The sequence below is a fragment of the Caretta caretta genome, chromosome 8, assembly GCF_965140235.1.
Source record: "Caretta caretta isolate rCarCar2 chromosome 8, rCarCar1.hap1, whole genome shotgun sequence".
Classification (NCBI taxonomy): Eukaryota; Metazoa; Chordata; order Testudines; family Cheloniidae; genus Caretta; species Caretta caretta.
The window spans coordinates 22,154,370-22,224,501 of record NC_134213.1 but is presented as its reverse complement, the minus strand read 5'-3'; the positions used below and the strand labels follow the sequence as shown (position 1 = coordinate 22,224,501).

Genomic DNA, 70,132 nt, shown 5'->3' with positions numbered 1-70,132 from the left:
ACAGCAGCTGGAGAGAGCAGCAACCTTTTGCCAGGGCCACCAAGCAGGGAGCTGCGGAAACTCCTGATTGGGAGGAAGCCAGCGCTGCTCGCTGGAGGAAAAGCAAGCCAAGCCAGCAGCAGCGGGTCCCGTCAGCCTGTGAGCCAGGATCCTGTCAGTCACTGATCCACAAAGAGTTCCTGGGCAAGGAGAGGTGCCTCCCTAAACATCTTCAGAACAGCCCCTCCCCCTTCCTCCAGAGCACTTGCTTTGCCTGCTGCAGGTCTCCGGGGAAAATGGCAGCAACATCTCTGGCCAGATCAGTTGTAACCCAATGCAGCTCACATGGTCTATTGGCATCTTCCATTTGGGGAGCACAGGGAGCCAGCCTTGGCTGGGATGTCAACTTACTTATTTCCCCCCCCCGGAAATATATGTGGAGCAAAATGCAGCCCAGTGTGACTCGCTGTGCCTTGGGGCAAACTACTGGCCCTGGCCGCTGAGAGCTGCCCTGCAGGGCATTGGCCAGCAGCCCTGGGGGTCAGGAGCACCCTGCTCCCCACTCTCACAGGGAGCCAGCTGGGCTGGCCACTCAGCCTTTGGAACTGCAGCTCAGGGCAGTGGGTTCATTCACTGCAGGTTCAAACAGTCTTGGGGGCTGCTTGGAAACCCTCCCCCGATCCCAGGGCTGCAGATGCTCAGAGACACGACTCAAGCAATTTCCCCAACTCACCAGAATCTCTCTAGTGTAACCATCAGGCCTAACACCCCCCTGAGAATTGTTATCCCAGACCCCTACCTCCTCGCAGCACTCTGCATAGCTGCGCGTGGACACCGCTGACTCCAAAACTACAGCTCCCCCCTGCAGAATAGGGGAGAGCAGGATGCAGAGCTCTACCTCCCTACACTGGGGAGAGGGGCTGTCCTGCCCCACTTGGGCAGGCAGCCCCTGATACTGTGTTCCACTGAAACAGACACCATCTGAAGGCTGGTCGCTACACAGCAATCCCCACCACCCCCAGCCCACATGCCTTGAGCCTTTGGGTGTGATCTGAGTGGGGAGAGACATAGGCTGAGGCCCCATTATTTGCTAGAAGGGGGACCCTGGTAGACCCATTCTTGTTTCCCCCCTGCCATTCCCCTTCCTCCTGTCCATCTGCTTTGCGCTCTCCTTCCTACCCAACCTGGGAGAAACTAAGCTGTTGCACAAACAGAGACTGAAATTTCAGCACAGAATAAAGCAAGCGTAGCAAAGCTGGGCGATCGGGTACATTTACAAGGGGAAGCCGGTGTCTGGTACAGATTGGTATTCCCATTAGCAGAGAATTTCAGCATGGGGACCATTACAGCTATGGATTTCCTATCGCTAGCTCTCTCTCTACCCAGAGCTACGTACATATGATAGATAGACATACAAAGAAATGCAGCTGTGCCAAAATGAATCTCACGCACACACTCAGCTCTGCTTCTCTCGGTCTCGGCGTGTACGTACCTATGTTGCACGGTGATCCGAAGGACTCACTCACACCTGCTGTGCACTAGGCCCCAGCCGGGGAAGAAGGGGGGGCCTCACCTCCACTCTTCAAAATATAACGTGCTACTGGGATCCGGTGCTGCCAGCCTGGGTTTTTTAAGCAGCTGGCATGGGGGTCTTCGGCGAAAACTCCTTCCACGCTGCTCAGAATCTGGAAAACCTTTTTCTTTTACCTTATATGAGCTGAAAAAGGAGGCCAGGCTGCAGACGGCCACATCTGTCAGGGGCGTCGAGGGGAGCCATTGGCTGCGGCCTGATCACGTGGGCCTGCTGCCTTGACCTGCGACAGTTCAGCTGAGTGTTGGTTTTACCCCCTAAGGAAGGAGCATTTGACAATTTTCATATTTCTTCTAAATTTGGAGATTTCAGACAATGCTGGGAGGCTTGGCTCAGGATGCCAGAGGCCCATGTGGAAGTCATTAAGTCTGAGAGGGAGAGCGAGAGAAGGAGGGGAGGTGGGGAAAGAGGGGGAGGAGAGGGAGAGAGGCCTGTGGCAGTTGCCAGCTACATGCCTGGGAACATAAGTGAACTCACTCAGAGAAAGTTGTTTGTAATAACTGACTTCCTCTCCGGCCTCCTGCCCCATATGGGAAAGCAGAGGAGCCCTGAGAACTGTGCGCGGAAGGAATAACTCCTGCCTCAATGGCAACAGGACCCCCTGCTGCTCCAGGAGGGAGAGGAACGCACTGGGGAGCTAAGGGGAAATACTCAACTTCAGATGCAGCTCCTGCCCGTTCCTCATGGCTGGCTGCATCCCTGATTGCAGGGCAGTGCGGGGAGTGGAGATTCTCCCCGGCCTGGCTTAGTGTGTCTTGTGATTCCCATTACTTTGAAAAGCTCCACCTGGTCAAGCTTGAAAAGGGCATTTAGGCATGTGAGCATCTGAGCATGTGAGTGACAGAGCCTGACCTGTGCTGAGTGCGTGCGTGCGTGCTCGGGGGGACCTACCAGTCTGACAGAAGCTGAGTTGTTCTTCTCTGGAGCAATAGTGGCTTTCTGCCCAGCAGAGGCCCCCGTTGACCCTCCTCAGCCTGTCACCCCTCAGGGAGGTGTAGGACCTTGAGTGCAATGCCATCAGTAATGGGCTGGACACCTCACCCTGCCGCTTCAATGCAGACTGCACCACCAACCACTAAGGCAAGTGTTCCTCACGAGGGCCCCATAGTTGCGGGTCAGACCCAAGAGGCTTGGCTCTGGGCTTGCAATCCTGGATGTTCAAGGTGAACTATTTTGAGGGTAACCAACGCCCCAGAGCTGGGGAGACAGGACTGCTGTCTTGAGGGTACAGGGTGGAAAGGGGGTTCTCTTTTGCTTTTGGTGGCCTTCCCTTCAATCTTATCTGCCTGGCCCCACAGATACAGTCCTATGTGTCTTTTTCAGGGGATCTTTGAGGAGCCAGTACTCTAGCCCCCAACTCCCACATTTGCAAAGAGCACCCTAGAGTCTGAGCATGCCCAGATGTGGAATGCAAGCCCATGTATGGCATGTACCATTCCCAGAGAATGATTTAATTCGCAACTGCTTGGCAACTCCTGAAAAACACTCAGGTTAGACACACCCCCATTTCTCTGGTCCCTGCATTTCTGTCCCTCTGGTTCTCTATCACGAGAAACGTTTGCAGGAATCCAAAGTCATTGTCCCTTGTGGGGGGGCGGGAGGGGTTCATCTGCTTTTGATGCAAATCCCCCCAACCCAAATTCCTCAAGGCTATAATCCTGTCTGCAGTGTCACAGTCATCTCCACAGCAATTAACTGTGATGGAGGATCATAAGGCCAAATGAGGAATAAGCAGGTGGATCAGAAGGAGGACTCCAGATAGTAAACTGGCCTTTCGACAGAGCTCATGCAGTGCAAGGCCAGGTTCATTAGCCCATTTCATACACATGGACACTGAGACACAGGCAGTGGAAGTGCCTTGGCCTGGAGCCAGGAACAGAGCCCAAGTCACCTGAATCCCTCTCTAAACAGTAGACCATGCTGCCTTTCCTAAGGGTTCAGAGATCTCACTTTGAAGTATAGATCCTTGGCAATAGACAATAACAACAAATGGGGAGCTGAGAACCAGAAGTTATCTAACAGCAGACCCGGCTGCTTCTGCCCCATGTTTTTCCAGGAGGTATCAGTACCTATTAAAAGCAAAGGTCTGATCTTCAGGGCTCCGAGCAGCCCCAGGTGCCTCTCAGGGTCAGCCCATGAGTGACCAGCAGTGTGTGGGCAGAGTTACAAATGCTGCAGAGATTCTACGCGCAGAGGAAGCTACTGACATGCCTGGGAACGTCTATGCACTGCACACAGCAGGAGATAACCCATCACACTGTGTGCAATGGTCTTGATCAGCTAGGATCCATCCAGGGTTATAGTCCAACTAGGGAGACCCTCTCTGTTCCCCCTTGCGGCCCTCTCCTACTTTGCTATCACTACAAACTGCTGCTCCAGGGCTATTTCTCATAAGGGAATGTGAGGCATTAGGAAAGGGTCCTAGCTGGTGTGCATTTTCCTTGGCAGTTTGGATACACTCCTCTAAGTAAGGCAACAGGCTATAAACAAGTGCCTGATGGCATGGGGAAGGAGAACATATAAAGAAAACAATGAAGGGGATTATTCACACCGTCTCCAGTTCCCTCAGGACCCAGGAGTCCTGTGCAATGCAAGGGACAGATGGAAAGGCAGACCCTGGAAACAAGGCTGGATTCTCCTCCCATCCTACTGTGAAATACAGAGCTTCCCACTACTAGCGTGCCAGTGTTCGAACTCCATCTCAGGGTACCAGACCTGATTTGCCACCTCACTCTCCGGAATCATTACCAGCTCCTGGAATTGATCCTAATGCTACACCCATCTCCTGGGACATTCAAGGAATGAGGTCCCTGTCCTGACGTTGGTTGCAGGGTTTGATTCAATCCATACACACTGCACACAGCATCGCAAACTGTACGGTTTCAGTGCAATGGGCAGTCGTTCCCTTCTGATTCCTCCTTGCTCCTCAAACCAGAACCAGGATTTAAAAAGGTAAAAGCATGGCAATCCCTACAGAGCTTTGCCCATCACAATCCATCACCACACAAATACAGAGACCATGGCCGCCAATCAACCTCATATGTACCATCACACACAAATAGAGACCAGGGCTTCCAGTGAGTCAACCACATATGTACAATATATGGAATATATTTAGGGTCAGATTTTCAAGCAATTTTGGCATACAAACAATATGTGTCTAGTTATCACAACTGCATGTGCAAATCAGGCAACTGGGCATGCAAATGACCTGACTACATTAAGCAATCATGTACTTAGTTATTTCAAAGTCTGACCTGTGAGATCTATAAAACAAGCCAAATTCTCCCTTGGTGGTTCTCCCTTCAGCCACTGTTGAATCTTCTGTGTGCAAAATATGGATCAGAATACACAGGAAAGAATGGTCAACGAGTCTGGAAACATTCACCACTGGGCTGAGATAAGCCAGGGAAAAAAACAGTGGAAAAAAGATTATGAAAAAGGAGAGTGGGAGAACTGAGCCTTTTGCTACAGCATGTGCTACCAGCTGAGCTTGCTATACTTCACACTGCAGAGGTAGCACGGTTTGCAAACTCTGGACCTTCATCTCAATAAACACAGGCCTCTAGCTGGTAAGAGTAAGGGGCAACTCCACTATCTGAGTGGGGGAATGGGGGAGGAACAGCTAAGTGAGGAGGTGTCATTCACTATCAGACAGCAATGGTGCACATAAACCAAGAAACATCAGAGGGCCAAACTGGTATCAGTAGAGTGACACCTGGGATGGACTTGGCCCACAATGCCCAAAATACTTTTGGAAGTTGCCCTGAGAGTCTGAGGTTTGGATTGCACTTGTCATATTCCCCTGCCGACAGCACTTCACAAAGCAATGTGCATGATGCGAGGGTGGCGTGTCCAAACAGGGAAGTGGACCAACCACCTTGTGCTCCACACTAATTCCTGCTCATGGTGGGACACTAGCAGCTGAGCTGTTGCTGTGGAGGGAGGAAAGTTTGCCAGTGGCTTTAGACATGGGGAAAGTGTCATGAGATCTTCTACTCAACTGGCCAGTCACTAGAGATGTGCAGGCAAGAGGCTGATTGACTAGCTCACCTGAAGGTCAGTGGCTCTGGCCCTGCAGCATCCCAGCAATGAGCATGATTGAGTCTGGAGTATGAACAGAACCTTCCCCGTTCTGCCTTTAAGGAGAGACCACCACCCACCGAGGCATTTAGTTTGAATCCTGAAATATGAAGCCCATCTAGTGAGGCTGCCGCAGACAGGCAGAGCTAATGGGCACTCCCCTCCCTCCCCTGGGGAGCCACAGCTGACTCTCTACCCATCCACGGGTGGCCTAAGTCCCTGTAGCAAGATAGCCATCACATCTGCCACTGCCATAGGAGCAATTAGCTCCTATCAGCTCTTGCTTTGTCATTCCCATCACCCGAGCCCCCCGTCTCCCACCACATAGACACATCTTTTCCCTCCCCAGTGTGAAGAGCTGAGCCCATATGAAATTGGAGGACTTGTGGCACCTTAGAGACTCACAAATTTATTAGAGCATAAGCTTTTGTGGGCTACAGCCCACTTCATCGGATGCATAGAATGGAATACATAGTAGGAATATATATATATATACACATAGAGAGAAGGTGGAAGTTGACATTCAAACTGTAAGAGGCTAATTAATTAAGATGAGCTATTATCAGCAGGAGAAAAAAAACTTTTGTCGTGATAATCAAGATGGCCCATTTAGACAGTTGACAAGAAGGTGTGAGGATACTTAGCTTAGGGAAATAGATTCAATATGTGTAATGACCCAGCCACTCCCAGTCTCTATTCAAACCCAAGTTAATGGTATCTAGTTTGCATATTAATTCACGCTCAGCAGTTTCTCGCTGGAGTCTGTTTTTATGAAATTGAAACTGGGTTGGAAAAGGATTTGCAGTCCTGCTTGCTTCTGCTGGCCTGGATCACAGGCCGTGCCCTGCCTCAGGTGCTCATTGCCTGCACTACCAGGCAGCAGGCACTGTGCTGGACCCATTAAAGTGCATTGACAGCCCATTTCCAGGCAAAGTCATACTGCATCAGACTCAAAGCAGAGAAGGGTGGCAGCAGGTAAAGCCAGCTCTGCCCATCAGCCTCAAATGAGCTCATTGCTTTAGCCATCTTTGTTCTAGAGCTTGGGTTCTCAGCCTGAGGTCACGACCTCCAAGGAGGTTGTGAACTAGTGGCAGGGGGTTGCATTAAGGTTCCTCTCCTGCCCATATTGCTAAATGACAGGGGACCCAGGTAAGTCCTGGCTAGATGGGACGGGGTCACAGTATTGAAACAGATGGGAAAGACCATCCGAGAGAAATGGTCCCAAGTACCTCAGTAACACAGCTGAAAGCTGTTTGGGGCTCTTCCAAAGACACTTAGGTATGATGGTGATGATAATAGATAGAGTATATGGGGATAGTAGATAGATGCCTCTAGTACTAATTCTGTATGATTTTTTACGCTCTCTACCCCCATTTCCCTAGCCCTGGCTGTTGGTGAACTGCTTCGATCCATTCCTTCTCCCCATGGCTTTCTGAGTCTATCCACCACATAGAAAGCCCCTCCAGCTTGCGAGCAGTTCTCCTTCCCCTCCCTCCCCTCTGGCTCCTGTTCCCACCCACACACAGCCCCCCAGCCATCTCTTTCACTGACGAGCTGGCTCCGACTGAAACACAAATAAACTCTGCCATTAAACAAACCCTATAATTAGAAACCAGGTTTCCTAAATGAAGTGAAAAATGTAACGTTACCCTCTGTTTGTTCGCTGGATGCTCCAGTCTTGTTCCATGACCCAGAGGGGTCATGCCCCGTGGTTTCTAAGAAGCCTTAATAAGGTAATGTTTAGGAGGTTACTATCTTTACAACTCTTGTCTTATTACAACTCGGTAAGAAAAACATTTGGGGCAAAGCATTCTTCCAAGAGGAGGGTTTGTTCTTTTACTGCTTCACTGAGATGCTGTGGAAGGACTCTTCTTTGCAGAGGGTTCAGTTTCAGTATCTCCACAAAGATGATCCCTGTCTGCCCTTTCTCCACTCCATAACCTCTGTCCCCCTGGCTGGCCATGAAGGCCTGGGTGGTCCCATTTGGCTCTGGACTTCAAGGCCAGCAGTGAGCTGATTCAAAGTAGATTCTTGTACAATTTCCTCCTCCCTCATCTCCAGGACAAAGAGTCCTCTCCGCTAGGAATAGGACTGATCCCCTCGTCCCTCCCCCGCCCCCACCTCTTTCCACAGAGGCGTCGCCATTTGAACTAGGAAATGGGGCATGGCTGACCATTAGAGTTGCCAACGCTCCAGGACTGCCCTGGAGTCTCCAGGAATAAAAGATTAATGGACAATTAAAGATAATGTCATGTGATGAAACCTCTAGGAATTCAGCCAAGCAAAGTTGGCAACCATACTGATTATAGATATATCCATGGAGGTCTATCTGGGGAGTGGATCCATGACAATCCCTCATTTCCCCTGTATTTTATACATCCATCGATTGAGAGCACAGTGTCCCAGCTCTCAGGCGTGTGCCTTGGAACATCTATGCTCTGGCCCTTGGCACATTATGGGGCTGTACAAGTGGGATATGTCCTGGCTCTCTGCAAAGCAGCATGCTACATCCAATAGCCCCCAACCACCTGGTGGAAACATCACTCTCCTCCACGTGGGGCTGCATTACAAGGGAGCTTACAGCACCCCCAGCACCACTATCCCAGGTAGGAAGGCTGCCTGCACTAACCATCAACTGAGAACGATGCATATAGGCCAACATGCACAGCAATTCCACCTAACAGACAGGGATCCCCCGGTTGGCTAAGTGGGATCTAGCAGAGGGGACTGTAGTGCTCAAGAGATTGGTCAGGCATTAGGGAGGGTTTCACCTCTAGGTCACCAGCCCATCTCCTTCCCAGCCTGGGAGTGATGGGAAGTCCTTACAATCCAGTGACCCTATGAGAAATGGGTTGGCGGGTCTTGATCCAGTCTCTAGTAGGAAAAGTGCTCATCTCACACGAACGGCCATACCAGTTAGCATTCTGGCTGCAGTCAGAACAGGGAGGCCACAGGCTCAACGGGCCACTAAGGCCGAGCCATGTGCTCACCTCTAGAGTGTGACTGCTTCCTGGTTGAGGTGTGTTGCCATGGAAGGATGGGGAAAGCTGGCCTTGCCGCACCTCTTCTGTGGCTCAGCAGAGGACTCCAGTCCCCAGTGTTGTCAGCCCGGCACCCTGTCCCAGCCAGGACTACAGTCAATAACAATGTAAAACAAAAGAAAAGGCCGCCCTGCTCCCAGCACACGGTGAGTTAGCAGACACAAGCCAGATGGCAGCCTTTGTTCAAGGCGCCCAGGCAAGCTCCTCTAGGAGAGGATAAGCAGGCGTAGGACAAGGTGCGTGTGTGCTCTGAACTTTGCTGTACTTCAGACAAAGAGCACAGACACTGATAACAAAACTCCCTCTCCAGTAACTCCAAGTTAATGTAAAAACACGTTACATTTACAGCCTTTTAATCTGCGACATGACATCAAACAGGGACTGTTCAGAGATAGGCTGGGGTTTCTCAGCCCATACATTATTATTAAATGCAACAGAAGGCAGAACCTGGCTTCCTTGTTCCTCAATTGCATGTGCTGTCTAGATTAAACTTGTGAAGGCTGGAATGATTAATGCGCATGCCAGGGTCAGCGCTGCTCTGAAGGGTCACGCTCAGAACATGGCTGGGGTAGGTTTTTAGCCCACTTCGCTCTCTGCAGCTCTGATCATGGGTTTTGCAAATAAATGTTCCGGTTTCTCCATGGCCCAGGGGATAGGGAGTGGGGTGGGGGGCCTTTCACCTTGAGGTCTCTTCAAATCCAGTCCAAGCTGGTAAGTGACCAAAAGTTGTCACCAAAGGGTGGCTACTCAAGTTAACACCCTTGGTGACGGTCTCAGTGGAAGACTGGGATCTGCCAGGGTGCCAGTGAGGTAACCTCTGGGGTTTCCATGGCCTCATCCATCCTTGGCCCCTCAGCTGGGGGTGATATCAAAGCTGCTAACTGTGGCAGTGGTTTTCCTCATGTCACCTCCTTTCCACTAAGAATAGGACTGAGCCCCCCACCTCTTTCCACAGAGGCATCACCATTTGACCTAGCTTTGAACTAGTGACTCTAGATGTGACAGCTTCTTTATGCTACTACCAATCCCTTAGGTCAGCAGCTCTCGCCCTGCCGTGCCTCTCAGGAGGTAAAACATTTACTGCTGCACAGGAAAACACTGCCCAGCAGCCTGAGCAGGTGAGGCTCACACGCAGCTCTCTACAAGGAGGGAAGCTTGACCCTGGGACAACTAGCCACCAAAGAGAGTTGTAAACGCTTGGGGATAGGGGACTGCTTCGCCGCCCACACCCCTCAAATGGGCAATCAGAGCTGTAGCCTTGGTGTTTTCTGCACTAAGAAATTATTTACTTGGGCTTCTGCCCACAAGCAAAAATCCCCACAAGAAACCCCCTAATCACATCTTAAAATGATGCCTTTTATCACCAACCCTGAAGGAACTGATGGCCTGGAAGAGACTCCAGCTTCTTCTGGCCCTGTCTCCACCAAGCGGGAGATCAGGCTGTACGGATCAGCTGGCAGCAGGTGCCGAAATGGCAGCGTGTAAATTAACACGTACGGAACTCTTAGGACATGGCCGGCAGTCACGAGAGAACGTGCTGTGCCTGGAGGGGAGTGAGGGGGAAATATCCCCAGCACAAAATCAAACTGAGCCAATTCTAATGGCTGCTTTTTGAAGTGGCTAGTGTGCTCTGGCAGAGACTGTAGGTGTGGGCCCCAGAAGACCAGGAATGATCAAAACTGGCCCAGGCATGGTCTAAGAGGGCAGCTGTGAAACAGTGCCCTGTAATACTTTGATGTGGTTGGGCACAGATTAACTCAGGGCCATTAGCTGCGAAGTGCGTGCCAAGGGGCTGTGTGATTTGTTTGGCAGGAGAAAGCTTAAAGAAGAGTTTAACAATCCATCTCAAAAATCCCCATGGGACCACTTAATGGTTTGAAGTGAGAGCCAGGTACTGGCTCAGAAGAAAATGTTAGGATGTCTGCAGCCCATAAAACCCTCCAGCAGCTGGAGCCTTGGCTGGTGTTGCTCAGGGCGCTGCTCCATTCCTCTAGGCAGACACAGGACCAATTAGGGAATGGTTTGGAGTCTTAATTTAGAATGGCATCCTGGCTGGCTGCATGGACAGCGCTGCTGGCGGGTGGTGGAGACACTGGCAGCAGCCAAGCCTAGATGGGAGAGCAATAGAAGGGGGCTGTAGGGAGAAGCAGGTGGAAGTATCTGCCCACCCTATACCTGTCTGTCTGGGGACAGAACTGGAGCAGCAGCCAGTTGTGGGTGCAGCAAGGCAGAGTGACATTGAAGGGAACTGTAGAAGGGCCACGGGTGCTAGTGACCAAGAGTCATTACCATTTGGTAGCTGTCTGTGGCCACCATGTAATGAGCTGGGAGAGGGCGGGGTCTCACTCCTGCCTTGATGACAGGTGCCAACAGCCAATAGCTGACCTCCATTTGGCAATCTCAGCAAAGACCCAGGATACCAATGAGCCTTGGAAACTGAACGGGACGCTCCTCCTCAGTGCCAGTCTTTCTATAGCAAGAGGGTGGGACACTTGCACCCCTGCTGCCCAGGCTGAGCCTCTTCCAGAGCTACAGAGACGCGTTATCAGCAGGTGCATCTTGTCTGGTGATCTCGAGATGGGGAGGTTTGATGTGCACACGCTGGCCAGAGACATCGAAGACTGCAGAGCATAATCAAGCTTAGCTGCTGTGCCTTCCCAGACTGGGCATGTGTATGGGTGGCTGCCATGGACATGCAGGTGTGTGCGTGGTCGCAGCACAGGTGTATAGTCCAAAGGCATGCCGCACACAACTAGAGCTGCCAAGCTGCAGTGCATACGGATGCATGGCTGTATTGCTAGGAGTTCCTGGCTGCAGAGCTACCCTGCCAATGTGCCCTGTGCTGTTTGGCTTGTTTTAATTTAGCTGACTGTGCTTTGGTCTCTCTGTGAAGCAGGGGGAGGGGCTGCACCTCAGCCATTAGCCTGGCCCAGCTCACTTTCTTTCCCAAGAACAGACACGCGCTTTGCCTCCTTCCCGCCTGCCTTTGGACACTCCTGTAAAGGGAAAGTGGCTGTGCAGCCTGGACTGCGCCTACCTTGTTCAGCCCGCCGCACCCTAGGCCAGACGTGGTTGCAGCGGCAGGGTACCTGGAGCCTTTGCCTGGGTCTCTCGGGAAGATCAAAAGCAAGGCAGAGCACTCAGGGCCCTGCTGCCCTCCTGCATTTCCACAGCTGCAGCTGATTATTGCTGGGAATCCTGTAACCCGTTACTCCTGGAACACCAAACTTGGGCTTTGAAAGGAAACAAAAACAAGCGGTGGAAAGGCCTGCAGCCCTCCCTGCCCCTATCCAGAGAGAGCGCAGCAGGGAATCAGAGCTCAAAGCCCCAAGCAGCCTGGGTGAAGCTGATTCAAGGGGATCTAACAGAAACCCCAGTCACCTCAGATGAGCAGGTTCCCATGGGCCTGGCCTTTGGGAAGGGGCAGGAGCTTCCTTAGGGGAAATGTGCTGATGGTGCCAGAGCTTGAATAGTCTCTTCGGGTCTCTCCTCAATTCGTGCTCTCTGTGCAAACAGCCTGAGCTGGAAGGGCTGCCAGGCCAGGGATCACCCTTAAGGCAGCCCAGAATCACTTGTCCTGATAACGTCTCCCTCGGGGAGGCTGGTTCTCAGATGGGCTCAGGTCAGAGGCCCTCTCTCTCTGGGCCCAATGTCTGTTTGTGCTGGGTTCAGGGGGTCATTTCCTCAGGCCCTTTCTTCCTCCTCCACTTAGCAGACATCCAGCTGTCTGGCCCCCTCCTGGGACGCTCTTGCAGGTCCAGGCCCTGAGCAGCAGCAGCATTCCCAGCTTCGCCTTTCTCTGTGGGTCTATCTACACTGCGGCTGGGAGCGACCCGCCCAGCCTGGGGAAGACAGACTTGCACCAGTGAGACTCCAGCTACTGTGCCAAAAATAGCAGTGTAGACATCAGTGCAGTGATGGGGGCTTGAGCTAGCCACCTGAACTCAGACCACCCGATCCCTGGGTCCCAGCTCGAGTGGCTAGTTGGAGCCTCAGTCACGTCCACACTGCTATGTTTAGCACGCTAGCTTGAGCCCTGCTAGTGCAAGTCTGTCTACATGGGCTTGGACATTTGCTTCAAGCTGCAGTGCGGCCTGGGGGCTAGGCTTCTCTTCTGCAGCCACCTTGGCCACCTCCACGTTGGCTTTGAGCTTGAGGGCTTTCCTCTAGGACTGTCCTTCCGATGAGCTCTCCAGGCCTCACCCCTAGTCCCATGAACTACAGGCTGGTCTTGGGCCAGTAGGACCCACGCATGGGTGTATCAGTCTGACGATGCCCGGGTGCCGAGGCAAAGGACACATTGGTCAGCGAGGGATCCCTACAGGTGACATGTGAGTCGTACGAATTACAGGCACCCAACCTGAGCAATGGGAAGGGTATGAAACCCATGATCCTAACCCCAGGTGAACAGCCTTTGCTTGGCAGCTGCTCACAGCCGGACGGAGGGAGGGCTGTGGGAAGGAGGAAGGAAGCTGCTAGGGTGATCTAGGAACAGGAGTCCAAGCAGGTTTTTTCCACCAGGTGCTCGGTATCAAACCACACCAAGAGGAGGAAACAAAGAGACAGAACAAAGCCAGTGCAGTGGGAAACCTGCGCATCTGGAACTCGTAACAGGCAACGCGCTGTCAACTCTGCCCTGGTGATAAATGCACTGGAGCAGCGGCGGCAGGATGTGCTGGAAGCCCTGGCGCCATTGGCCCTACTCTGCTGACATGCTGTTTATTGACGACGGAGATCGTTTTTCTTCCTTGGGTTCTGAGAGCCTCCTCCCCTGGGCCTGTGTGACTGTGTTGCCGGGCGTGCGCTGGAATGGGTCGTGTCAGGGCTGAGCTCGGAGTTGGGCTGGAGGAAGCTTGAAGCAGAATGGAGATGGTGCATTTCAGCTCACCCCATAGGGTGGCTCTCAACTTGGCTGTCATCTAGTGTCTTTTGTCCAAGGATCTCAAGGCAATTTACAAACATTCATAAGCATGGGTCAAACCTCACATCTCTCCTGTGAAATAAGCCAAAGTTCCAGCTAGGCAGAAACAGTAACATCCCAATTGCACAGGGAGGTTTAGTAATTAGGCCAAGATCATACAGCAAGTTAGTGGCACAGCCGGAACTGGAATCCAGGAGTCCTGGCGTCTAAGGCCCCTGCACTAGTTGCTAAGCCACGCTATCTCCTTAAAAAGGCATCACACACTCAACGATAACAGTATGTTTAAAGCTCTGCTACTTAAAGTTTGTGCATTAACTAAACAGCAACAACATTAAAGCCAAAGATAAAGTGATACTAAAATCCAATGGAAATTGCATGGGAAAAGCCTTCCTGTTGTGGGCAGGAACCACTGGGAAATGCAACTGTAGGCAACGGGACTTGAACCCCTACCCCATTGCACTGACAAATGACATGGGGAGGGCACAGAAAGGGCACTGACCTCGACCGAGTGCCAGTAACAAATTCCTGGCTCCCTCTCCAGACAGGACATGTCTCTGTGTTTATGTAACTCAAGGAGTCGGCAGAATTAAGCGCTTTGCCTTTTTCCCTTTTTTGAGAACAGGGAGTTTAAATTCCCACCAAACAATGTTCTTGTCCAACAAGCTTAAAATAAGCTCTTTTGGCCAGGCCTTCTCGCGAGTGCTAGCACGTCAAGCAGCAGTTTGTGCAAATATGGACTTGAGCAAAGAGCCCCAAGGCTACGCGGACTAGACCAGCTAGTACCTGCTGGGGAAGGATAGTCAGGCAATGACTGGGACAGCTGAAAAGTCTCTGCAATGCCCCAGGTCTACCTCCTCCCCACCCAGCCAGCTGCTCCTTTCATGGAGTGGGATTCGCTCTGGTGGATGCTGCTGTTAGATGAAACATATGCGGGTCTGATGGATGGAAAATGTTATTCATGGAGCAGATGCGGGGGCCTCTCAACTCCCACCATGCAGACCCCTTGGCTTCAACTGCCTTGCACTGGTACAGGTGAGAGCAGGGCTAGGCACCTTGTCTGTTAGCCCTCTCCCATTTCTCTTCTTGTGCACTGGGAGGTTTGCTCCTTCCCCCAATTTAGTCCTTTAACCTGCAGTTACAAGTTCAAAGCCCAGAGGGGACTGACTGAGCCTTCAGTTTGCTAAAACAGAGGAGACAATTGCAGTATACTGTCAGAGGGTCTCAAAAAACACAAAGGTCCTGTCTCCTTGCTGTGGGCACGAACAATCCCAGCACAGGCCTCCCAAGGGTGGGGAGGGAGGGTGCGCCCTGATTGCCTGGCTAAAGCTGGTGCACTGGCTGATCACTTCATCCTCAAGAATGAGTAAGAACATAAGAACAGCCATACTGGGTCAGACCAAAGGTCCATCTAGCCCAGTATCCTGTCTTCCAACAGTGGCCAATGCCAGGTGCCCCAGAGGGAATGAACAGAACAGGTCATCATCAAGTGATCCATCCCCTGTCGCCCATTCCCAGCTTCTGGCAAACAGAGGCTAGGGACACCATATGTGTTTCTGTGCACTGGGTGCATAGCACTTTGGGAGGCGGCTGGATTCAGATCCTCTCTGCCCCATGGCCCCCTTCCAAACGACTACCCCACAAGTCTCTCCACCCAATCTATGTCCAGCTGCTCTCTGAATTCTAGTTCTCCTGACACTTCACACCTACAGCTTCCATGCTTTCTCTGGAATACCCTGGCCAGTTCCGTCCCCATCAGCCATCACAATGGTACCTTGCCTTCCTACCAGCGGTGCTAGAACAATTTGTATAGTGGGGGTGCTGAAAGTCATCGAACCAAACTGTAAACCCCGTCTATGAGGAAAACCACTTCAAGCCAGGGGGTGCGGCAGCACCCCAAGCGCCCCTACTTCCAGCACCTATGCTTCTTACTCCCATTTACTGAGATTTAATGTTGGAGTCTTAGAACGGCATGTGTAACTATGATCTCTGCATGCATTAACTGCCCATGGATTCACAGTTGGTATATATGTACCACAGACACTGCACATAACTGCACATGCAAATTACACCCAAGTATTTTTGCCCATGCAGTTCTGAAAATCTGGGCCTTCCTCATTAATACTAATCATCCTGCTGCCTGGTGGTCACTGGCCGGTCTCACCAACTCCATCTGCCTCCTCCTGGGTTGGCCATGGCTCTACTCCTTCACCCCCCACTGCATTGGCTACAGCCCCATAAAGGTACCTCTAGTCTGCAGAGGTGTCATCACTTTCTCCTTTGGGTGAACCTGCCCCCCAGCTAGAACAGAGAGTACCCAAAAGCCAAAGCCACTGTGACACCAGCTGTTGGTGGAGTCACCAGAGGCACGGTTTCCCTTTCCAAGCAGGGCCAAGGTTTCGGCTATCCTGTGTGGCTGAGCAGAGGAGGCTGGGCCCAGCTCAGGGGATAGGCCTGAGAGGAGATCTGGATCTGCATGTCCCCAGAGTTAGGGGATGTTCAGACCCGGGGGCCGGATTTTGGCCCCTCTCTCGCCTTGAGGGATGGTGACTTTTACCTTTCCATTGTCACATATCCTCTCAGGCTAGGCTGTCTCAGAACTCACTAGGTAGCAAGGGGCAGGGGAAAAGGCCATTGTGTTTGGAGTAAGAGCTGGAGTGGAAACCCTAGTGCCCTGGGCAAAGTCCAGCTACCACATTAACGTTCCACCTCCCTAAAATCCTCACCTGCAGTTTCAAGTTATTCCTCACTTCCCCTCCTCAAAATGGCCATTCCTGATGGAAAATGGCTGCTGCATCCTGCATCCTACCCTAGGGACGGCTGCATTGTAGTGGGGGTGAGTGATGCCTGTAGACACCATTTGTAAAGTGCTTTGGGCTCCTTCAGGAGAGGGATAGCTCAGTGGTTTGAGCATTGGCCTGCTAAACCCAGGGTTGCGAGTTCAATCCTTGAGGGGGCCATTTAGGGGTCTGGGGCAAAAATTGGGGCTTAGCCCTGCTTTGAGCAGGGGATTGGACTAGATGACCTCTGGTCCCTCCCAACCCTGATATTCTAAGCACAGAGTGTGTGTGAAATTATTAGTTTGTTAATCACAGACCTGAAACATAGAACAAGAACCCAGATGTGGATCTCACCATGGACTGTCACTAAATGAAGCAACAAATGGCACAGGCAGTATGCAAATTGGGTTACAGCATGGGAGATGCACACTTGACTTTCTTTCTTCACCTCTCTATCTTCATTAAAATTCTTGAGCTTGGTTCTTTGTTTTCAGAAGGAAGGGTCATTTTAGCTGATTTGCATGGGGACCCCCACTTTATCTGATTTCCCTGGGGACCTCAAAGGCAGCGACAGCTTTTCCGCAGGGTGGGGTGGGGCATATGGAAAGTCAATAGGAATGGGTGGAAACTAGGAAATCACAGTAGTGGGCGATGATGGGGACAATTTTATGTAAACAAATTAAAACAAACAAGAGCTTTGACCGGGATTTTACTCCCCAGCTTTGGGGCACACACTGATCTCTAAATATTGGGTAGAAGGAAACTTGCCAGGGGGGGCATGTTACCCCATAACTGCCCTCTCTAGGTTTGTTTCTCTGAAGCAGCTGGTGCTGGCTGCTCTTGGAGACAGGCTATGGGGCTAATGGACCTCAGGTCTGACCCAGTCTGGCAGTTCCTAGCAAGACTGGGAGCAATGGAGTGTGCAGCAGGACAAGGGCGGCTAAGCACAGCCTGGGAGAGTAACTGCCAGGAGGCTGGTGGCACCTCCGGAATGCTGAGTGGGCAACAGGCAATGGCAGGTCTCAGCAGAACTTTGCAAAGCTGAATGCTCCTGGCCCATGTCCTCTTCGCTCTGGTCGTGGGGCAGTGGCACCGGATGGCAGAAGCGAGTTCCCTCCTAGAATACAGTGGTGGAGTAGCCCTGTGAGTCCATCCAGTCCATCTCCTTGCTGGGGCTGGGCTCAGCTCTGCTGCACCCTCATCCATGCCTTGTCCCATCCAGTTTTAAACATCACCCTGGGGTTTCCAACACTTTTCCCTGCAGACTCTGGGCCAACTTTGGTCCTGGCATAAGCAGCGATGATTCCACCTCAGTTTCACCTGCTTGCAGCAGGCCTACACTTGGCCCATTCCTCTACACTGCTGCTCTCGCTCGCTTGGGTGCAGAGAGCAGCAGCCAGCACAACCCAGCAGTGCCAAAGATGAAGCCCTGGCTGGAGAGTGGTCACCAGAGCTTGCCCCTCCCACAGAGCCAGGATTTGGCCACAACCAGGAGAAATGTCCCCTTTTCTTCTTTAAGGAGAGTGGGAGAAACCACCAGCCCAGCTTATCAAATTTGGCCATGTCTGAAAAGCCCTCATTTCCTTTTCACCAAAAAAGATCAAAACCGGGTAATTGGCTCCCAGCGCAGATGCCTCTGAGCCTCTCTCATGTGTAAACAGCATATCCAAGTGTTGATACAATCCAGACTGCTGCCGCTGCAAAAGCATCCCAAGTATTCCCAAGGCACAGATGACCACAGAGTGGCTGCAGGCTCTGGCATTGCTGTAGGAACATGCCCTGGGCAGTGGGGTGTGGAGCCTATGCCCCGATGTGATCCCAAGGCACCAGCAGTGGGTCCTTCCTGGACTCTGGTGGGGCCCATTCAAACACCTCCTCTTTAAGCGGTCTGGGACAGGGATGGTGGCAGGAGGTCTGGGGTCATATGCTGGACCCTCTAGGGGCTAGTCCCACAAGCATCAGGGTGTTAGAGACAGGATGCACTTGGAGCCAAATCCCTGAGTGCGCTGCAGCCCTGGGGACCGTTTCCCCAGTGACCTTCCTGCAGCATCCCCGATTGGTAGATACCTAGTGCTAACACCTGGAAGTTGACATGTCACCCACTGATGACTAAGAACAGCTTCCAGCCTTTGGGCTAGATAAGGGTTTGAGCCCCAGATTTCGCAGCACTCTAGATTGAGGGGTGTTTGGATTCAGGCACCTGGCTCAGCCCATTAGAAGCAGAGGGACCTGCTACAAAGTCTGGCTCTGATTGGAGTTCAGACTCTAGCGTTTGGGGACATTTGATATGGGACCCAGCTCTGTATTAACAGTCCCCTCTGCTCTTGTGTGCCTTGCAGTAAGAGAGGACTACGCAGCAGGGCCCTGGCTGGCTCTAGCCCTCCGGGGTATGGAGAAAAGCTTGAACACGTGACCTGACTGCAGCTCAGGAACTGGAAGGCAAAGAAAAAACATGTTGCTTTGATGAAACCTCCTACCTCCTTGAAAGCTTGGGGCTGGGAGAGTCCCTTGTAGCCCAAAGGCCGCAGCCTGTGTTTTGGGAGCAGGCTATTTGGGTTCCAGCCCTGCCGTTGTTACAAGGTTCGAAGCAGTTGGGGTCTGCAGCAAAGTGATGGAGGGCCCAGTTCTGTCCCAGTCCACTTGGAGCTGGGAAAGGGCTGGGGTGAAAGGTGCTTGAGGCACCTCAGCTCTTTCTTATCATTAGGGGTGTGGGTGAGAAGGGAAGGTAGGAGGAGGGAAACTCCCAGGGACAGAGAAGCAGCTCACCTCTGCTCTCCAGCACCCACACTAGTCTGAGGGAGAGGGCTGTGGATGATCGCCAGGGGGTGTCAAACCATTTGGCTTTAGGACAACACCATCTTGTGGCAAAACGCAGACATGACAACTGCACACAGCAGTAGCTCTGCTGGAAACCAGACCCAGGCTTGTAAAGGGAAAGAGAACCTGCCCCACCCAGGGTACAGATTCAGGCCCTAATTCCTGGCCTGGCGGGAGCCGTGGTGGGAGGGACTCCTGGCCACACCGCACTGCACAACAGAGCACAACACATAGACTGATACAATTGTCATGAACACACAGCCTGCCAAGCCAGTTCCTCCTGAAAAGGGCTGTGAAGACTTCTCACTGGGTCACGCAGCCAAGGGGGTGCTCCCTCTCCCTGTGGTTAGCATTAGACATTTATCTATCATCCAGCTCTGGGAAGTTTTAAACTCATCAACGAAGATACAGGGCAGCTTTCCATACTCTCTGGCCTGAGGCCTCTGGGGACCCCACTTCTGTCTTGCTTGTCCCCCTGCAAACAGACTGGCACGACTCTGGAGGACTCTAGCTCTTATGCACCATGAGCATGTGTGTTTGTGTGCTGTCACAGCCAGGACGGCCCAGAGCACAGCACAGGTGCTGCTTACCGCCAGCTCCAAAGTCAGCTCAGCCCAGCCCCTCTGCCCTGCTGCTGGGTGCACAGGCAGGCTTCTGCTGTGCCCTACAAACACCTGTATTTCCTGCAAAGCCCTGGGGGAAGTGTGGGGAGGGTTTCAGAGAAGCCACTGATATGCGTGGTGGAAATGAATAATAACGCCACCTAGCCACTTCTCTGCCTCAACGGATCTGAGCTGGCAAGGCTGGAAGGCCTGGAGCCAGCTCTCTGCACCTCTCACCAGTCAGCCCCGTACCTCTCGGCAGGAACACTGGGGCTGCTGCTCTGGGACCTCCACTCGTCAGAGAAGGAAAGCAGCTGGCCAGCCAAGCTCCCGAGCCATGCCATGCACCAGGAGCCATCTCTCCTTTAGGACATATACTGTGCCATTAGCAGTGCAGCTTCCCATGCAGCAGGGGCTGAGCTGTGACCCCCCCACAATATCTCACACAGGCCACCGAACAGTTTCCAGATGAGACCTTCCACTAGCTACTCATCAGCTGAATCCAAACCCTTGTCCAAGACAGAAGCCTCTACATCCCGGGAAGGGCCATGACCGCAGTGTCCAGAGCCAGGACTCGAACTCAGGGCACCTGTTCCCAGCCCTGTGTTCCTGCCACTGCCCTATGCAGCCTGCACCATGCACACCACAGCCAGTCTGCATGGCATGATCTACCCTTTCTAAAGTGCTCCCAGGGGACTTTGCCTTCAGCCTGCCCCATTGCTGGGGCTGCAGGTATTTAAGCAAACACAGCCTGTGAACTCACGCTGTCAGCAAAGGGCATATGGACCATGGGGAGCCCACATTCCGCCCGCAGCACCAGACAACACCAGCCATTGTCCCTTCTGTCAACACCCGTGCTGGCACCTGGGGGAAGCTCATTGTGCTGCCAGACCCACCCCCAGGCATTGCAGAGATTAGGGGCTGGTGCTTTCCTTTTTAAATCGCCTGGCTCATCCTGTTCCTGTCACACTGCGGCGAGGAGTCTCCGAGTCACCCTCTGCCATGGACTGGGCTCCATCCCTGGTAGGTGCCTGGGCTGCTTTCACTAAACTTGGTGCTTTTTATTTACGCTCTGTTTATTAAGGGCTGGTTGGGTTTGTTTGCTTTGGAAACAGGCGCTCTGCCTATATGAGTTATTGCTCCCCACGCCTGGCATAGCTGGGACAAAACAGCCACAGAGCCTGTGGGCTGCAGAGATTCCAGTGCAAAGGGGCCAGGGCAAGAGCTCCTGCCTGGAGAACAGCCTGCATTTAGAGAGCTCCTTTCAGCCCCAAGGATCCCAAGCACTCTGCAAGCTAAGACACATGTAGGAATCATGGCACCCAGCAGTGAAATGCAGCCACCTCTGGGGTGGGGCATGGCAGCTGTTTATCTGGACACAGTGTCACGCCCCACGAGTTTAGGGCAGGGAGTGAAGAAGACTCCTGTGTCCAGCTGCAACTGGGGACTATATGTAGAAACAGTGGCTTCGTTTGCTGTTGGGAAGCCTGCCCTGCCCTTTAAGGATGGAGCAGGCTCCTGCAGGGAGAAGCGTGAGAGACATTGCCACAGAGCCCTGCACTGTGACTGGGCCGGAGACAGGAAGGGAGGGAGCAGAGGCGAATGGCCAAAGGGCAAAGCACTGGCTCACAACAGGCAGAGGAGACACAACTCAGGTCATGGACTGTGCCTGGAGAATGGAATCTTTACAGGGCACAGGGCAGGTACCTCAGTAGCCCAGTCCCTGGGGGCTCAGGTACTCTGGCAGCCCCCTACCACCCCATGGCCATGTACCACCCCCTACAGCGATGCAGCCACCTCTGGGGTGGGGGGCAAATAGTCCACCCAACAAAGCACAGCAGTAAGCTAGGGAGGGGAAGGGCATTTTAGTCAAGGGGCAGGGGGGAACAGAAATACCTTCTCCTAGCGTGGCTATAACACCCCTACACAACAAACAGGGACAGGGGCTGAGGGGCTAGCACCGAAGACACAGGAAACTGCACACAGCTCACTTTATCTACCTCCGAGAGATGAGGGCTCAGTCAGCCTCCCCTGGGGGTGGGGGCGCTGGCCCTATCAGGGTTTGCACTAGTGGCTCCAGAGGGTCGGAGCATCCCAGGCTAAGCCTCCACTCAGAACGCTGCAGCGGCATAGCGCTACAGCGTAGACACGTACTGCAGCGATGGGAGGGGTTCTCCCGGCGTGGCAGCAAATCCACCTCCCCCCCCAGGTGGTGGCTAGGTCGACAGAAGACTCATCCGTCGATCTAGCGCTGGCTACACCGGGACTTACGTTGGTTTCACGACGTGGCTCGGGGTGTGGATCCTTCACACACGCAAGTCATCTAGCTGAGTCGATCTAATGTTCTGCTGTAGATCCGCCCACCTGCAGATACAACACCCAGAATCCCCCTCCCCACTTTTCATGATGACAGGCGGCCCACTAGAGATGCCATCAGGGTGGGAACTGCAGATGTGCACCAACACACATCCCTGTGGCACGGCCAGCCTTTGGCACAGCAGTGCATTCAGGACTGACTTTCCATGGTGGGTTTATCTTTTTGCATTTCACCAGCGAAGCTAGACTGGCCGCTGTTGCTCTATAATCATTTCCTCCTCCAGGTCTCTGCCATGCCAGCCCTGCAAACAGTGGCTTAGGAAATAAACAGACCAAAGCTCTGTTTGCCTTGGCCTTAGGGGAAAAACACAGAGAAACCCTTTCTATCCCATTAATAAACCAACCTGACATGGGGGCTAGTCCCCTCCCCCGGCCTGTCCAGCTTACTAGGGAGTTTGTCCTGACTTTCTGCAAACGGCCTCCCCCCTACATCATTGCAACACTCAGGGCACTTGCAACAAGCAGCTATTCAGCCAGCCTAGCTTTGGAACTGCCACCATGGGGCTCTCCCCACTAGCAAGCTGGGGACGCTGCCAGCTGCTGGTAACTAGAAGCAAGGCTGAGCCAGCCAGCCGCCCCATGGTCCCAGAGCAGCCAGCACAGTGGGCACCTGAGGCTGACACCTTACAGGATGTGCCTACAGGAAACGCCACCCCAGGAGCTTAGATTTCACAGGGCAATCTCCCCACAGACAGATCGTTGCTGGAATCCCCGCCTGCAAGCCTGTTACAAAGGAGAACCTGTCTCATTTGCCCCACTTTACTGAAGCAGAGAGGTTGAGAGCTCACCCAGGGTCACCCAATAAGGCTGTGGCACTCAGGAATGGAACACAGGAGTCCTGCTGCCCTAGTCTGTTTTTACCACTAGACCCCATACTGCCTCCTCGCACTGATGCCCCTCTGGGACTTTCCAGCCCTGGTAGGTTTGGCAATTCCTATGATAGAACATTGTTCCCTTTGAACATAACCTCCAAGGGCCCCAGCCCACCATGAGCTGGGTGGAAGCCCAGTGCTGGCCAGTGCCTGGAGAGTCATGCCCTGTCCTGGCTTCCTTCTCAGCTTCTCTTCTGCGCGCTCTCTGTCTCCTTCGCGTGGGCTGCTGCCACCGAACCCAAGCACCAAAGCAAGGGAGCGAAAGGAAAGAGGAAAGGACCAGCTAGGGATGAGGTCCAGCTGCCGGAGGCACAGGTACCTGGCCCCAACCGCGTGCTGAAGGGGAACTCCATGGCCTCAGCGGCAGACAGCCCCTACACCCTGCTGGAGGATTACGAACAGAGCATCCAGGAGATGGTGAGCCAGCTGCAAAACAGCTCGGAGCCAGCTGACAGCAAGTGCCAGGTCAACCTGAGACTCTGGAGGTCCAACAAGAGGAGTCTGTCTCCGTGGGCCTACAGGTGAGACTGCCGGGCAAAGCGCTCCTGGGGACTGGCACTCCCAGGGCAGGGCTCTTGCCAGCGCCACAAAGGAACAGGGCAGGGCTCTGCTGTGAAGGAAACCCCACTTAGACACTCACCTGTGGGCCCTAATGGGCACTAACTAAGTGGGGAACCCCTATGGGTGCTGTTCCACTGGGTAGTGATTGCACTGGGTGAGTGATCTGCCTCCCTGAGCATGCATGTGCCCATTGCCCTATACGAACCCATTCCCCCAGGTGTGGGCATTGCAACATGGGTGCCCATTAATCCATGCACAGGCAGAGCCCGGTGCAGGCTCATTTCTCCATGTGTGCGTTATAGTGGCACGTATTCCCCCTTTCCGCGTGCAGGCACTGTCCCCTCACCAACCCACACTCGTCCAAGGCGCCTCCGTGTGCAAGTGGCCTGCACTCCTGCCCGCATCCCTGCTCTCCCCTATAGGCTCCGTCAGCCTCACGCTCCCCCTCTTCTCTAGTATAAACCACGATCCAACGCGGATCCCAGCAGACATCCCAGAGGCGCAGTGCCTCTGCACCGGCTGCATCAACCCCTTCACCATGCAGGAGGACCGCACCATTGTCAGCATCCCCATCTACAGCAAGCTGCCCGTCCGCCGGCTCCTCTGCCACCCCCCTGAGGGCTCGGGAGCCAAGACCCGCAGGAAGAAGAAGAGGTGCCACAAGGAGTACAAGATGGTCATGGAGACCATTGCTGTGGGCTGCACCTGCATCTTCTGAGGACAAGAGGGACCTCTCACCCTCACTCCATGCTGGCAGCACCAAACCCCCGGCCTCTGTGTATGGACACCAGCTCCCGTCTAACCAGCCTCCTCCACTTGCTGGATCCATTTGGCAAAGGCCCCAGCCACTGCCCACCAAGCCTCTCCCGCAAGGAGAGGTGGTCAAGGCAGAAGCACTGTGTGTGTGTGTGGTGGTGGGGGATCTGAAGCAAGGAGGCAGCTGCTTAGACTAGAGATGGTTTGCTCCTTTGCACCCACATATCCCTATCCGGCCTCCAGCATGAGCAACTGCCACAGGGCCCTGCTCTTTGGGGTGCCCAATGTGCCATGCCAGCTCTGCAGCTTGCAGCGGGGCCCTGAAAGGAAGGCCATTCTGCAACCCTCGCCCCAAGCTAGCTCAAGCAGAAGAATGTGGGGGAGGGGGAGATGGAGGTGGCTGCTATCCAGAGCTCCAAGGCTGCCACTCCCCATGCCCCTCAAGACGGCCCCGTCGGCGGCCGCCTGTCACCTACTCCCCTTGCTCAGCAGCCACTCAGTTCTGAGGCTCGCGTCCACGCACTCGCATTGCTGCACAGCCTTTCGGGCTAACTGTCCCACCAAGCCCGAGGGGCCACCCCTTCTTGTGGCCAGGCAGCATGACCAGAAGGGAGGCAACATCTCATGGGCAGGTCCCGAACCACCTCAGGCAAAGAGGCCGGGAGAGGCAGCTGCTCCTGGCCTGATTTCCCTCTGCTGCTAGGATGGGGCGGCCTATTGCTCCCAGCAGCGCCAGCACAGGAGATCCAGTCTGTGGCCAGGCTAGCCCTGCAGACGCCCCAGGTCTGCGGGGGGGGGAGGGGGGCTTGTATTTGATGGTGAGTACAATGCACCCTAACTCCAGCTCACTGCAGCCGATTCCACAATTCTCTGACCTGGTTAGGTATTAGTAAGAGCACAAGCCAGGGCTGCTGTGGGCCACTGCCAGCAGCTGATCATTGGGATGGGGGCACAGCTGCTGAACATAAGCCCCCGGCAGCAGATGCTGCCTTTGAAATTCCAGGCGCCCTGGTCCCTGCCACTCCTGTTGGGCTGCACCCAGCTGTGAGGAACGTGCCTTATCTCAGTGCCACCGGGACCGGTCCTGGCCTCTCTAGAAACACCTGATAGCAGGGTCCGGGTTGGAGCAGGAAGCCTGGCTGGCTGCCAAGGGCCTAAGGGCTTCTACTGCCTTCCAAGGGTAGTGTGTGCTAACAAGTGGGAAGCCCACCATAGAAATCACCCCTTGGGGAGGGGCAGTGCTTTCTAGAGAAGGCTGCCACGTCTACCCATGCATGAAGCATACCAGCTCCCCAGGAGCAGGGCAGGAGAGGTCTTGAGGATGGGGTCAGAAGACAGCTGGGAGTGGAATGGGGGCACAGCATTAGTTTCTCACCCCAGGCAAGCCTGGGTCAGGTACAGAGCCAGGCAGCATAAGGAAGGGGCTGGTTCCTGGCTGGTCTTTGGGCACTAGACCAGGACTGCCCCTCGGCACCCTGGGAGTGTCAATCCCTCCTCCCCTGGCTGATGAGAACCCATCTCCCCTTTGCCAGCCCCTCCAATGCCCTCTGCTGCATCCACCAACAGAACAATGGCACCAGGCCCTGCTACTGCCCCCTCACAGAGCGCAGGGAGGGGACACCGAAAAACAGACGAAATCTGGCTGGGCCTAGTTCGAGAGGCAGTGTCTTCAGGATGAGCCTGAGGGGAGCTGGGCTCACTTTCAGCAGCACCATGGCCCTTCACACACACTGACCAACTCAGCTTCACAGCTGCTATTGTGTTACCCATTGTACACATGGGGAAACTGAGGCAAAGAGGTGGAGAGGCTTGGCCAGTGCCCTGGGCCAGGCAGTCCTAGTGCAGACCACTAGCTCCCTCTGTTTCTACTGAGGAAAGTATTTCTCCCCCAAGGAAGGGGTGACGGCCACCACCCCATCCCAGCCTCCGTCACTGTTCCCCCAGAGCCGGCACAGCAAGCAAGTCACCGACCCGAACAGCTTGGGAGCTTTAACGGGGCAGGTCAGAAGGGAGGCAGTGCCCCATGTGCCTTGGCCCTGCTGGAGCTGTGGTTGGCAGGGGGTGGGTTACACGCTCTGCTCTGTAGTTCAGAGATGGCACTGGAGGCTGACAATAAAGGGCATCCCTCACCCCAACCTGCAGGCACCGCTCCTTAGCCAAACTATCAGGGCTCCTTGGCATTTACTTCTCCTCCAGCGCACTAGCCCCAGCGCATGGGCCCTCCTCCCACAGTGGGGCCGGCCATTCCTCAAGGAGCCAGAAGGGAGTGCTCATGCTTTTCTTCTAGTCCTAAAAACTGAACTCCCCCCCGACAACTATTCTTCAGCCCCCCCTCTACTGGGGATGCTGCTGGCCAGTTTCCATCTGTTACCACAGGGCCTATCCAGCCAGCAGAACAGTCTCAACAGCTCAGGGACCACAGGGACGCTGTGGGCTGGAGGTTGAAGCCACATGGCTCTAGGCAAGGAGAGCTTTCACTAGCTCACAAGCGGCTCTCAGCCAGGGGGCGCCCCATGTCAAACTTTCTAGGCAGCATGGCCAGCCTTTCCCCTCATTCATGGGGTCACGCCAGGCATTGAAATCTGGCCCAGCCATCCCTGTATGACAGGGGCATCTGGGCCAAATTTCAGTGCGTGTTGTGACGGGGCATATGGGGTCTTCAATGCTGAAACTGAGAAATACTGCCCTGAACACTGGCTGGATATTAAGGTACGTGCTTTTAAAAGGTTTTCTAGCCTCTGCTCCCTTGGACAGCAGGATCAAAGGACTGATTTATTTCAAGTAGAATCCCCTTTATTGAAATCAATGTATTAATAGCCTCAGTTCCCTCTAGATTACATTGCACAGTCCCATTTTGTAAGGGGGCGGCTTCACGTGGTTTTTTTTTAAGATTCAGGGGACATGACTCAAGAAAGGTTGAAAACCCGTCTTAGACTGAGCATCAATCCCTCTGCCCCAGGGAACCTGCCAAGGGCCGCCAGCTGCTACAGCGCTTTCTGAGTGTGCGTTCAATCTGTCCCCACGCATGGGCTTAGAGAGGCTAGCAAGGCCCAAAGGGGTCAGGGTTTCGCTGGGAAAGAGGTTCGGACATCATGCATGTACAGAGAGGGAGGTGAGCAGGCCTTGTGACTGCTGCAGCATTGGCCCTTCTAGCTGGCAGCTCCCTCTAGTCCTTGCCCTGCCTGCCTGTGTTTAGACGGGAGCTGATGGGCTTGGTTAACAAAGCAAGAGAGCAGCTCTGGGTGAGAAGCTGAGAGGGACCCACTAGCCAAATGGACTCACAGCACAGACATGGAGAACCACATACCTGCCGAGATCTGAGCGCTGGCTCCAGCAGAAGGACTTGCAAGGACTGATGACAACCCCAGCAGCTAGAGCAAGGAGTGTGACTGCACTGCCAGCCAGGGGAGTCCTGCACAGGAAATGCTGGGGCCAGGCAACTGCCTAGACTCAGCCCTAGTCTATAGGATAGCTAGGTCTTGCTAGGTGGGTCATACTAGAAGGTCCATATCCACCTCTGGATCTGTGCCCATGGTACATGGTCCCATAGGGGTCAGGGCCCAAGGCACATGGCCACATATTTTAGGCCCCATATCTGCTCTTGCCATCATCATATCTTACCCCTTGAAAGTCTCATGGGATCCCACACTCGAGCCCCAGAAGGTAAGTGATCGGAGAATGGATTTGCACATCCCACCTCCACCCCATCCACAGCACTGGCCACTGTTAAGGATTCACAGCCCCAGCCCAACTTAGGATCTGAAATGGGTCCTGGCTGGCAGTTCCCTGGTAATGAGCTTAGGTTCCCTTCTCACCCCTCCCTGGTGCTAGCTGGGTAGGGAGGAAGCCTGAGCATTGATGCCTGTAGCAGACACCTGGCATTAGCTCCACAGGGTGGTGCAGGGACGGCGTTACTGAAGGCAACAACATACAAGGACCTCATTGGTCAGACCCTCCCTTCCTCTCGGCCAGAAATCCAGTGGTCTCTCCCCCAACGATAAACCCTCAGCAGGCTAGTAAATGAAAAGGTTCCTGGCCAGCTCCCCAGCAGCCCCCTGGTGTCACAGTTCAGTCTTCATCTTGTGCATCAAGTCCTTCTGGTCAATCTTCTCCAGGTCCTGGTACCACCGGTTGTATGCCAGGAGTGCCACATTCTTGGCTGCCATAGCAGCCATTTCCATGGAGCTGGCCACCCACTCCACACCGTTGAGGTAGAAGAGGTTGTCGTGGAGGATGATGGGCGGGATGCTCTTGGTGGAGTCATAGTGGGGGTAGGCCTGCCATTCTGTCACCTGGACTGAATAGTAGGAGCGGAAGAGGGTCTTCAGCTGTTGCTTGTCCAGGGGCTGCTGGGAAAGGACCCGCCAGATGGCGGCCTCCTGGGGCTGCTTGCGTCGGAAGGTGCCTGAGATGTTGACAGGGCAGATGTTGTCCATGGCGTTGAAGAAGAGGTCAGGGGAGTCAGTGGTGAGGATGCTAGCGAAAGGGAAGAGCTTGGGTTCAGGGAAGCCGAAGTAGGAGGAGTTGAGGTAGCCGTGGATGACGGAGGTGATGGTGGGATGGAAGGAGCCTGGGAAGTCAGTGATGGGGGGGTCAAAGTTCTCAAAGGTGATGTTGCTCTTGCTGGAATGCAGCGGCGTGGCGATGACCACCATGTCGTAAAAGGCCGAGGCTTGGCCTTCGTCATCCTCATAGTGCACCTGGTACAGGGCTTTCCCATCTGCAAAGGGACAGCACGGAGACTCAGAACAGCCATCAGCCCAGAGCATCGTTTGCCAACAGCATCAGGTTCAGCGCTCAGGAAGGTGGGGGCACCGAAAGCACAAACCATAGCCAGGCAAAGCATTGGGCTCACTCCCCACCGCCATCCTGACCTGCAGCCCACCTCAGCTCTGCCAACGCACCTCAGTGCTGACCTGCACCTCTCTGCTATTCCAGTCCAGCCCCCCCCCGTACTCCCACTGTATCTCACTATTAGACTGCAACATCCCCCCCATGTCCCCATTCCAGTCCTGGGGAGTCACCTGGCAGATGGCAGAGCAGTCAGGCAACACGGGATCACGGAGCAAAGGAGACAAACTGTGGCTGTTCAATAAACTTTCCCATTCCCATGGCAGCAGACGGGGCTGGGGTAACAGTCTCCATCCCCAGCACAGACTGGAGAAACACCTGCTGCCACAGAGATGCCGGTATCTCAGCGCAGAGCTTTTGAGCCACATTCTAGCCTCATTTCACCCTCTGGTGTGAGAGGTCTGCACTGCAGCCTCCCATTTCACAGCTCTCCCTCCTCATAGACCTGTCCAGCCACAGCCAGCTTGGTCTGGGTCAACAGAGACAGCCACAGCCAAAAGAAGGGCACCGGTGAAGTAGGAGCCAGTGCCAAAAAGACTAGACCAGCAATCACCAACTCATTCATTTGTAGTAATAGAAATCAAGGGCAGATGCTAAATGTGTTTGCCTGAGTACCTGTGTCCTATTAGAAGTTTGTAACCAATGTAACCAAATTAGTTTGTAGATGCTAATTCCCTTTCCTGTCGTCATTGCCTTATATTATGTACAGCGTTCAGTAAACCTTAAGATCAAAGATTTGAGACGCTGCAGGGAACTAATAAGATTACGTATGTTGTCTTCAGCTTATCTGTTTCTGTTATAACGAATGATCGGCTGTTGTCTTATAGTGTAACTAGATTAACTATGTATGCATAGGAAAGAGAAAATTAACTTCAAAGCAGTGGTCCACAAAATACCTGCATTGCCTATTCTTCCTCGGAGGAAAGCCCAGCTGTGACAATTTCTGTGACGAGGCTTGTCAGCTTGCTAGAGAGCTAAAAAGAGAAACCTCTGGCTGATCCTTTCATCTCTAGTCTGCTGAACTTTGAACAGGGAAAGTTTAAGCTGTGGGACTTAGATCTTCCAAATAGTGATTTGGAATACCCTGGAAAATGCATGGAAAGACTATCAGACTTTCCATCTAACCTGCATTTGGATTCTAAACTTTTGGGATGATTCCAGAGAGACTTTTACAAGCCAGCAGATAACACCTCACTGCTATGATTCTGATCTAGGAACACTGAAAATCACTTGTATGTATAGAATTCCTTAACCGTTCAATAACTCTCTTCTTTTCTTAATAAATCTTTTGTAAGTTTACTAAGGATTGTCTGACAGCATGATATTTGGGTAAGATCTGATTTATATTTTGACATGAGGGCAAGTGACTGATCCTTTGGGATTGGTAGAACCTCGCATATGGTGAAATGGGTTTTCAGTAAGCCCTTACTATATTAGACTTGGTTGTCTGGCAGGGAGCCAACGGCTGGAATGCCTAACGGGGATGGTGTTTGGCTTTTGGTTAACCAGCGCGGTGCTACAGAAACTCTAATCTATGAAGCTCTAATCTAATTATAGAATAAACCAGGGCTGTCGATTAATCGTGGTTAACTCAAAAAAATTAACTGCGATTAAAAAAAATGTATCACGATTAATCACACTGTTAAACAGGATACCAATTGAAATTTATTAACTATTTTAGGATCTTTTCCTATCTTTTCAAATATATTGATTTCTATTACAACACAGAATAGAAAGTGTACAGTGCTCACTTTATAGTATTTTTTATTACAAATATTTGCACTGTAAAAATGATAAACAAAAGAAATAGCATTTTTCCATTCACCTCATACAAGTAATATAGTGCAACCTCTTTACCGTGAAAGTGCAACTTACAAATGTAGAATTTTTTTTATTACATAACTGCACTCAAAAACAAAACAATTTAAAACTTTAGAGCCTACAAGTCCACTCAGTCCTACTTCTTGTTCAGAAAACTGCTAAGACAAACAAGTTTGTTTACATTTACGGGAGAAACTGCTGCTTATTTACAATGTCACCTAAAGGGAGAACAGGCGTTCGCGTGGCACTTTTGTAGCTGGCGTAGCAAGGTATTTACTTGCCAGATGTGCTAAACATTCATATGCCCCTTCATGCTTCGGCCACAATTCCAGAGGACATGCTTCCACGCTGATGATGCTCGTTAAAAAAATGTGTTAATTAAATTTGTGACTGAACTCCTTGGGGGAGAATTGTATGTCTCCTGTTCTGTTTTACCAGCATTCTGCCATACATTTCATGTTATAGCAGTCTTGGATGATGACCAGCACATGTTCGTTTTAAGAACACTTTCACAGCAGATTTGACAAAACTCAAAGAAGGTTGTGAGATTTCTAAGGATAGATACAGCACTCAACCCAAGGTTTAAGAATCTGAAGTGCCTTCCAAAATCTGAGAGGGAGGTGGTGTGGCGCATGCTTTAGAGGTCTTAAAAGAGCAACACTCTGATGCAGAAACTACAGAACCTGAACCACCAAAAATAAATAAATAAATAAATAAATAAATGGAAAAAAAATCAACCTTCTGCTGATGGCATCTGACTCAGATGATGAAAACGAGCATGTGTCTGTCTGCTCTGGCTCATTATCGAGCAGAACCAGTCATCAGCATGGACGCATGTCTTCTGGAACGGTAGTTGAAGCATGAAGGGACATATGAATCTTTAGCGCATCTGGCACACAAATATTTTGCAATGCAGGCTACAACAGTGCCATGCGAATGCCTATTCTCACTTTCAAGTGACATTGTAAACAAAATGTGGGAAGCATTATCTCCTGCAAACTGTAACCAAACTTATCTGTCTGAGCGATTGGCTGAAGTAGGACTGAGTGGACTTGTAGGTTCTAAAGTTTTACATTGTTTTATTTCTGAGTGGAGTTATTTTTTGTACATAATTCTACATTTGTAAGTTCAACTTTCATTATAAAGAGATTGCACTACAGTACTTATATTAGGTGAATTGAAATATACTATCTTTTGTTTTTTACAGTGCAAATATTTGTAATAAAAAATATAAAGTAAGAACTGTACACTTTGTAGTCTGTGTTATAATTGAAATCAATATATTTGAAAATGTAGAAAACAGCCGAAAATAAATAATAATGGAATATCATTTATTTAAGTAACAGTGTGATTAATCGCAATTAATTTTTTTAATCGCTTGACAGCCCTAGAATAAACCATCAGTTTTGGGGAGTGTCTACCCTGTTTCTTGCAGTCTGTCCTGTGTGTGGCATTCTCAGTGTGACCCATCCCAAGCACCCTCACATCGATGCTTTACAGTACCATGACAGCACAGGGAGAAGGCATCCACCCAAACCTAACAGGAACAAATGGGCAGAGCAGGGGGAAATGGCAAAGGCAGAGGGCAGGCAGAGGAGAAGGGAATCTGAGGCCTCTCAGCCTGCCTCATCCTGCCATCAGATCTGCTATTTTCTGCCCTCTGCATCCCCCATTGTTCTGTTCATGCCCCTCAATCCAGAGGCAGAAGGGAAATGCACTAATCCTAGAGATACCCCTGCCCCACAGGCCCCTAGCCCTACAGACTCAGACCCCGCCCCACAGGCTGACAGTGCTCATGACAGACATACAATCCCCAATGTCAACCTCCCCCCCCCCCAGCGAAGGCAGGAGCCAGGAGGCCCAGCTGGCTCACCTGAGCTGTGCAGAGAGACACCTGTCACCTTGGCCTGGATCACGTTGGCTTTAGTTAGCTTCAGCAAACCCGAACACACCAGCTTGTTGCCACCTTCCACAGCCCACATATTGCCCTGAGCCCCTGCCAGCGACATGGCCCCTGGGAAAAGAAATAGGGGGGGATTAGACTCCATTTGCAGAAGGGACGCATTTCCCCAGGACGCCTGCTCCCAGGGAAGATAAATGCTGGTCTTTGGCTTCATATGTCCCAATGCCAAAGCGTCCCCAGGTCCACGGAGCAGCACCAGCTGCCTGCTCCAAGGAGGCTCCTGGAGACCTCGCAGGGCAGAGCATGAAGACAGCACTGGCATGGCCAGCCAGGCCTCACCTGCAAAGGCGGGCACGAGCACCGACTGGCCGTAGCTGGAGCGCAAGACGGCTGCGATGACATCATCAATGAAGCGCTGCGTGACGCCCACCTCCAGCAGGGACTCGGCCACAGAGCGCTGTGTCATGTTGACAAAGGTCTCGCCGCCCAGTGAGCGCAGGAGCTCCTCCAGGTTGGAGAAGGCATAGCCATGTGCCTGGTACTTGTAGATCCTGCAGGAGGCGAGTAGAAAGGGAGTCAGGAGCGGCGCACACACCCATCCTGGCCCCTGTGCCAAGCCTGGAGGGCTAACGTGCCCTCTCTCAGCTTGGCCACCTGGTGACAGAGTCCCCTGGGGGATCGGGCATAGCACCAGGCCTGGGGCCGAGAGGCGGAAGGCCACACCCACACCCACTCCCTCCCCTCCCAGAAGCACTGGTGCTGCCGAGCCGTCCCATACCTCATGAACTTCTCCATCACCTCCTCCACCCACATCTGCAGGCGCAGGAAGCTGATTCCATAGTGCCACCAGAGCCGGAAGAGGTTAAGCAGGTACCAGTCCGTCTCCTCCAGGACAAACTGCTCCCCACTGAAGATGGCGCTCTTCCCTGCCACCTCTCGTCGGTGCTTCAGGCCTGCAGAGGGTGACAGAGAGAGAAGCTATTTCACCCTCCTCTCTGAAGTCAGCCATCCAGAGCACAGGGGCCACAGGACAACAAGCCTTTGCTGTATAGACTGATACTGCTGATGGGCCCGAGTGCTGGCGACCCCACAGCAAAATGCCCCTGTGTGTGGGGCGGGGATGGGGTGAAGTGTCAGGATGTTGGTCCTGCCCGCAGCCCCTACTCTTCCAAGCCCAAGTCCCACAGGGCCCCTGTCGTGCCCTTCTGCTATCCCAGTCCTGAGACCCGTGATGTCCCTCAGGACGGGGGAGTGATAGGGCTCGAGTGTAACAAACATAGAAGGCAAGTTGTTGGCTACTCTCCGACCCTGCAACTCCCTGGCCCTCTAGCTCAGAATGAGGGGCACAGCTCATGCCAGGGTCTATCTACGCCCTGCCTTGGGTCGAGCGGTCAGGGAGCAGGAGTGCCGACTACACCAGCCCTTTTTGAAGGGGATTCAGCTCATCAACTTGGGATGTCACATCAACCTGGTGGGTTTGGCGATGCTGAGCCCCCCCATCCTCACCACACTCATGACTGTCCCCTAAGCTAGGTGGAGGCCTAGGTGTCTGGAGGGGAGGGGAATTTGTGCTGCAAATACCCCAGCCCTGCAGGCTGGAGCAGAAGGTTTTTCCTGAGGAGCAGGGTCAGCACCGAGAACCTTCTCTTCCCAAACTCCAGGGAAGGGGCAAGCACACCCCGGGTGCACCAGATGGGAGGGGCAGCACTCACCCAGGAGCTTGACGAAGTCCTGCATGTGTAGGCTGAGCGAGTGGATAGAGGCGCCACCGCACTCGTACTGCTGCTTGTTGACGAAGATGGTGGCCAGTCGGCCCCCCTCGCTGCCCTTCTCGTATACGTCCAGCTGCACCTGTGGCCCAAAGTGCTGCTGCAGGAAGTAGGCCACTGCTGAGCCACCTATCCCGGCGCCCACCACGGCTGCCAGCAGGGAGGCAAGGGAAACAGGCCTGTTAGACACGAAGCACGTACCCGCAGCTTTCACCACGGCCACAACAGGAGGCTGCTTTCGCAGGGAGACGCAGCGTGTACAGAGGGGACCCCAAAGCGTGGGCCATCCCCACACACCGCACCAGATCAAGAAAGCCTCTGTCATGCAAGACCCTGGGATGGGCTCGAGCAGTGGCTAGGGCTCCCCAGGCAGCAACTCTAAGGTACTCCACTCCTAGCGAGCCAGCAAGAAGGCTGGGATCAAAATAAAACTGGCCCCAGGCCTGGGAAGGGCAGAGGAACCTGAGTGATGGGGGAAACTCCATGTAAGGGGACAGCAAGGGTCAGAGGTGTCCGTTACCAAATGCCAGACACACTCAGTGCGACAGCAGAGTCAGCGCAAGCATCAGCAGCCCGAGGGTCTTTTCTATCTAGAGGCTAATTCAGCTAAACATCTGACTGGACACATGCCACAAACCAGCCCTGACCTGGGGACGGAGGGGAGCAGACATACACAGGAGCAGACCACCACCTTCTGGGCATGTGTCATAGGTCAGCTGTCTGGGGGACACTCAGATCAGTCCCAATCTCCTGGCAGCTCGAGGGCTAGTTTGGCCACAAACACGACCCTTGCGAAGGGCACTAAGCAAACCCGACTCGCCAGGTCCGGGGCACCCTAGCCCCCTGAGAACTGGAATGCTCCGAGTTATTTCTTCTTTTACCCCCCAGGTGAAACGAGTGGATTCAGGAGGAGAGAGAGAGACACACTGCCAGGAACCTAGCACAGCACAGGCGAGAGCTGGGCAGGTAACACTGCTACCAAAGCTTCACCCACGCACCTCAGTCCCGATGAGCGGCACCCATGGGCGTAGTGCTCCCCAAGTGCAAGCCTCGGGCAGGCGCAGGATTCCCCCACCCCCGCACACATGCGGCCCCATTGGCCCGGCTGGAGCTGCCCCGTCCATACAGAAGTCAAACTACGCCAATGGCTGCACCCCCTCCCCTGACAGGCGAGCACTGAAGGCCCACAGCTCTGCAAAGCTTCACCACCCTGACCACAGCAGCCCTTGTTGGACCTGCTGGTGCCCCTGAATCCTGGCCCTCAGCACCCCGCTGTTCTTCCAAGGCTGGGTTCTCCCCCCACCCCCATTGCCAATGCCTCTTCGGCCCCTGCCACTCCTTGGCCTCTTCTGATCAGCGGCTCCCCCCCAACCCCATTCATCTTTTCTATTGTCCTGATCTCAGTCTCTCTCCTCCATTCTCCAGCGAGGAGGAGCCGCGCCTACCTATTTTGCCAGGCGGGGCATCCCCTGCTGCAGCTGAGGAGGGACCTGCCAGCAGCACCCCCAGAGCGACAGCTGAAAGGAGCCGCACTGCACAGGGCAGCGGCTGCAGCTCAGCCATCATGGACGATGCGGGGGGAGCAGGAGGCTGCACCTAGCAAAAGAAGGAGAATGCACCAATCCAGCGCGTGCAATCAAATCATCGCCAGCCACGCTGCCCCCGGGCACAGCGGGAGCCGCCACACCCCAGCCGGCTGAGCACGGGGCCCTCGGTGCGTCTCGCGTAGCCCGCCGAAGGCTGCGCGGCTCCAAGTGCGGGAAAGGCCGCGGACGCCGCTCCTTGGCAGCCCCGCCCCGCCTGCTCCGTGCGGCTGACCCCAGGGTGCACTCGCCCCGGAGCCTGCGGAGGGACCTTCTTAAAGGGCCCGCGCCCCGAGAGCGAACGCGCTGCCGTGCCTGCCTCAAGAGAGCGCCCGGGCTGGCTCCCGCGGCAGGTCAGCCACCAATCCCAGCTTGGGTGCCCTGTGTCTCTCTCCAGCTTGCTGCGAGCCCTGCAGAATTCACGGGGATGGAGCCGGCAGGGCCCTATCGCCATGGAACAGGCTGCTGCGAGCTAGACAAATTCACCCATGGCCCTGATCCTGCACTGTGGACACGGGGCCGTTGCAGGGGGGCTCACGGGCGGATAAAGGCCTATCAGAGAGGGCTTTTTTCCCCTCTTAAAGCCAGATCCTGCAGCTGGATCCCCGTGGGTGGACCCCTAAGCCCACGTAGAGCCCCAGAGAAGTCAGTGGTGCTCCCAGCTGCAGCTGGCACAGGGCTCTACCCACCCACCCACATCCAGTTGAAAGATCAGGGCCTTCTGTTCCACAGTGAGGTCCCTTTCCCTTGTGTGCGTAGTCATCTTCACCCACTGCACCGTTTGGCTTGCAAACATGGCAGGGGAACCTGCAAAATAAATAAATACAAAGTTTCCATCAAAATTACAAAAAAGAAGAAAGGAAAAGGAAATACAGCACATGTCCGGTTATCTGAATTCCCTTGATCCCAAAATTCTAATTATTCAAATCCACAGTGCGTCCCGCATGTAACCCTCTGTTAGTTAATAGCCCTTCCATTTATCTGACTGTGTGGTTACCCAACGGTTTGGGATGACCTGAGCCCATGCGGAAAAACAGCAGTGTACTGAATGTCTTGGGTTGGGGTCTGTACAGTCTGAACATAGGCCTGTTTCTTTAAAGTAAAAATGATGCAAAGAAAATGACGTGTTAATAATGCGTTGTGGGGCACTCTGGGAAGTGGCGGCTGGGAGCCACCCCGCATCCTCCTCTGTGAACAGCTCATGACTCCACACGCACTCCCAGCTGCTTCCTGCCTACACTTTCATTTACGCTGTGGCAACCGTCCCCTCTCTCTCTGCAGCTTCAGGTGATGGTCCTGGCAAGTCAAAAGGTAGAGCCAGCATCCACCTTTCCAAAGGGACACTAGGGACAGGCAGTCAGGAATTCAGCATGTGCAGCAGCCCCCTAGCACCAGTCAGGCACTCAGGCAGGAGAGTTGAGAGTAACATGCATCCCTATGGGGCGGGTGCCCTATACAGCCAAGTCAATTGCCTGTGCTCTGCTGCTGCCATTCTGGGCTGGTAGGCAGTGCAGTAGGCTACTCCCGCACTTCTGCCTTTGGAGAGCAGCTTTCTAGGCCAGAAGTGAGATGAACTGGGCAGGGTTAGTGAACATTTTATCCTCCGCCTCCACACACAATTGGGGTTTTTTAGCCTGATTATCAAGCTCTGCCCCAGTGAGGCTCAGAATCATCGTGACAGGGCAAGAGGAAGTATGGCAAGAGGGAATTATTTCCCTCTCTCTTAGAGGCTCCAGTCTCTGTAGCGTCGAGGCAAAAAATTTAAGGTGTGCTACAACAGACCAGTTCAGATCCTTTTGTCTCTGGGAGCAGGGAGAATGTCTCTGCAGCAAATCTCACCCTTTACTTCGAACGGGCTGAAAGGCTCCAGCTTACTTACAAGCCTCCATGAAGGAGAGATGACCGTTCCCAGAGCTCTGCCCAGAACAGTTAGCACGTGCCTGGCCAGCAGTGACCCCTGGGACTTGCTGTCAGAGCAGCAGCCAGGATTTGACATCACCGGGGGTTAGAACATTCATCTTTCTATCTACTATCATAATATTCCATCCAAAGCATAGAACATCTAGTGCTCTGCTGTCCTCTACGACCCTTCTCTGAAAGGACAGCCTTGATTCACTCCATGTCATCAGAAGTCAGACTAGTGGATGACAAACTTGGACATCAACTTTTAATGTTCTTTCCAAGTTGCCACACAAAAGAGCCATGGGTGGAGAGCTCCAGCTTCCCCTATCTGGCTTTACAAGTGTGGCAGGTGGAAGAGAGATGTAATCCTAGCAACAGGACACACAACTCCATACCCTCCAGTCACCTTACCCATCTCTCCCATTCATGAGGCCCACTGCCAGGGCCAGAAGGAACTTAACCCAATACCACACACAGAAAATGGAAATTGAAGAATGTTAGCCTTCCATGTCCTTCCTTCTCTGCCAGATATGCGACACTGGGGTGTGGCTGTTGGAAGAGGCGAGTCATTGATAGTTATAGGGGGACTTGAAATGTTGAGAGGGTGAGAAAAGAAAAGCACTGGCCCAAACCCTCCTCTCCCACCCCCTTGCTACAGAGATCTGGTTCAGGAAAATTGAGGTGGTTCATGGGGTGGAACCCTGGGTATTGGTCCCCACAGTCTCCTAAGGGATGTACAATACTTTTTATCTTCAGAAAGACATGGTGTGAATTCAGCACTTTGTGAAGATGCCAAATGTTCTGTCTCCAGGGCTGCCAAAGTTCAGCTTGAACAGGGGCAACTTCCATCACACTGTCCCCTGCCTCCTTCCCAGCACAGGAATAGATTCCGGGGCTGAAAGGGGAGTCCTGTCTCCATGGTCCATTGACCCTTGGCTTCTTTGCTGAGACTGCCAACAAGAATATCAATCAGTGCCCGTTGCAGTGTGTGAACTAGACCCATGTCCTCTAGCTACTAGACAGACTCCCCTGCTTCACTCAGACATCACCCCAAACTCCTATTACACAGGCCATCAGCCAGCCATCAGATGGGAACAACTTGGTGGGCTGGGCAGCCAACCCGACTTTGAATTAGTGACTGAAAGCGAGTGCACCCCCCTTGAATGCCTCTATGTCAGCTTCTCACACAAACATCTCCATGCCTTCATCGGCATGGCGCCTTACACATGGAATGGCTCCTACCCTCTCCCCCTTTAAAATCCTCCGTGAGATTCACTTCTACTGCTATGCTTCTAAGAAGTCAACCGGGCAATACAGCTATCCTTAACTCTGTAACCCCCTGACTGTTTTCTCATTCATGTCCTCTCTCCCCACTTCTCTATGGTTCGATGCATTCACTAGAGTTATTTTTAATTAGACTGCAAGCTCACTGGGGCAGGGACTGTGAGTCTGTACTGTGTCTGTCATAGTGGGACCCTTCTCCCAATAAGGCCTTTGGCTGCTACCACAACACGAAGAGTGAAGGCCTGTTTTCATGCCTGCAGATCCCAAAGCCCTATGGGATAGAGTGCAAGCTGGATTCTAGAGTGACTCATGCAACAGTGGCATTGCTGACTAAACAACAAGGAGTCCATATGGCACCTTAGAGACTACCGAATGTATTTGGGCATAAGCTTTCGTGGGCTAAAACTCACTTCATCAGATGCATGGAGTGGAAAATACAGTAGAGCAATATAAATACACAGCATATAAAAAGATGGGAGTTGCCTTACCAAGTGTGTGTGTGTGTGGGGGGGTCAGTGCTAACGAGCCAATTCAATTAAGGTGGAAGTGGGCTATTCTTAACAGTTGACAAGAAGGGAGGAAAAATCACTTTTGTAGTGCTAATGAGCTCAATGTAATCAACGTGGCCCATTTCAAACAGTTGACAAATTGCTGACTAAGTTTCAGTTGCACACTCTACCCTAGGCAAGTCAATGATCCAGTTTCTATCCCATAGCCCAAGGGTGCAGGTGGGGTTGGCACTAGGAGTTGGAATTTCTAACTGGAGCACACTGGATAGGAGCCAGTGCAACAACCAACAATGACCCTACAGCACCATGTTTATATCATCATTACAGTGCCTAGACAGAGCAGTACACCACACCGGAGGCATGGCATGGCCACCTAGGGATAGCACTTTGCACTGAGAGGCAGGAGTCTCAAGCTCCACTCACAGCCTCTCTCTCAGCCACACAATCTATAGTCTGGGTGTTGCTCTACAGCGAGATGGTTGGTCTCTGGAAGGACAACAGCTACAGGCAAAAGGTTTTGGTTGGAGGAAACAGGCCTGAGAATTACCTCTGCTCAGCCATATCCAACACCAGAAAGGCAAACGTATCAAGCCAGGAACTGCTATCCTAAGAACCACTTAGTGCAAAGCAAAATAGAGAATCACCATTACCTAAAGAGCAGACACCTCTGCAGTCTGCTTTAGAGTTCTCTTAACCAGTGGCTCTCAACCTTTCCAGACTACTGTCCCCCTTTCAGGAGTCTGATTTGTCTTGCATACCCCCAAGTTTCACCTCACTTAAAAACTACTTGCTTACAAAATCAGACATAAAAATACAAAAATGCCATAGCACACAATTACTGAAAAATTAGTTACCTTCTCATTTTTACAATATAAATTGTAAAAAATCAATTGGAATATTAATATTGTACTTACATTTCAGTGTATAGTATATAGAGCAATATAAATCATTGTATGAACATAAGAATGCCCCTACTGGGTCAGACCAAAGGTCCCCCTAGCCCAGTATCCTGTCCTCCGTCAGCAGCCAGTGCCAGGTGCTCCAGAGGGAACAAACAGAACAGGTAATCATCAAGCGATCCATCCCCTGTTGCTCATTCCCAGCTTCCGGCAAACAGAGGCTAGGGACACCATTCCTGTCCATGATGGCTAATAGCCATTGATGGACTTCTCCTCCATGAACTTATCTATTTCTTTTTTAAACCATTATAGTCTTGGCCTTCACAACATCCTCTGGCAAGGAGTTCCACAGGTTGACTGTGCATTGTGTGAAAAAATACTTTCTTTTGTTTGTTTTAAACCTGCTGCCTATTAATTTCATTTGGTGACCTCTAGTTCTTGTGTTATAAGGAGTCAATAACACTTCCTTATTTACTTTCTCCACACCAGTCACGATTTTATAGACGTCTACCATATCCCCCCTTAGTCATCTCTTTTCTAAGCTGAAAAGTTCCTCCCCTCAGATGGAAGCCGTTCCATACCCCAATCATTTTTGTTGCCCTTTTCTGAAACTTTTCCAATAGATCGTTTTTGAGATGGGGCAACCACATCTGCACAGTATTCAAGATGTGGGCGTACCATGGATTTATATAGAGGCAATATCATATTTTCTGTCTTATTATCTATCCCTTTCTTAAGGATTCCCAACATTCGGTTTGCTTTTTGACCTGCCACTGCACATCGACTGGATGTTTTCAGAGAACTGTCCACAGTGACTCCAAGGTCTCTTTCTTGTGTTGTAACGGATAATTTAGACCCCATCATTTTATATGTATAGTTCGGATTATGTTTTCCAGTGTGGATTACTTTGCATTTATCAACACTGAATTTCATCTGCCTGTTTGTTGCCCAGTCACCCAGTTTTGTAAGATCCTTTTGTAACTCTTCGCAGTCTGCCTAGGACTTAACTATCTTGAGTAGTTGTGTATCCTCTGCAAATTTTGTCACCTCATTGTTTACTCCTTTCCCAGATCATTTATGAATATGTTGAATAGGACTGGCCCCAATACAGACCTCTGGAATTTTAGTTTGTACTGACTTAGCTAATACTTTTTATGTAGCCTGTTGAAAAACTAGGTAAATATCTAGATGAGTTGATGTACTTCCTTGAAGACCTCTGCATAACCCTGGCTGAGAACCACTGCTCTACACCGTTTAACTGTCTCATTTTCACCCGAGCTGTATGTGCAAGTGACAGGGAGGCAGCATAAATAAATAGGTGTGCTAATGATAAGGCTGATAGGTGTTTGATTTGGAGAAACAGCAGCGTACTCTTACCTTCCTTCAGCTATGCCTGTAAAGACTGCCCCAGCCTTGTCTGCAGACATTCTACAACTGGGTATCATTAGTGTACATATGTTTCCTCATATTTACAAGATCTCCAACTGACCTGGTTACACAGGTATAACCATGGTGGGGTGATTCTCATTTAGGAGTTCTTGCTTCTGGCAGTTTGATAGACTAGGAGAGCCATTAGCATGCATTACACGGGGCAGCATACAGCACTTGCTGGGCTGGTTTTGTCCTTACGCTGGGCCACTCTAAACTAAGCTGCCACACTCTGCCACTCCTAGCGCCACAGCATGGGACAACAGTAGCACATAGAAGTCCCTGCTGTGGCATCCACAAGGCAGTGGCCTCTGCAAACAGGAAGGGCAAGTTTTATCACTGCTGTCTGGTAGCTAGGCCCCTTTGAGCAGCAGCTGCCTTTCACATAAGAACTGGGAGTTCACCCCATATTGGCCACTTGGAAATAAACTGCAGAGGCCCCCCCAGGAATAGGTGCTGTACAGGGATAATCAAAGCTGCCGGCAAAATTAGGAGAGAGGGACCCACCAAAAAAGGGGTATAAGTTCCCTACATTCAGCCAAAACCAGAATGGAGGGCAGACCTTGTACAGTATGAAGGTCTGGGGCGGGGACAGGACAAGGCAATAATAAACAGGCATTTAGTCCTAGGGGAGCAGGAAGCCTGTCCTCCTCAGTAAATCCCAGAGACCATAACCTACCTTCGGATGACAATGAGTTCCAGTTGAAGAGGGTAACACTGTACAATAAAGCTATTTGAAATGAGTCGTCAATAAGGAATAAACTTGCTCGAGTATATTGCATCCAAAAGGGCAAAATGCAACAGACCGTGAGTCACATAAGTGCAGTGATTTGCAAGGTGAAGTATTGGGAGATGCAGTAGCATCCGATCATTTTGCAGTAAGGCATTTCTCTGTGCAAATGGGCTTAGACTGAGGGCTGTATTTATGGACATGGCAAACAGTCCAGGAAGCATGGGAGAGCAATGATGCCATCACATCACCAGATGGTTTAGTCCAATACAGAGATCCCTGACAGCATACCCGTGGGAGTGTGAAAGAGCCTGTCAGAGACATGAACAATATTTCTGGGAGTCCAGATGAAGGATCACTAAAAAATCCAGATGAATGCATCTGACTCTAAACAGCAGGAACTAGAATAGCTACAAATATTTAACCCCACAGTACTGCCCACATTTAAACAGCACTTGCAATGCGCAATACATTTCAACAGTCAAAAAATCCTGAAAAAAAAATGTTTATTAGCACACACAGTATCCAGACATCTAGAAGAAATCAGCAAATTCCAACATTAACTCAAATCTCTGTCATCAATCATCAGCACCACTCCCCACAGTTCCATATGAATTTCCCTTTCATACAGCTAGAACCTTTGGGTAAATAAGAGCATAGAAACATATGAAAAAAACCATACAGAAGGTTTCCTATCAACTACAAGGATGTAACTTTTTGGAGATCAGCAATTCTTTGTTCATTTGACTCAGCAAAAATGATATCAAAATATGTTGTGCTTTAAAATAAAAAAATACTAAAATATAAAAACTTAAATATTTTTAAAATCAGAGTGCTAATAGCAATTGATTTATCACAGCTGTTTCAACAGAATCTGTTAATGAAATATTGAGAATTTGAGGTCCACATAACATTCACATTTTGCGCTGCATACAGACAGGCTGCCAAACTTATATGATCGTGCCACCGGGAGCCTCATGGAAGAATTGAACCCCAATGTGCCCCACTGGCAAGATCTACAGAGGTCATGAAGTAAGGTGATTGCTAACATAAAGGAGGGTTGTCAGAGTCCAAGAGCAGAAAGCCATTTCTACTGACCAACACCACATAAGAACAGCCATACTGGGCCAGACCAGTGGTCTATCTAGCCCAGCGTCCTGTCCTCTGACAGTAGCCAATGTCAGATACTTCAGAGGAAGTGAACAGAACAGGGCAATTTATCAAGTGATCCATCCTCCGTTGTCCAGTTCCAGCTTAGGGCAGTCAGAGGTTTAGGGACACCCAGAGTAGGGGGTTGCCTTCCTGAACATCTTGGCTAATAGCCATTGTTGGACCTATCCTCCAAGAACTTATCTAATTCTTTTGGTCATCACAACATCCCCTGGCAATGAGTTCCACAGATTGACCGTGCAATGTGTGAAGTACTTCCTTATGTGTTTTAAACCAGCTGCCTATCAATTTCATTCCGTGTGTTATGTGAAGGGGAAAATAATACTCCCCTGTTCACTTTCGCCACGCCAGTCATGATTTCATAGACCTCTGTCCTCTCCCCCCCCTTAGTCTCTTCTCCAAGATGAACAGTCCCAGTTTTTTTAATCTCTCCTCTTATAGAAGCTGTTCCCTACTTATAAATCACGGTTGTTGCCGTTCTCTGTGCTTTTCCCAACTCTAATATATCTTTTTTGAAATGGTGCAACCACAACTGCACAAAGTATATAAGGTGTGGGTTTACCACGGATGATATAGTGGCATTAGGATATTTTCTTATTATCTATCCCCTTTCTAGCAGTTCTTAACATTCTGTTAGCTTTTCACATTGAGCAGATGTTTTCAGAGAACTATTCATGATGGGTCCACAATCTCTTTCAAGAATGGTAATAGCTAATTTACACCCCATCATTTTGTATTTATAGTTGGGATTATGTTTTCCAATGTGCATTACTTTGCATTTATCAGCACTGAATTTAATCTGCCATTTTATTGCCCAGTCACCCAGTTTTGTGAGATCTCTTCGTAACTCTTCATAGTCAGCTTTGGACTTAAACTATCTTGAGTAAATTTGTGTTTGCAAACTCTGCCATCTCACTGTTTACCTTTTTCCAAATCATTTATGAATATGTTATACAGCACTACTCCTAGTATAGATCCTTGGGGGACCCCATTATTTACCTCTCTCGACTGTGAAAACTGACTGTTTATTTCTACCCTTTGCTTCCTATCTTATCCCATGACTCCAGCTGAACACACATTTGTTATCTAGTCATCTACATTAAGTGCTCAAGTTCCAAGGTTCATGGGTGTATTAAAGTGGAAATGATTAGTGTTTATGTGACATTTTCCCTCTTCCGCCAAACCTTCCCTTCTAATACACTTCTGTGTTCAGGTCAGGCCGTCATAAAGTGACTGGGAAGAAAAAGCCAAAGGGCCCAATTCCTCCATGGTGTAACTCCCTGAAGTGCAAAAGAGTTATGCCAAAGAAAAATCTGGCCCCCTGTGTTTAGCGTGCAAGCTTTACACAAACCATGGAAGACAGCAAGGGGACAGGAATCTCCACAGAAGAAATTCAACTTAGCCATAGACAACCTACACCACACGAGGGGTGTGTGTATTTGAAAGGCAACAGGTCCAAAATTAGCCTAAGCTGTGTAACTCCTGCTAGGGAATTTGGGAGATTGGCCCAAAGGTTTGCCTAGTTGCACTTTCATTGTGGGATTCAAAGTGAAGTCGAAAACTAGGATCAACAGCGGCGATACCATGCTTCTCTCTAGCACATTTAGTCAAAGGAACTCACAGCACTTTATACACCTTAAATTAATCCTCACAACAGCCCTGTAAGGTACGCCAGTATTGTAGAAGTTACACAGATAAAGAAACTTAAGTGGATGCTTGCTAGAACTTCCCATGAAGTATTGATTTCCAGGGCTGAGATCTCAAGTACTTGCCTCAACATCCTAAATGGTCAGAGGCACATACACACATTAAGAAGTGTTTTGTAATGAAGAACTGAAACGCTGAATCACCCCCAAGGGAACTTTGGGTACCGCTGTCATTAAGAGGCAGTTTTGCACTAATCATAAGAGACAAGAAGACATGTCTGTCTTTGAATGAAACTCATTCAGATGAATATATTCTATGTTTATGGAATCTTCCCAGAAAGTCTTAATTTGTAGCTGCCTATTGAGGGAGGTTGTAATCTCGAGAGCCATCACAACAAGACCATGGGTACCTCTCCTGCCTTTTTCAGCATCTCACATCTGCAAAGGAATACCTCCGAGCTAGAGCTGGCGGCCGCACTAGACAAAAGTCTTTGGAAGCAGAGCCCAAACACCTGCCAGACCATAGGTTTGATAGCAAGTGAGGGGGCAAGAACTCCTGAAAGAACCACCTGAAAGTACAACTGTTCACCCTCCTTGCCTTTTATAATGCAGCTGATAGCTTGGGGTCTTCTCTTCCATTATTTCTTCTGCCGTTCATTAAATGAGGGTTAGATTCCCATTTAGCTCAGAGATAGACATTAGCATCTAGTAAGTCAGTAATGCTGGGGATGAGGAGTCTACCCATCCTTTCAGTTTAGCTGAAGGTATCACACATACAAACTGTTCAGCAACAGAGATACACATGCCCTATGATCTTTCGCCAGGCTGCACCAGCCAGACGGCCTTGAGCTAGAACACTTTAGGCCAGCTCCCACTCTCGACTGGCACTTGGATCCCTGCCTCTCTTCACTTGCTCATAATTGCTGCTGCAACTGATTCAAGGACACTTGGAGCTTTTGCTAAGACTTCTCTCCTTCCATCTAAAAAAAATGAAATAAAGCCTAAATTTGATGTCTATCCACAGCCAGGCAGAAATAGGCTATGAATTAGGGTTGGGAAAGTCATCAGTGTTAATTGTGTATCTGTTAGCTGGTATTTTGTTGACAAAATAAGAGATCATATTTCCCCTTTCAGGGTTAGTAAAGAGTGAACCGTTTCTGGTGCTTGGAAGCTGTAGCACAAATGATCTAGAGATAGATTTCCCTTCTCAAAAATACTTCTTGTTTGGAGAACAGGCCTAGATCCTTGCTCAGTGGCTGAGACTTGAGAATAGTTCCTGCTCCCCCTGCCTGGTGTCACTCCCACTGTTTAACTTCAGTGAGAAGCAGACAGGTCTGCAGGGCTGTCCCTAGGGAGATGTGGGGACCGGGGCGAAAGTGACATCACTTCCGGGACTGACTGCGCCGGAAGCGTCTAGGAGAGGCGGTGCCTTCCCAAACAGCCAAGTGTGGCTCTCCCTCCCCCAGCCAGCGGTTCACCCACCACCCATGTGGCCACCAGCCCATGGGGGTCCCCAAGTGTGGGGCTGGGAGCGGTCACCCTGATTCACTGTCCCCTAGGGACAGCTCTGCAGGTCTGAAGTCTTAGCTGGAGAGCAAACATTAATCTGATCAAGTTTCAGTTGATAATTATTTTTTTTTTTAAAAAACCCTCATCCATACTCAAATACAAGATGATTAAGGCTTTGTTAATTCAGAATTGCTTTTTCTGAAGAGAGATGAGAAAAGTCTGGCTGAAAATGGCAGATGCTTTCACAGCTCCTTCTGCGTAAGGGAAATGGGAAAAAAAAAAAAAAAAGACCACAAAAGAGTCTCATAATAATACTTAGCACTTAGCTAGAGCTCTTCATCTCTACGGTGCATCTCAAATATTATTTAATCCTCACAACGGCCCTGTGAGGTGGTCAGTAAGTATTATTATATCCCTATTTTACATATAGGGAAACTGAGGAAGAGTGGCTAAGTGACTTGCCCAAAGCCAGGGAAAGAGTATGTCAGAGCTGGGATTGGAAGGCATAAATTCCTGGCTCTCAGATTCTCTCTCCCCAACTCCCTCTTCCCCCAGTGTAAGTTTTGAGAGAGACGTGAATCCAACAGAGAAGGGGAGCTAGCAGTGCCACATGCTTCTGATAAATAGCAGGACTTCCAGTATTACACACACTCAGAAAAAGTGACATTAAATAATTGAGCCTCTTGGAATTAAAGCCAAGATTATGCACATGTTGTGAAGAAGCCAATGTACAATACAAACCTAGCTTAATAAATAAAGAAAAGACATGCAGCTGCTATCGCCACTGTGTGGCAGAGTCCTCAGCTCAATAAGGTCCCAGATCCCGGTGGGTGCACCCACCACATTACTCCTGCGACTCTACTGCCACACCAACTTGTGCGTGTCTGATAGTGCGGCCGTGGAGTTTATAGCCATCCTGAGTCACTAGGGCCACTGTGCCCGGCTGCATTCCCTCTGCTGGCACATGGCAGACTATTTCATGGTCGTATGGATCATATTTGCCACCGACGGGGTTCATCTTCTGAAGGCCATGCTTGGCAAATACTCTTTGCAACTTGGCCTCTATGAGGGAGAGGCCTTCATAGATCTTCTTGAGGGTTGGTTTTGGGTCACTAGGCTCTGCTTCTCCTGCAGCGCTCTCAGTAGTCTTCTCCAAGATATCAGCTACCTCCACCAGGTCCTTGCAGAAACTCTGGATCCCTGCAGCCACATACACAAATAGGCAGGATGTTAAGCAATGTCAATTCAGTGGTAGACAGTGCAAGGCTACAGCATCACCCTGGGCATATTGCCATGCCACACTGGAAGGGACTGATCCTAAGAGATGACTGCCTTCAATGGTAACTGAGGGCATTACTGCGACTCCTGAGACTGGGACCTCAGTATTGTACAGACAGTACTTAGGAGTGCACTACAGGCTCCCAGAGACCATAGTAAGGGGTGAAGTATATACCTAGGCAGATCAATAGCTATGCAATATATACAGGTTCCATAAAGCAGAGTTATTTCACAAAGAGTCTCAATATTTTGTTTGTCCTGTAACCTGGGACATTACAGTGAGACTTCAGGTGACCCCTGGTAACATAGGCGTGGTCTAGAATCCAAACCTTGTTGCCATTTAGGAAACCCAGCTCAGTTTGTATACATTTTGGGCAGCTGTATATTTCTGGTTGCAGAGAATCTGATATGAAGATTGACCAAAAAAACCCTCTCTCAGGAGGTAGGCACATGTTCACTGAGGCCTGGTCTACATTGGGGGGTGGGGTGGGGGGAGATCGATCTAAGTTACGCAACTTCAGCTATGTGAATAACGTAGCTGAAGTCAAGGTACTTAGACCTACTCACCGCGGTGTCTTCACTGTGGTGAGTCGACTGCTGCTGCTCCCCCGTCGACTCCGCCTGCGCCTCTCGTGGCGCTGGAGTACGGAAGTCAACAGGAGAGCGCTCGGGGGTCGATTTATCTTGTCTAGACTAGAGGTGATAAATTGACCCCCCTGGATCGATCGCTGCCTGCTGGGTACTATAGACATACCCTTAGTAACATAACAAAAAGGGATCTGAGATAGATGGGAGAGGAAAGGGGAAGACATTAGCAACAATTAAACACTGCATACTCCTTCATATATAGGTTTGACAGCTATGTAGAGAACCAATATGGAGGAGGAGGAGAAGAAAGAAGAGAAGAGAAGCATCCATAGCAGATCAGATATTGGTCTACGTAGCCTTGCATTTGGGCTTATTCCAATGCCTTACTGAACCCCATGTCTTCCCAGCTGACCAATTCTAATGTAAAGCAAGAATCTTTATTATTTCCTTCAAACCTAAAACATACACTATAAAAACACCCCAGGAAATTCAAGAGCACCAACAATGTAGATGGACCCTGAATGCAATAGCTATTTCCAAGCAGACCAGGCAGGCACAAAGCAAAGGAAATACAGGCACTCTTACCCAGGATAAACTCCAAGAGCCTCCAGATAAGCGTTAACTAATGAGAAAAAAGGAAACTCCTAGGACTGATATGGGCTACAGAGCTTTCTATCCTTAGGTTTCTGGCTTGAATCAAAGTCATACCAGTAGTATCCTAGAGTGCTACCATCTGATGATTACTTGGCAACCTATGTGATATGAGGTGGACGACTCAGCCCAGTTCCAAGCTGACAGGTGCCCACATCACATAAAACCATAACTAGCATTTTTGATGACAGTCTAAGCAAAGGTGCCCAGGACTGGATTCTCCATGGGGACTGAACTATCCTCTCACCCCTAGAGGTAGTCCCTTCACAGAAGGGTTAAAGTACATTGACAGGACAGAGTTTGGAATGCTTGCTCTGCTGTTTCTCATGTTGCACCTGCTCTGTGGATAATCAAGGATATCAGTCTCCAGAGCTATCAATCCAGCCCATTTCACCAACACTAAGTTTACTCAACATATTTTAAGAATACATTAATTGAGAAACATTAATTGGCTTCTACCAATTGCACTACATCCATTAATGCACTACATCCATTAATTTCATAGTGGAGGTGAAGGGAAGAACAGGATCTCAGTACTAGAAAGGAGAGTGCGGCTTAATGACATTGCACAGAGCCTGGAATAAACTCCAAGTGCCAATTCTCGGCTGGTGTAAATCATCTTTGATGAAGTCAAGGAAGCTACGCTGATTTACACCAGCTCAGCAGCATTTTACAAATACATTCCCAAAATCCAAAAGGATGTATGGTTGATTAGTATAGATCATTCTTACAAAACAGACCTTGGAAAAAAGAAACAAGCCCTAGGGCTATCACCGAGATAAGCCCACAGGATTTGGGTGAACATGCAGATACAACAGCTAGCGAGTCCAGCCACCAGTCACTTCAGGCCAAACACAACAGGCTTTAGAAAGAATAAGAGCAGAAGGACGGGGAGGGGAAGCTGCTTATTTGTACTTTCTGCTCTGTTTCTTAACTTTGCTTAGCCAAGCAAGTCACACTGCCGCAAACAGTGCCAGCAGCTCTTTGCTTACCGAACAGCTTGGCATCTTCCACAAACTTCTGTGTTCTCCTCCGGACGTTTTCAGAATCTGCCAAGGCTTTCCGGTATCGCTCCTGCACACACACAGCAACGGGCACAGGCATCAGACAAGGGGAGTGATCCATCACAGGGCCACACCTATTGCTGTAGAACCTTGTATCCCCCTACACAGACAATCTATTTAAAGAGATACTCCCCCTGCAAGTTACCAGCTCATGCTGGCTCCCCGACCCCAGTTACAAAGCACACACATGCCCAAAGGCCTCTCCCATTGCTTGAGGCAGCAAAACTAGGAGCAGATTAACAGCACCCAAGTCACTGGTCAGGAGGATTTTGGGCACAGCTGAGCAGACCACTCTGCACGGTCAGGTCAGTCTGCTGTTTTTGGACCATTCAAGGTGCAGCTCTTGATGGATTCTTTCACTTAGCAGCTGACTGGGAGGTCTTAGCAATGAATGTGCAATCAGCTGATGCTTTGCTGGTGCAGAAGATAGCTGCTGTCAGGGTAATAATTTCTAGAAAGGCCCTGCATCTTTCCCTCTTCTTTAGCCTTTCCTACTCAAGGGGGTAGCTACAAAAAAAAAATCTCACCAGTGCAGCTGAACCAGTGTTGGCAGAGGTGGCACCCCTAGGGAAGATCAGCTCTTTTTAGTACCATGTGAATTAACCCTGTTTGGAACAAGTCTAATCACGGTGCTCAAATCGTTGTGACAGTGGTGGCTCCTCAATAGAGGGCTGCCAACATTGCTCACACCACAGTAGCTGAACCAGTTGCTCTCCCCAACTGGACAGTGGTGGCACTGTGATAAAATAGTATTGGTCACCTCTCTCTCTCTCTCACCCCCCCCCCCCCAACCCCGTTTGTTTGAGTGAGGAGTAACATTTCTCAGAAAGTGCCTCAGCTGAAGTGGAGTCTTTTACAATATTTCAAATTCTATTTTCACGTGCCACATTGGTAGGTTTGCCACCCTCATTTTCTTCTTATCCCAATGCAAATGTACCAATGTGGCAAGTGAAAATAGAATTTGAAATATTGCAAGACGTAGAGACAACAGAGAAGTCCAATAAAATGCATTTGTTTGTAGCACTCTTCATAACGTGATGATGCGCAGGAGGAATCTCAAGAGAGGGCTCTCAACTCTACTGTTTGCCTGCCCTGTTAGTTTGTTAGGCCAGAGTCTGTTGCCCTTAAGGCACAGTGTATCCATGAGGGAGCTTGGAGCCGTCTTGGGGAGGAAGTTCATATAGTTAATACATTAGTGGTGTGCTAATTTACTATTTACTCAGGAACTTATAGCTTGGTGGATAAACCCATTTTATAAATGTAAACAGTACAGAATCATAAAGGGATTCAGAGCATCAGCCAGTAATGATGGCTATGAATTTACCTTAATTGTGAGCTCAACTGTAAGGAGTGAGTGAAAGCTCACAAAATGGCACAATCTATAATAATACAAATTGACGGAAAAAGATGCAAAAGGGAGACAAAGGCTGAATTAATCCAAACAAAAAGTCCTACTGATGTAACTCAAGGACTGGGTTACAATCAAGCCTGATAAACAAGAGAAGCTCTCAACTGGAAATCAATTAACCAAAATCAGGGTGCTGGAAATTAAGCCTACTTGGTGAACATAAGGAGTTGGGATATTTTGCCCATCACTCCCTTTTGGGATCTTTAAAAGACCAGACTTTTGGGAGAAAAAAATATCAAGCAGCAGCAGTTTGCCAGCAACTGCTGAAGCAAGCTTTACCACCATGGCTGCTACCCCCGCTGTCTCCTGGGATCCCACGGTCTATTGTAACACCACTGGGCCGTCCTGATCCTGAGAGATGCCCTGACCAGACTGGACCAGAGAGAGGGACACAGAAGACATCACCACCTCCACCTGCTCTCTCTAAATCCCAACCACCACCTGGGATGTGACATTGTCACACACCTCCAGACCCATCCCATGTGTCCTTTTCCTTCCTCACCTTATTTCTTCTCTTTCCTACCCCTCTCCTTTTTCCTTCTAATAAGAGTCTGACTTAGTTGGCCAAGACTGGGTATTTTGCAACACCATTGTAAACCAGAGAGGAAGATAAAAGCAATGCCCTAAACAGCCTGATGTGAGTACAAGTTTGCCAGATCTCAGAGTGGCTAATAAGACAGTGCACCATGCCTCTGTTTCTCCAATAGTGAGGTTGCAAGTGAAAGTCAATACCAGAAATGGAAGTTGCATTTTCTGTCTTTGTTGTTCTTTTTTCTCTTTTGTTAGGTTTCAGAGTAACAGCCGTGTTAGTTTGTATTCGCAAAAAGAAAAGGAGTACTTGTGGCACCTTAGAGACTAACCAATTTATTTGAGCATAAGCTTTCGTGAGCTACAGCTCACTTCATCGGACGCATACTGTGGAAAGTATTCTCTTTTGTGTGCATCTTATTTTGTGTTCTTGAAAATGGGACTGGACTTTAACAATAACAGCAGCTCCAGCCCATTTCAATTAACTTTCTCTCTTTTCCCTAAAAAAGGGACAGTTATTAGGATCTTTAATACCATCGAAGAGACTGTCAGCCAGAGAATTTTCCCCACTAAAGACTCTATGGCAAAAAGGAAAGGGAACAAGGCAAGCTGTTACAATGAAAGCCTTACATAATACTTTACCTGTTTTCCTTTCTTTTCTGTATCTTTAACAAAAGATAAAAAAATTTTAATCATGTGTTTGCCATGAAACGAAGCAGGCTGAGATCTGTTTAACGTTGGATTATGACAGGGTCACATTAACATCTTTGACCCCATTAATTCAATTGAAATTAGTACAATGGCGGAAGGGTTACAGAACGGAAGTAACTCATTGCTTTGAGGTGGAAGTATGAGGGTGTTCCAGTTAAGATGATGCAACACAAATGAAACAGCCATCTCTTTCAACTGTGGAGAGTCACAGGGAGAGGACAGGGAGGAGGCGAAGTCTAGAAATGCAGAAGGAGTGGGTGAGCTAGGACGTGATTACAAGTTCACAGAGATGGGATCAGTGATTCCATTCTAAAAATGATGAGAGTGATTAACTGATAAGATGAAGGAACTGAGAGGGATAAAGGCAAGGGTAGAGGCCCCCACCCCACCTCTTCCTGCCCCCCCTTCTCCCTAGTGCCTCCTGCAAGTCCCTGAACAGCTGATTGCAGTGGGTGGGAGGGGTGCAGGGGAAGGGGCCGATCTGCAGAGCACGCACTATTTTTTCCCCTGGAACATCCATGGAGTCAGCGCCTACGGTAGAGGGAAGAAACACTGCTCTGCTACCTAAAGCAAGAGTAACTTGGCCACAACACCTTGTACCTAGAGTTTAGAGAGCAGGATTTCAGAACGGATGCTGATTTCCAAATGCATAGGAAACCATCTCCTCAAGTAAGAAAAGCAGCTAAATACATTCCACACATCAGGCCTGCCTGAGCTGGATCATTTTGCACATTTATCTGAACTGTATAAACCCTTCTAAGACCTGGTGATCCTTGAATGCCATAAGGCCAGGCTAATCAGGATCATCATCCTTTGAATTCTCACAAGACACAGGCAAAATTACTGCAGGTCTAAATAGACAACACTCAAAGATTTGAAAAGGGAATCTCTAACACACACAGGATTTCCTAGCCAGGATCAGACTACTTGGTTCATCCAGTCTGGTCTCCTATTTCCAGGAGTAATCAACAGCTGATGTTTTGGAGGAGGACATAAAGCACTTTGCTAACTGGGCATTGCCTCCTAATGTTATGCAAGGGTAGCTGGTTGTCACCCTGCAGCCTGGAGATGACTGCCTTTCTGTGGTGAAGAGCTTTGGGATGAAAGATGTCATCTATAATGTATTCAGGCAGGTGGCTTAACAGTGAAATGAATGAGCCCTCCCACGTTGAAGGGACTGAACCCTGAAGACATGGGGATACCTTTGCTAAGATGCTGCTAGTGGTAGACTCACAGTTAAATCACGGACTTGTTCTTCCAGTTTGCTGGCTTTGAGCTCTAGAGTTCGCTCAGAAAGGGGATGCCTTGGCTCATCGCGGGGATCCTCTGGTCCACATTCATCTCCCGTGCTCCTCTGCTGGGCCGCAGTGCTGAAGACACACAGGCAATCTCTGAAATACAAGCCCAGGGCAAAGAAGGAAGAGAAACATGATCCAGAGCTCAGAAGGGAAGATGTTGCTTTGTGCCCACCATCAAGGTTAAAAGCACATTCTGTTTGGAGACACCTAGGTAGGATCTTAACTCATGTAAAATAAGCAGATATGAAAGGCAGATATCACGCTTTGGTGCTTAGATAATACAGTGACTGGCGCCAGTCAGACACCAAAGCCTTGCCTACACTACAAAGTTTTGTCGGCAAAAGCTGCCTTTTGCCGACAAAACAGGGGAGGTGTCCACACTACAAAGCTACTTTTGGCAGCAAACCTCTGCTGTTCTGCCGACAAAATAAAACCACCTCAGCGACAAACAAAGTTTTTTGCAGCAAAGTTAAAGCGACAAAGTGTTAGTGTAGACACTGCTGTTTGTTTTGTCCACACAACTGGCTTCCACCAGTATCCCACAATGCCTGCCTGCTCACTGTTTTGATCTCTGCTGCCTCGCAGGCATGTGCCCCTCCCCTTTCAAACCTCTTGGAAGTATCTGACAACTGCGCCCTGCTCCGTTTGGGGAACAAAGAGCAAATCATTAACATGGAATGCTCCTGTTCTGCCCTGCACTAGGAATACAGCAACAGGCTTGAACAGGGACTGGGAGTGGCTGGCTCATTACAAAAGCAGCTTTGCCTCTCCTGGAATTGACACCTCCTCATCTATATTGGGAGTGGACTACATCCACCCTGATCGAATTGGCCCTGTCAACAACACTGGTTCTCCACTTGTGAGGTAACTCCCGTCTCTTCATGTGTCAGTACATTTATGTCTGCATCTGTAATTTGCACTCCATGCATCTGAAGAAGTGGGGTTTTTACCCACAAAAGCTTGTGCTCAAATAAATCTGTTAGTCTTTAAGGTGCCACCGGACTCCTTGTTGTTTTGTGGACACAGACTAACACGGCTACACCCTGATACTTAGCAGCAGGCAGACTGCTGCTGCAGGAAGCGGCGTAAGTGTGTGTGGGGTGGGGGGACAGACTACTGTGCTGCTTTGACACTCCTCAGCACAGAGAGCTCACCAGGCTGCTCAGACTGTGGCTCCCAGCAGCTGAAGAGACTGTGGGAGAACTGGGAGGGAATCACAGGACCGCAGGCAGGCAGGCAGAGCGGGCTGCCTGGGGAGAGGAGGTTAGTTCCATCATGGAGGATAGTTCCACCAATGGCTGTTAGCCAGGATGGGCAGGGATGGTGTCCCTAGCCTCTGTTTGCCAGAAGCTGGAAATGGGCAATGGGGGATGGATCACTTGATGTTTACTTGTTCTGTTCATTCCCTCTGGGGCACCTGGCATTGGCCACTGTTGGAAGACAGGACACTGTGCTAGACAGACCTTTGGTCTGACCCAGTATGGCCATTCTTATGAGAGACTGCTGTGCCATGCAGAGCCGAGGGCTGACGTGCGGGGTGTCCCCTTCCCCCGCCTCAGAATAGGTCGCTCAGCCTGCTGTTTCCCCTGCCCCAGATATACCACTCTCCTCTCCCTCCCCTCACAGTTCAGTTGAAAAGCTGACAATCTACTAGGAACTGGAAGCTCCGAGAAGGATGGGATTGAGAAACCTCCATCAGGTGATGCTATACCTGCCCCCCCATGAAGCATTGCAAACCCTTCCCAAAGTACCCTGCAGCGACCTATCCTGAGGCAGGAGGAAGGAGACACCCCCCATGTCAGCCCTCGGCTCTGCTTGGCACATAAGTCTCTCATAAGAATGGCCACACAGGGATAGCTACCACAGTGTTGCACTGCTCTCTGTGTCGATGCAACAGCTGTTAGTGTGGATGCACTCTGCTGACAAAAGAAGCTAGTGTGGACATGCAACAGTGGTTTTAATTAGGGCCTTCGATTAATCGCAGTTAACTCACACAATTCACTCAAAAAATTAATTGTGCTTAATCGCAGTTTTAATCGCACTGTTAAACAATAGAATACAATGGAAATGTATTAAATATTTTTGGATGTTTGTCTACATTTTCATATATATTGATTTCAATTACAACACAGAATACAAAGTGTATAGTGCTCCCTTTATATTATTTTTTATTACAAATATCTGCACTGTAAAAATGATAAACAAAAGAAATAGTATTTTTCAATTCACCTCATACAAATACTGTATTGCAGTTTTCAGAGTAGCAGCCGTGTTAATCTGTATCCGCAAAAAGAAAAGGAGTACTTGTGGCACCTTAGAGACTAGCAAATTTATTTGAGCATAAGCTTTAGTGAGCTACAGCTCACTGGGGTCCCCTGGGGGGCTGTGAACAGGTTTCAGGGGAGCCACCCAGTAGGGCCAGCATTAGACTCACTAGGGCCCAGAGTAGAAAGTTGAAGCCCCACCACATGGGGCTGAAGCCCAGGGCCCTGAGTCCTACTACCCAGGACTGAAGCCAAAGCCTGATCGATGTAGCTTCGTGGGGGTCCCTGTGGCATGGGGCCCCTGGCAATTGCCCTGCTTGCTACCCTCTGATGCCAGTCCCGACTTTTATATGCAGAAAAAAAGTTATTGTGGCACAGGTCGGCCATGGAGTTTTCATAGCATGTTGGGGGAGGCCTCAAAAAGAAAGTCTGAGAGCCCCTGAAATAGTATTTTTCAATTCACCTCATACAAGTACTGAAGTGCAATCTCTTCTTTGTGAAAGTGCAACTTAACAAATGTAGATTTTTTTTTGGTTACATAACTGCACTCAAAAACAAAACATTGTAAAAACTTTAGAGCCTACAAGTCCACTCAGTCCTACTTCTTGTTCAGCCAATTGCGAAGACAAACAAGTTTGTTTACATTTACGGGAGCTAATGTTACACACTTTTTATTTACAATGTCACAATAAAGTGAGAACAGGCATTCCCATGAGACTTTTGTAGCTGGCATTGCAAGGTATTTACATGCCAGACATGCTAAATATTTGTATGCCCCTTCATGCTTTGGCCACCATTCCAGAGGACATGCTTCCACGTTGATGACACTTCTTAAAAAAATAATGAGTTACAATATTTAAATTTGTGACTGAACTCACTTTTTCAATTCTGGCTCTCTTTTACCTGCATTCTGCCATATATTTCATGTTATGGTAGACGCAGATGACAACTCAGCACATGTTTTAAGAACACTTTTGCTGCAGATCTGACAAAATGCAAAGAAGGTACCAATGTGAGATTTCTAAAGACAGCTACAGCACTTGACCCAAGGTTTAAGAATCTGAAGTACCTTCCAAAATCTGAGAGGGATGAGGTGTGGCGCATGCTTTCAGAGGTCTTAAAAGAACAACACTGATGCAGAAACTACTGAACCAACAAAAAAGAAAATCAACCTTCTGCTGGTGGTATCTGATTCAGATGATGAAAATGAACATGTCGCACTTCTTTGGATCGTTATCGAGCAGAACCCATCATCAGCATGGATGCATGTCTTCTGGAATGGTGGTTGAAGCATGAAAGGGACACATGAATCTTTAGCGCATCTGGCACATGAATATCTTGCGATGCCAGCTACAACAGTGCCATGTGAACCACCTGTTCTCACTTTCAGGTGATATTGTGAACAAGAAGCAGGCAGCATTATCTCCTGCAAATGTAAACAAACTTGTTTGTGTGAGCAATTGGATGAACAAAAATAGGGCTGAGTGGACCTGCAGGCTATAAAGTTTTACATTGCTTATTTTTGTATGCAGTTATTTTTTTGTACATAATCCTATATCATGAAAGTTGATCCTGCAGATAAAGAGATTGCACTACAGTACTGGTATTAGGTGAATTGAAAAATACTATTTCTTTTGTTTTTTACATTGCAAATATTTGTAATAAAAATAAATACAAAATGAGCATTGTACACTTTGCATTCTGTGTTGTAATTGAAATCAATAGATTTGAAAATGTAGAAACATCTAAAAATATTTAAACAAATGGCATTCTATTATTGTTTAACAGTGCGATTAATTGCACGATTAATCATGATTCATTTTTTTAATCGCTTGACAGCCCTCGCTTTAATTAAAGCACTTTAATTAAAGCAGCATACCTTTTGCCGACAAAACTTTGTAGTTTAGACAAGGCCTAAATTACTTGGAATATGTAAACAGAGTTCAAATGCAGAGAGCTGCATCTGCTCTTTGGGGAAAAAAGCAGATATAGCCCAGGTGGACAATAAAACTTATAACCATACAATTTGGCATGTTCGTATCTAGTTCAGAATCCTTGCTTTCAGGTTGCTTCACCTGCTGAAAAGTGTGTGCGCCTAAAAGCCTGGAGACTAAGCTACCGTGGTTCATGCTGCAACAGCCAGGTCACTCACCCCGGAGAGGTTTCAGAGTAACAGCCGTGTTCGTCTGTATTCACAAAAAGAAAAGGAGGACTTGTGCCACCTTAGAGACTAACCAATTTATTTGAGCATAAGCTTTCGTGAGCTACAGCTCGCTTCATCAGATTGATTCTAGAACAAGCTGGCTCCTACATTGGCAGCTGAAATTACAGAACCACGAGAGTCAGGAAATTGGACTAAGCTGTATAAACACTAAGTACTATCCAGGTTCATAGGAATTAGTCCCAACACAACTTGGTGACTTTCTCAAAAACTAGTTAACTCTAAATAGAAAAAAATCAATCAGCATATGAGACATTTCAGTCAACTTGCAAAACAGGCAGCAGGTTGCACAGCCTGCAAAATAATTAAAACATTTAGCACTTAGGTGGAACTTCAAAGCCTTTAGCTAACACTAACCATAATGCCACCCTGAGAGCAGAGTCACTATTTAACGCCCCTAATCTACAGATGGGACACTGAGGCAGAGAAGCAATATCTTTCAGAAAGTCACAGAAAGAGTTTATGTCAGAACCAGGACTGCCACTCAGGAATTCGCTGGCTCCAAGTCCTGTGCTCACCCCAAGCCTGCCTATCATCCTCTCAAACTTCACACCAGATTAGGATTACATTCATAGTTTGGGGAAGTGTTCCTCCAAGAAGGCTCCATTCAGAAAGCACATTGGCATCTGCTGAACAAGAGTTTCTAAATTCTTGGGAGTGCCTGTTGAGCTCTCCCCGAAACCAAGATTTTCAATATCTCCTCTAAAAAAGGCTTGTTGACATGGTAACCAAAAGCTTTACACCAACCTATGACCATCAAGTCTAACTATTAGTTAACAGCGAATAGTGTTACAATTCCTCACTCAGCAGGCCACCTTCTCCGCTCTTTTGTCTTTGAAAGGAGGTTGTCCCATGTCCCACAAGACCAACAACCGATATCCAGAAACTTCCTTATCCCTTCCAAACTACATCTGCATGTAAATATCTGCTAATTAGGTGCTTAGTGCACCATCTGCATGGCAAACTGTCCCTTTTAGTGTGCGGCAAGCCAGGGTGCGAATCTACAGCACACTAGTTTGCTGCACACTAACTTGCCCTGTGAACCCTGCTACCATGAGGTGGCTGTCCTTGCACTAGGCAATCCTCACGTAATAACCCAAGAACTATTCTAGGGCCTGTCTACACTAAGCTGTTTTCCAAAAAAATTACTCATTATTCCAGCTCTATCTGTGAGAGTACCAGCATAGACAAGGAGCTGATGGCTGCTAGCATTTTAACCACCACAGCATGGAGATCTGTCCTGGACAGAGGGATGTGATTTGGAGCACTTTTAAGGTGCCTACTGCTGTGATGTCTAACTGCCAGCCAAATCTATCTTGGTGACGGTTTCCCCCTCAAATCTATTATAATAGCTGAAGACTGAGCAAGCTTTTGCACTACAGAATAGACTTCACAATGCAACATTAAAGAGATAGATTGAGGATATCTCAGTGTACAAACTAACAGTGGTGTCCCATTTACTTTATTAAACTTAACCACTATTGAACAGGGTATCAACGCTGGTTTAAAATTGAACCAAAAGCTGAGAACAAGCATGGTTTGCGTTCCTTATGTAAAGCCATAAACAACTTTTGACAAATTTTTGTGTCAAACTTGACAATTTTTATTTCTTTCCAACTTACTCCAGCTAAATGGATTCAAGAAGGATGTTGATAAATTGGAAAGGGTTTAGAGAAGAGCCACAAGACAACATGCCATATTGTAACTGAGTTCCTTGAATCTATCTATTTTGTTTAACAAAAGGGAAAGTGAAGCAGTGATGTGATTACAGTCTATAAGTACCTACATGGGGAACACATATTTGATAACAGGCTTTTCAGTGTAGCAGAGAAAAGTAAAACATGATTCAATGCTGGAAGCTGAAGCAAAACAAACTAAAACTGAAAATACATTTTTAACAGTGAGGGTGGCAATTAACCATGGGAACAATTTACCAAGGATGGTGGTGGATTCTCCATCACTGGCAATGTTTTTTTCTCAAAGATATGTTCTAGGAATTATTTTGGGGGAAGTTCTATGACCTGTGTTATACAGGAGGTCAGACTAGATCAGTGGTTTTCAAACCGTTGGTCGCGGAATGTAAGGCACTGGGTCGCAGCGGCTCTGGTCAGCATCGCCAACTGGGCCGTTAAAAGTCCTGTCGGCGGTGCTGCCCGGCTAAGGCAGGCTAGTCCCTATCTGTTCTCACACCGCGCTGCGCCCCAGAAGTGGCCAGCAGCAGGTCTGGCTCCTAAGCCGGCGGAGGGTGGGGGTGGGGCCACGGGGCTCCGTGCGCTGCCCCCTCCCTGAACACCACCTCCACACTCCCATTGGCTGGGAACCAGCCAATGGGAGTTAGGGTGTGTGAGGGGTGCCTGCGGGTGAGAGCCTCGTGGAGCTGCTTGCACGCCTAGGAGCCGGACCTGCTGCTGGCCGCTTCCGGGGCGCAGCGCGGTCCACGGTGCCAGAACAGGCAGGAAGCCTGCCTTAGCACCCCCACTGCGCAGTTGACTGGGAGCCACCTGAGGTAAGCCCATGCCCCAATCCTCTGACTCAGCCCTGAGCCCCTTCCTCCACCCCAAACCCCTCATCCCCGGCCCCACCCTGGAGCCTGCACCCCCAGCCCAGAGCCCTGACCCCCTCCCACACCCTGAATCTCTCATTCCCAGCCCCACCCTGCAGCCCTCACCCTCGAACCCCAACCCTCTGCCCCAGCCCCCTCATCCCCAGCTCCATTGGTTCACGGGCATCAACAATTTTCTCCAACTGGGTCACCAGAAAAAAATTTGAAACCACTGGACTAGATGATCACAATGGTCCCTTCTGGCCTTGGAATCTGTGAATGAGATCCTGTGTCTCAGTGGAGAGAGACTATCCCACTAAGAGATAGATAAAAAGATAGGATGCAACTGTCTAGCCAGTCATGCCACAAAAATGCAGTTCACTATCACAAGACAGAGAGAGGCAGAGACTTAAAAATAACTAGGGTGTGTTATTTTAGAATTAAAAGCTGCAAATGGCAAGCAGTTAATTAAAAGTTGCTCTTTAAAAAGAAGGTAACAATATTAACAGGTCACTATTTCCCATAATTAAAAGGAGACACACGTAGGGGGAAAAATTAGCTTAGATTTCAAAACAGATCAGTGCAAGTTTGGAAAATTTTAAGATTTGTAGAGGAAAAAGTGTATATGGGTTGAGTATATGAATTGTAATTATGACTTCTGACCCATAAACTTTTTACATTTCATTTACATAAACTTCAGTCACTGAAGTTAACAAACATGCAGCAGATGAACCATTCAGCCAAAATAGCCTTGAAATGTAACTGGCAGCTCAATCACCTACAGTTTTATAATCCACAGATCCAGACAAATTTTGCTTTAAAACCCTATATAGATATTTCAAGGTGTTGCTGCTCATTCACTTCCCAGGAACAGAAGTTTAGTGAGCTGATTGCATGTGACTTGTGGTGGGTGGGTGTGTATGCACGCAAGAGCGAGAGAGGAATAAACGAGCTAGAGTTTCAGCCAGAGAAACCTGCCTACGTGAAGCAGAGAGCTGCTTGCATGGACTCCCTTTCCAAGCTACTGAAACCAAATCCAAGTCTCAAAACACACCCTCATCCTACAGAAAGTCCCAACTCCCACATGCTGTTTGGATTAGCCTGCCTCATGTGGCAGAGGAGGAACAAGAGCTCTCTCACAGAGCAATGTTTAAAAGGGGTTTGCTCAGAACTGCCATATGGAATGGAACACAGGAAAAAGCTGCACAGTTTGCTTCTTCCTAAGAGATATGAGGCGCATACTACACTAAGGAAACAAACAAGTGTTTTTCTGCAGCTACTGTAATACTGTCCCGCCTTCCAGACACAGTGTTAACCCCAGTTTTCCTAGGAATAGAGAGACAAGGTGGGTGAGGTATCATCTTTTATTGGACCAACTTCTTTGAAGAGGAGCTCTGTGTAGCTCAAAAGTTTGTCTCTTTCACTAACAGAAGTTGATCCAATAAGACATTACCTCACCCACCTTGCATCTCTAATATCCTGTGACCAACATAGCCACATCAACACTGAAAACAACTATGAATAGAGAGTAATTATACGAGAGGAAGTTAGGAAATTCTGACATGACAGTGACAGCACTGGGGAAATCTCTGAAGGAGTGAGCTGGGTGTGAAAGACTCTGAAACCAGTGCCAGAGATGGGCAGATCAGTGGGGGTAGAAGAGGATTTAGGGGACAACACCCAAATCTATCCATATAGTTTAATCCAGTTATCCTTAAACCTCAAACTTTAAATGATGAGACGGGTAGGTGTGTGATAAGATACATAGCACCATCTCTCCTTCCACCATACAGGATGTCATACAACAGTCTGAAGGTTCCCTGATCCACTTTCTGAACACCCACCTGTCTCATTATCTCTTCTCCCAATTCAAGCTTCTCTCCATGTTCCCTTTTTGGATGTGAGGAAGCCTGCTTCTCTAATGATAATCAGTTACACATCCCAGGCACACATGTCAAAGACCCAGGACAGACAATCCAATCTGAATGTCACTTTCTGCAATGCAATCATCCACTTAACAGTCACTTTATTAGCATGATAGTGTGCAATTGGAGGATACATTTAACATTTTGCATCTATGGACTGGTTTCACACTACTGATGCGGCTTGACTGTCTGTCATGAACAATCCCAATGACACCATCTACAGATCAGAGGCCACACCTATTTCAAGCTGACAGCACATTTACAAGGATAATTACCCAGTACACAAGAGTGCATGAAGGGGAGGATTTCTGGACATAACATGCTTTTACTACAAACCCCAAGCCCAGCAGTCCCCAAAGCACATATGGGAACTCTCCATTTTATTTTGCTTAAATTTTCTTCTTATTTCCCTTTAGAGTGATAAATCTGGAATAAACCTGTGAGCCCTTTGTCTTTCCCCTTCTCTGCTGTCTGCATTTCAACCAAGGAACCAACTAGTAGACATCAGTTGTGCTTTAACACAAGGTCTGAAGTGGGACTCACGTAGAATGGACACTCCAAGTTAAGCCTCCAGGTTAATTCACCCAAAACAGAAGTCAACTACCCCAATCAGATACACAGTACAACTGTATTCAAATCTTGCTAGAAACTAAGCCCAAGAAACACTTTAAGAATATAAAATATTAAGTTATATATGTAATGGACAAAGCAGCAACACTACACTAATTGACAAATTTAAAAGCCTTTTGCAAGGTGTTTATAGAGGCACAGAACTGTATTCATAAGGCCACTTGTCTGCTTTTCTAACACTGAGATAAAGTCAGTGGGAGGTGAGGGCAGAACTTGTCCCACTGCATTTACTATACAACCACTTCCTTTTAGAGGCAAGCTGAACTGTTCAAAGAATGTGCTTTTCAAAATACATCTTGCTTTCACGATTATTGTTTGCAGTGTTGCTATAGCCATGTTGATGCCAGGATATTAGCGATATAAGGTGGGTGAGGTAATATCTTTTATTGGACCAGCTTCTTTTGGTGAATGAGAAAGTGGAAAAGCACTAGGCATCTGCCTGAAGAGCTCTGTGTAAGCTTGAAAGCTTCCTGTTTCACCAGCAGAAGTTGGCCCAATAAAAGATATTACGTCTCCACTTTGTGTCTCTTATTTCTGATTAGTTATCTGAAAATCCATTTAATACACATTCAGATTCCATTAAGATAGCTATGTCTATACCCAGGATGTTTCACCAAATTTTTCCAAAGGTTCATTGCACCAGTGGGATCCCCTGCGTAAGCAAGTTTCCTGCAGCCAAGACCCACTTCTAAAACTATTTTAGTTAAACCTTCTGTAAGCTCATGTATTTAGAAGAGTTTTTACAACAGGTTCAGCTACAGGGAGCCTGTCCACACTATGCCCTCCATCAGTGCAGCAGAAGCAATGGGAACTTGTGTGCCATTTTCCCTTGTGTAGCCAAGACTGGTTTTTATGTTTTTTTTTTTTTTTTTTAATTCTAGACAACAATTTGCTTTCTATATACACACTGCAACAATTCCATACCTAGAGCTTTGTCAGCATATACTAATTTCCCCACACATATGCCCCAATATGATTATTTATTTGTATTATTGCAGTCTCTAGATGACTTGGTCATGGACCAGCTGCAGCTACATTTGTTTCTGGCCTCAAAAAGAAACAGGGGCCACCCACATTCTCATTAAAAGCCTTAAAAATGACTGCAGTGAACACACCTCCAGCAAGGTCTATGGTTGGAGCTTTCCTGAAATACATACACTGAATTACTAGCCCTTGTGCCCCAGAAGTGATTAACACCTGTTCCTCCTTACTTTCAGTTACCTTCTCCTCCTCTCAGTACCAGCACCCAGCAATTTTTCTTCCTTTTATTGCTAGAGATTAAATTAAATATAGTACCTATTTACACCTGATTTAGGAACAGGAAGGACAAGCTGAAAACAGAAGTGCAAGTCAAGGGGGGGGTCGGCTCATTGCTGGGAGGGGCCCCCTCCCCTTTCCGGGCCAGGCCAGCACTCAGCAGCGGCCCTGGCCCGGGGAGCGGCTTGAGGCTGCTGGCCCTGCTCCCCCGCAGGTGGGAGGCGCACAGCCCCAGGTGAAAACCATGCCCGAGGCCCTCAAGGTGGCCTCCCAAAACGGAGGAGCTCGGACCACGGGCCGCGTTTTAAGGTTTTAACCTGGCTGCGCTCCGACGTCTTCCCCCTCCTCCACAGTAGCGCACACTGGCGCCCCCCCCCCAGTCCCGCCCCGTCTGCCTGGGCAGGGCACCGGACCCCGGCCGCGCCGCGCGCCTCCCCCCCCTCCAGCCCCGTCTGCCTGGGCAGGGCACCGGACCCCGGCCGCGCCGCGCCGCGCCGCGCCCCCCCCCCCTCCAGCCCCGTCTGCCTGGGCAGGGCACCGGACCCCGGCCGCGCCGCGCCGCGCCCCCCCCCCCTCCAGCCCCGTCTGCCTGGGCAGGGCACCGGACCCCGGCCGCGCCGCGCCCCCCCCCCCTCCAGCCCCGTCTGCCTGGGCAGGGCACCGGACCCCGGCCGCGCCGCGCCCCCCCCCCCCCTCCAGCCCCGTCTGCCTGGGCAGGGCACCGGACCCCGGCCGCGCCGCGCCCCCCCCCCCTCCAGCCCCGTCTGCCTGGGCAGGGCACCGGACCCCGGCCGCGCCGCGCCGCGCCCCCCCCCCCTCCAGCCCCGTCTGCCTGGGCAGGGCACCGGATCCCAACAGCGCAGCGCCCGCGCCCTCCAGCCCCGTCTGCCTGGGCAGGGCACCGGACCCCGGCCGCGCCGCGCCCCCCCCCCCCTCCAGCCCCGTCTGCCTGGGCAGGGCACCGGACCCCGGCCGCGCCGCGCCCCCCCCCCCCCTCCAGCCCCGTCTGCCTGGGCAGGGCACCGGACCCCGGCCGCGCCGCGCCCCCCCCCTCCAGCCCCGTCTGCCTGGGCAGGGCACCGGACCCCAACAGCGCAGCGGCCCCCCCCCCTCCAGCCCCGTCTGCCTGGGCAGGGCACCGGACCCCGGCCGCGCCGCGCCGCGCCCCCCCCCTCCAGCCCCTTCTACCTGGGCAGGGCACCGGAGCAGCAGCCAGGCAGTACTTAGCAGTGGCACACAGCTCACCCGAGAGTGCAGCCGCCCCGGCTCCCTTGCTAGCCCGCAGTGGATCAGCGGCCAAGCCCCCCACGCCCGCCTCGCTGCACAGCGCGGACAGCCCAAGCACCACGGTGAGGGGCACACAGAGAGCACGGGGGGCAGGGGAGCGATCGGGGCCAGGAAACGCTGTGGACGGGGCCCCTGTGTGATAGGATGAGTAGCCGGCTCCCCCCGCCTTACCTGCTGGGCCGCCGAGCGCCCAACGAGAGCAGCGAGATGAGGTAGTGCCGGGCCGTCCGCAGGGACCTGCCAGCCATGCTCCCGCCTCCCTCCCTTGGTCCGCTGGCGTGTGACTGAGCGCCTCCCGCCGGGCAATGCGCCCGCCCCCGGCAGAACTACAGGCCCCGTCGGCCCCCGCGCCGCGGCGTCATGGACTCCAACTCCCATTAGCCCCCGCGTCAGCGGGCACAGGCCTATGTACATGCTGCCGGCAGCACAGGGCGGTGGGGACTATAACTCCCATTAGCCACTGCACACGCGGCGGCGCTCCCCATCCCGGCAGGCACCGCGCGGAGCTGCCCTTTAAGCCAGGGCTTGGGCGCCTGTCGCTGGAGCGTGGCGCTGGCAGGAGGATCATCCTTGCTCTCACCCCCGGGTCCTAGTGCCGCCGGCGGCTGCAATATTACACGCCGCCGCCCGTAGCGGTGCCTGGCGTCTAGACCAGGGGTTGGCAACTGTTCAGAAGTGGTGTGCCGAGTCTTCCTTTATTCACTCCAGTTTAAGGTCTCACGTGCCAGTAATACATACAGAGGGTCTCTTTCTATAAGTCTATAATAGATAACTAAAGTAAAGTAAATAAGGTTTTTAAAATGTTTAAGAAGCTTCATTTAAAATTAAATTAAAATGCAGATGGCCGGACCCAGGCAGGACGAGTGCCACTGAAAATCGGCTTCTGTGCCGCCTTTGGCATGTGTGCCATAGGTTGCCTATCCCCGGTCTCGACTCTAGAGGTCCCTTGGGCTACCCTGCCCAGGCTCTGGTGCAGGTTGGCGGAGGTAGCCTGTCCCAAGCTGCCCCCTCTGTGAGATATGGGTTGCCTGTCTTGCATAGTCTGATGGCTCTGCCCTCCCCCATCTTCTGGAGGCAGGTAGGGTTGCTAATTTTCTAATCGCACAGAAATGAATACCCTAGCCCCACCCCTTCCCTGAGGCCCTGCCCCTGAACCCATCTCCACTCACTATATTCCCATTTCCCTTTCCCTTAGTGGCTTGCTCTCCCCCACCCTCACTCACTTTCACTGGGCTGGAGTAGGGGTTGGGATGTGGGAGGGTGTGATGGCTCCAGAGTGGGGCCAGAAATGAGAGGTTAAGGGTGTGGGAGGGGGCTTTGGGCTGGGGCAGGGGGGTGAGGGCTCTGGCGGGGGGTGCAGGCTCTGGGGTGAGGTCAGGGATGAGGGATTTGGACTGCAGGAGGGGGCTTAGGTTTGGGGGGGCTCAGGGCTGGGACAGGGGGTTGGGGTGCAGGCTTACCTCCGGCCACTCCCAGTCAGCAGCGCGGCGGGACTAAAGCAGGCTCCCTGCCTGTCCTGGCTCTGCACTGCACCCTGGAAGCAGGAATCAGCAGGTCCAGCCCCAGCTCCCATTTTCCAGAAACCACGGCCAATGAGAGTGCGGAGCCAGTGTTCAGGGCAGGGACAGTGCCCGGAGCCCTGTGGCCCCTCCGCCTAGGAGCCGGACCTGCTGGCCGCTTCCAGGCACAGCATGGTGCCAGGACAGGTAAGGACTAGCCTGCCTTAGCCCTGCAGCACCGCCGACCAGAGTTTTAACAGCCTGATTGGCGGTACTGATCAGAGTTGCCAGCGTCAAAAACTGGACACCTGGCAACCCTATGGGTGGCATGTGCCCATCACACTGAACTAGATGATCTATCGAGGTCCCTTCCAGTCCTACACCTCTGATATTTAGAGTGCTCCATTACTTCACTCCTCTTTGGACTTGAAAAATCACCTGGACTGTACCACATTTTAAAAATGTTCAAGACAGGTCAAAGGTCTGATAATTAATAGCTGTTGGGGAAGGACTCCTGCAATCTGTGCTTGTCCTGACTGACATTCTCAAAAACAAGACCACTTTATTTCTGAATTTAAGTATTCACGCAGGGGTTTAAGGTGCTGTAATTTATGTGCATCAACTCCACAGCTGTGTCACACCATCTGCAGGCCCTTATAAGGGAAGAGGATAAAGGAAATTGAAGGGGGAAATGCTGCTGTTAATTCCTTTAATTTAAAATGCTTTAATTGGTTTTCCATGACACCCACACAATGGCAGGCTGCAGACACAAACACCTCTGGTGGCGAAGGAGCAGTGTTAGCCACAATCCATCTGAGACTTGTCAGGCTCTGAATAATAATTTAACACCTGAGTCAACATTATAGGCACTTAACACTGAGAACAGAAATGTGTGTTTTTATCATGGGGTAACTTATGCATTAGCTATCCCCCTGTAAAAACATAGTGGAGACAAGGCACGTTGGTTTCTCCAAAAGGCAGCCAATGCAAAGGAGTAACAGGCTAATTCATCTTAAAAAATTGATTTTGGCAGTGAAAATCGTAAGGAATATCACTGAAATGGATCATAACAAATCTGTAGCATACATAAAAGGCATTAAAATATGCAATTAGAACAACAATTTAATAGAAAAATCAACATTTATGTATGCAACAAATGAAGTAATAGAAGGGGCAAGCGTGCAAGTCAGTGTTTGCAGGACAGGGAATTACATACAGAAACAAAAAGAAAAGGAGTACTAGTGGCACCTTAGAGACTAACCAATTTATCTGAGCATAAGCTTTTGTGAGCTACAGTTCACTTCATCGGATGCATCCCATACAAAAACTTTTTGTGAGGGATGCATCCGATGAAGTGAGCTGTAGCTCATGAAAGCTTATGCTCAAATAAATTGGTTAGTCTCTAAGGTGCCACTAGTACTCCTTTTCTTTTTGCGAATACAGACTAACACGGCTGCTACTCTGAAACCATACAGAAACAAGGATTTTTAATAATTTTTCAATACAAAGGGGGGGGGGGGAATCACATATTACTGGAAATCCAAAGGTTTCAGAGTAACAGCCGTGTTAGTCTGTATTCGCCAAAAGAAAAGGAGGACTTG

The 70,132-nt window shown here is 50.2% G+C and overlaps 3 protein-coding genes and 1 long non-coding RNA gene across 4 annotated transcripts in view; 1 reads left to right on the top strand and 3 right to left on the bottom strand.

Annotated features, from left to right (window-relative positions):
- The window catches only part of LOC125641367 (uncharacterized), a 26,627-nt gene extending 24,989 nt beyond the window's left edge, over window positions 1–1,638 (bottom strand). The window contains exon 1 of the long non-coding RNA XR_007358033.2: window positions 1,472–1,638. This is a non-coding gene — a long non-coding RNA (uncharacterized LOC125641367). The remainder of the gene's footprint in view (window positions 1–1,471) is intronic.
- A 19,085-nt stretch (window positions 1,639–20,723) lies between these two features.
- Window positions 20,724–30,526, top strand: IL17B (interleukin 17B). The gene is made up of 3 exons (XM_075131350.1): window positions 20,724–20,834; window positions 23,246–23,580; window positions 24,077–30,526. The coding sequence occupies exons 1-3, from the start codon at window positions 20,814–20,816 to the stop codon at window positions 24,336–24,338; spliced, it is 618 nt and encodes a 205-aa protein (XP_074987451.1). The 5' UTR covers window positions 20,724–20,813; the 3' UTR covers window positions 24,339–30,526.
- PCYOX1L (prenylcysteine oxidase 1 like) lies at window positions 27,148–36,635 on the bottom strand. The gene is made up of 6 exons (XM_048861201.2): window positions 36,166–36,635; window positions 34,664–34,870; window positions 33,730–33,904; window positions 33,291–33,502; window positions 32,922–33,062; window positions 27,148–29,096 (listed from the first exon to the last, which is right to left on the bottom strand). Exons 1-6 carry the CDS (start codon window positions 36,284–36,286, stop codon window positions 28,438–28,440), a joined length of 1,515 nt encoding a protein of 504 aa, XP_048717158.2. The 5' UTR covers window positions 36,287–36,635; the 3' UTR covers window positions 27,148–28,437.
- Window positions 36,636–43,544: 6,909 nt separating this feature from the next.
- On the bottom strand, window positions 43,545–67,360 carry GRPEL2 (GrpE like 2, mitochondrial). The gene is made up of 4 exons (XM_048861179.2): window positions 67,204–67,360; window positions 54,843–54,999; window positions 50,890–50,971; window positions 43,545–48,580 (listed from the first exon to the last, which is right to left on the bottom strand). Exons 1-4 carry the CDS (start codon window positions 67,278–67,280, stop codon window positions 48,225–48,227), a joined length of 672 nt encoding a protein of 223 aa, XP_048717136.1. The 5' UTR covers window positions 67,281–67,360; the 3' UTR covers window positions 43,545–48,224.
- Window positions 67,361–70,132: the final 2,772 nt, after the last annotated feature.

What these genes read in the sequence shown, in the direction of transcription:
- IL17B (XM_075131350.1), top strand. Translation starts at nt 20,814, where the DNA reads ATGGACTGGGCTCCATCCCTG. An exon ending in TGGACTGGGCTCCATCCCTG is followed by an intron (nt 20,835 to 23,245) that starts GTAGGTGCCTGG and finishes CTTCCTTCTCAG; the next exon opens with CTTCTCTTCTGCGCGCTCTC. An exon ending in CTGTCTCCGTGGGCCTACAG is followed by an intron (nt 23,581 to 24,076) that starts GTGAGACTGCCG and finishes CCTCTTCTCTAG; the next exon opens with TATAAACCACGATCCAACGC.
- PCYOX1L (XM_048861201.2), bottom strand. Translation starts at nt 36,286, where the DNA reads ATGATGGCTGAGCTGCAGCCGCTGCCCTGTGCAGTGCGGCTCCTTTCA. An exon ending in TGCCCCGCCTGGCAAAATAG is followed by an intron (nt 34,871 to 36,165) that starts GTAGGCGCGGCT and finishes CCCTGCTGGCAG; the next exon opens with CCGTGGTGGGCGCCGGGATA. An exon ending in TGTCTCTCTGCACAGCTCAG is followed by an intron (nt 29,097 to 32,921) that starts GTGAGCCAGCTG and finishes GTCCCTTTGCAG; the next exon opens with ATGGGAAAGCCCTGTACCAG.
- GRPEL2 (XM_048861179.2), bottom strand. Translation starts at nt 67,280, where the DNA reads ATGGCTGGCAGGTCCCTGCGGACGGCCCGGCACTACCTCATCTCGCTG. An exon ending in GGCGCTCGGCGGCCCAGCAG is followed by an intron (nt 55,000 to 67,203) that starts GTAAGGCGGGGG and finishes CTTGTATTTCAG; the next exon opens with AGATTGCCTGTGTGTCTTCA. An exon ending in AACAAGTCCGTGATTTAACT is followed by an intron (nt 50,972 to 54,842) that starts GTGAGTCTACCA and finishes GTGTGTGTGCAG; the next exon opens with GAGCGATACCGGAAAGCCTT.